The following is a 55,000-nucleotide window of genomic DNA, read 5'->3' on the forward strand; positions in this document are numbered from 1 at the left end:
CGCCATGTAGGCAGCCATACTCCGTTTTCCGGGGGGGGGTGCATGCTGGGTATGTTCTTGTTTCCATAACCCACCGAACGCTGACATGGATTACAGGATCTTTAACGTGCGTATTTGATCTTCTGCTTGCATATACACACGAAGGGGGTTCAGGCACTAGCAGGTCTGCACATATGTTGACCTGGGAGATCGTAAAAATCTCCACCCTTTACCCACCAGGCGCCGTCACCGTGATTCGAACCAGGGACCCTCAGATTGACAGTCCAATGCTTTAACCACTCGGCTATTGCGCCCGTCTGCAACTCTGGTCAATACAGAATTCTTCATTACCTCCAATGAGAAATCACTGTGTGGTGTAAAGCACATAGACAATACACGAAAACCACAGCTATTCAATGTTTTATATAAAAGACATAAAAGCTTGAATATCAACTTAAAGTAAACCCCACATGCAATGATCACAGTCACATACATGCGCTGCAATAATCACAGTAGTCATACAAAATACTAAATGTTAACTTAAGTAACAATCACAGCCATACACATGAAATAGTTATAGTGAAAGGCATAAAATATAGTGTAATTCTACACATTTGCCACAATCTAAAAAAAAAAAAGAAAAAAAAAAAAGAAGAAACGTGCTGTTCAATAGTATGTTTAACCCTTTCACCGCCAGTCAATTTAGAGCAAAAAATTCCCTTGTGGTATAAACACAGAAAAGACAGTAGCTAAGAAAAGCTGGGGATTCCCCCTGCGATGTATAGAAAATATGGCCTATCCTACCACCGAACATTAAGAGCAGTAGGTTCATGGATAACAGACCAATGAATGGTCACCTTTCAGTGACATGGGTCCTCTACCACGCCTGTGTATAAATGCGAGCTTGGCGGTGAAAGGGTTAAAGTAAAATGCCATATCACGCACGCATAATCATATACTTCTTCTTGTTCTTCCTTCGTGGGCTGCAACTCGCACGTTCACTCATATGTACACGGGTGGGCTTGTACATACTGCGCTTTCGGGGGTGTGCATGCTGGGTATATTCTTGTTTTCCATAACCCACCGAACGCTGACATGGATTCCATTCCATTCCATTCATTCTCCTGCCCGGGATGGGCGTAGAGGAGACATGAGGGACGATTCCGTAGTCAGACGACGCCATCCGGTTCTATCTTCTGCCTGTCGTATCAGCGTAGCGCTATCCATATTGGTCCATTCCTTGATGTTGTCCATCCAGCATTTGGCTTGCCTCCCTCTTCGCCTACCACCCTCTAGCGTTCCCTGTAGAACTGTCTTTTGCAGGTGAATTGTGGCGTGACATGGATTACAGGATCTTTAACGTGCGTATTTGATCTTCTGCGTGCGTATACAGAAGAAGAAGAACAGCAACAACAACAGCAACAATAACAAAGAGAAATAAGAAGAAGAAGTAGGACAACAACAACAAAAACAACAACAACAACAACTGGAAATGAGAAGCAGAAGAAGAACAACAACAACAACAACAAGATCAAGAAGCACAAGCAAAAATATATTAAGGAGGACAGGGAGTGCATATTCAGGAGCACCATATAACAGGAGCTCTTACTGGAGAAAGTCTGATAGCTCACCCATATATATATATATATATATATATATTTTTTTTTTTTTTTTTTTTTTTTTTTTTAAGACCTTGATGGTGCGAAGGTTTACATACATCTACAGGAATAAACTAACAATGATGTCAGGCTATAAATCTACCAGACATAAACTGATGGTGTCAGAGTTTAAATAATGCGAAGGTTTACATACATCTACAGGAGTAAACTAACAGTGATGTCAGGCTATAAATCTACCAGACAATAAACTGATGGTGTCAGAGTTTAAATCTTCCGTGGAGAAAAAAACAACAACAAAACAACCCTAATCCAAAGGGATTTAAGCTTTTCTTCCCAGCAAACTTCATCCATTGAGGTTAATCCCTGAAACACGGAGGATAGAATTCAGGGACGCGCTGTTATGGGGATTTGATGAGGGATTTGCCGACAAGGAACACTATCTGCTGCTTCACACGTGGTCCCTGGAAGCTGTGAAATTCCGAGCGGGTGGGACCATTGTTACTTCTGCTGCTTCTTCTGCTTCTTCTTCTTTTTTTTTTCTCCCCACCATCCGGTTTTGTCGCTTCTTTCCTACCCCCATGCCCCCTTACCTCCTTAGCCCCCCAAACCTCACACCGCCCCTACCCTGTCTCTGCATTCTCTGCTCTATCCATATTTTTTTCCCAGTTTGAGGAAACGTTAAGATAACACACACACGCACGCACGCACACACACACACACACACACACACACACACACACACACACACACACACACACACACACACACGCATGCACGCACACACACACACACACACACACACACACACACACACACACACACACACACACATGATAACTTAATTGGCAATAATCTGATCAAATCAGACACGGGATCGAAATGCGTGTGTTTGTGTGGGTTTTCTATGAAATTGGTTGGTTGGTTGGTTGGCTGGTTGGCTGGTTGCCTTGTTGGTTGGTTGGTTCGTTGCTTGCCTTGTTGGTTGGTTGGTTGGCTGTTGCTGTTGCTCTTGTTCTTTTCTTGGGGGTCGAGAGTTCTCCTTTTCTTCTACGTGAAGGCTGAGCGATGATGAAGGGAGATTCTGATGGACCGGGGTGTCTGCGTGTGTAAGGGAGGTGGGATGGAGAGAAAGAGAGAGCAGAAAAAAAATACACCTAAGAGATGGCGGTAGGGTAGGGATTGCCGCGTCATGGTTTAAATAATCTTTAATTATTCAACAATACACATGATTACAATGCAATGAATGACAAAAGAGCATCAACAAGCTTAAAGCTTATACTGTGCTCACAACGTTGCACTTCAATTTTATCATGATGGCTGATGAACCATATTATGACTTGATTCAAATAACATTCATAAACAGTCAGTAATGAAATAATGAAATAAAACAAATAAACAAACAGTACATACTAGAGTAAAATAATGCTAATATCAGTATTAACATGAGATTAAATTTATTATCACCAGAGTAATTGGCCTAATAGAAGAAAAACACGAAGAAGAAGAAGAAGAAAATTTGCCGCGTCATGACCACCACGGTGTTAGCGCTTGTTTGAACTACCGCTATTTTGCAGTGATTGTTTAGTAGAATGAAACATTCCTTTCAGTAGAAACCTAAATCTCACCAATGTTATATATATCAGCTTTGGCTGAGAATAAGAAGTGAAAGGTGCGGGGAACGGGGGGTGGGGAGGGGGGAAGGTGGGGGGGGGGGCGAGTGTTGGGGGTCTTGATACATATCTACGTGTGTACGTTTCCCAGAAATCTTGATAAGGATGAATAATGAATACACTGAACGAAAGAACGAAAGAGGGGGGAGACAGATAGACAGATAGAAAGAGAAAAGTCAGGCTGACAGACACATTGACACAGTAACAAACAGTAAGCACACACACAACAAAAACAACAACAACAGCAATAACAACATCAACAACAACAAAAACTCCGCCACCACCACCTTGTAGAGCCTTGTAGAAAGACAGAGAGAGACAGAGACAGTGAGAGAAAGAAAGACAGACACACAGAGAGCCCACACACAGAGAGAAATAAGACTAAACTAAACTAAATAAATAAATGAATAAATAAATAAAGACCCCAGCACTGAGGAAAGAGCAGCACCTCCGAACACGCATAAAGCTCCCCCCCCCCCCCCCCTCCACCCCCACACCATCCCTCCCTCCTTCCCTCCCAACCCGGCCCTTGCCGATAGATGAATGTGGCAACGTGTCTCCTTGCGTCTGGCCGCCATGACGCGAGGTCAGGGGTGGAACAAATTGCTTTACAAATCCCCGTAACCCGACCGGACTTCGTCGCCGCTATAAACCGCTCCCTCTCTCCAACCCCCCACCCCATCCTCCACACCCTTTCCTTCCCACATTATCCCCCTTCCATCCCCCTCTCCCCCCAACCCGACCCCCACACTCCCACCCCGGTATGAAGCAGCAAGCACCCGGGTCCCCGATTTGTGGCTTGCGGATTGTTCCCTCGTATCCCCCACCTTGCTCGAGCTGTAATTGTCCTGACAAGTTGACGCTACTCCTCAAGGACCCCCACCCCACACTTATCTCCTTCCCCCCCACAACCCCCTCTCTCCCTACGACCCCCCCCCCCCTTCCCCCCCAACCTTCTTCCAGAACAGAACAGCGCGAAGAGCCTCTGTCAGACCTGTTCCTGCACGATTAACTCATGAAAATGGTGGTTGTGTAGGGTGGGGAAGGGTGCGGAGTGGCGGGGTCCGGCGGTGGGGGGGGGGTATTCGGGGTGGGTGGGTGGATGGGTCATGGTGCAGGCTTCTATGCGTGAAGAGGAGCTGAAGGAAGGAGGAGAAGGAGGAGGACTGCATGAATTACCTGCCAACCGATTAACCACCCGCTCGGCGTGTGAAGTGCAGGATCAGAATCAGAATCAGAGTCAGAATCAGAATCAGAATCGAATCAGAATCAGAATCAGAACTACTTTATTACCTCAGTGGAGAAATTAGTGTGGCGAAGTTCGTGATGTATTCAGATTACAAGCGAAACGGTAAACCTTGTCATGCAACATATATGACAAGAAAACTCACACAACAGAGTCATAACAAAGCAAGTCCGATAACACTTCCACCTTTCCACTTTTCCAAACTCACACAAACTCGCGTGCGCGCGAGCACACCCGACAGCGCGCACGCACGCGCCCATGCACCCTTTTTTGTTGTACGCACTTATTGCACAACGTATCAAGCATAATCATGGTGGTGAAGTGAACATAAAACATAAAATAACGCCAAGCTGTAAAAAAAACAGAACCAGATTTCAAGTAAAAAGGGCACAGGAGCATCGAGAAAGAGAAAGAAATGTCTGCTCAGAACGGCACTTCCTTCTCCAAAGCCTCAACCAATACAATACAATACAATACAATACAATACAATGTAATACAATACAATGCAATGCAATACAATACAATACAATGCAATACAATACAATATAATACAATGTAATACAATAAATACAATATACTATAATGCAGAGCAGTACAATGCGTGCAATACAATACAATACAACACAGTGCAATACAATACAATACAATGCATTGTAATGCAATGTAATACAATACAACGTAATACCATGCAATGTAATACAGTGCAATGCACTGTAATGCAATACAATACAGTACAACCTAATACCATGTAATACAATACAATGCAATATAGTGCAATGCAATATAATACAATGCAATGCAGTTCAGTGCAATGCAATGCATTGTAATGCAATGCAGTACCATGCGTTATAATACAATACAATACCATGCATGGTAATACAGTACAATACAGTACAATGCAGAAACTATACAATATAATAGTATACAGTACAATACAGCGGAGTCCGACGCACACACACACACACACACACACACACACACACACACACACTATATATATATATATATATATATATATAATTAAAATAATAAAAATAAAATTCTATAATGAGAAACACAATTTCACAATGAGAACTACTTCTGTGAAATCAGTATGAACTGATAAATGGCACGTTTAGTACTTATATATATATATATATATATAGAGAGAGAGAGAGAGAGAGAGAGAGAGAGAGAGAGAGAGATATAACTAAACATTAACCCACTGGATTGATCAGATCTTTAGAGCCTTGGGTCACTAGGTTTTTGTATGAAGACATTGACATAATAATAAGTGCAGCCGTGCACCCGAGTGGTATATAAGGGTACGGTACAAAAGAACTAACTAAATGATGTACTGGATAAAAGGATAGACAAGAATCCCCGTGCACAGGCCAGGAACATATAGAGGCCAGTCACAAAAGGGGTTTTTCGGTTGTTTTATTTGCAATAGTTATCAAACCGGGAATAGCGTCACACATTCTGCGCGGGTCATTGAAGACCGGTTGTTAGTTGCGAAAACGGAGTCTGCTATACAGCTTGTGCGTGAAGCAGTTTCTGAAGCCTAAGAGCGCTATCTGAAACAGTAGCTGAAGCTAAGCGCTTGGCTACATAAGATAAAGTAGGTAAACAAAATAACGGTCATTACACCTTTGGCAGGTATATTTCAAACTGTTCTTTATTAAAGTTAGCTAGTTATGTGTTAAATAGTCCAGTTGGTTGTTTGTTGTAGGTTCCCACATGAACTCTTTTCAAATAATAATATACAGAAGTAGTGCATACAATATTTGATTATTGATCTTGTTTTTCTTTCTTTTTTTTCTTTCTTTTTTTGTCCTAATCCCGCTTCCCCCGTCCCGCCTCTCACACACACCCTTCCAGTATTATGTTGTTTTTTTCTTTCTCCAATCACTGACACTCACCCTCTCCATTTTATATTTTGTACTTTATCTTTTCCACATTCTGTTCTCTCTCTCTCTCTTCCTTTCTTAGTCACCTCCCCCTCCCCCCTCCTCCCCTCCAACCTCAACCGCCCCCCTTTTCATTCGAATATACAGAAATGTCGATTTCTAATTAATAATAACAATCATCATTATGATAGAAATGATAATAATCCAAATAATAATAATAATATCATTTATTTTCAGTCCAATATCATCATCTTAGATGAACAGACTATAAATAAATAAACGAACAACCTTTGGCAGGTGACGGAAACACGAATGAACTCAGTCTGCAGGATGTCACGTTAACTCACTCAGTACGGCCAGTCCTCTCTTCTCCTCTACACAGACCCCTCGGATGTCCAGTGGGTGTCTGAATGACCCAATCTTTAGCTTCCGTCGTCAGAATTGTGGTATTCTTTGTCAACATTCACGTCTTCAGTATAAGAGCCTTCCGCTTGAAATATTTTGATGATGATAATTGGGATGAAACGCTGTTAATGTCGTCTCTTTCGCCGTTCGTATGGAAAGAGTTAATGGTCAGACTGATGAGCGATGGTCACAGATGGAAGGGCATGGGTTATTGTTGTTGTTGTTTCTTTCCTGTCACCCAATTATTTGGTGTTTGCTTCAGCCCCTCTCACGCAGCGCTGTGACAGTGGGGTGAACACTTGTTCACTGACGTGGTCATGGTCCTGCAGTGGTCAGCAAGTTGTTTTCCGCTGACTGCTTCACAGACACGTTGTGCAATGAGGAGTATGAGCCTTGTAGGTTTCCGTTTTTCATTCATACAGGTATTCATTTATTCATTCGTTCGTTCATTCATTCATTTATTCATTTACATTGTATTTGCGTTGTGTAGACTCCACGCAGTCATACACGAAAAAGTTCATTCGTAGATACGAGTGCACGACAGAGTTGTAGACCACGAATGCAGAAAAAAAAGAAAAAGAAATACATATTCTCGCCAGCATCGACTGAGGATTTCAAGAACCTTCTCTAGACACAAGCCTAACACTGACCAAGAAACGCACGCGCGTGTGTGTGCGCGCGCACGCTCAAACACACACACACACACACACACACACACACACACACACACACACACACAGAGTCCTTTTCACCCACTGACGTTTCGTGCCAGAAACAGATGCCTGTCATCGTGTTACATCAAAATCAAAATGAAGAACTGCAAGAACTTTGTGACAATGAAGACGTGATGTTCTGTCAGACGTTCGGTTCACCTGCTTTTCCTGCTTCGGGAACGATTATTTTGTCTGCTGTGGTGTGATTCCAAAGGAATGAGGTAAGAAATGATAGCGTGATGTATGAATGATATGACAGTGACGTTTTTTCATGGTAAAACAATACAGGCTGCATCAGTTTGGTTGTGGGTTGCAAGGGAACATGACAATAGTGTTAACGTGTTAATTCGGGATCTTCAAGCAGCATTTCCAAATCTACCAAAGCTTTTTATTCAAGAGATTTTGAAGTGACTGGTGTGTCTCCACATCATCACATCAGTAACAAATTAAATCTATAGATCATAGTGTAGGATCACTAGGGAATTGATAAAAGATAAACAGTGTTTCGTATTCTTCGAAATTCTAAGAACGGTATGGCATGAACATGATTTTCGTGTTGCTTTTTTCTTCCATTGATTTGATTTTTTTTTTCATTTCCATTCATCCTGACTTCGTGTAAATAGTTAATATCAAAGCAATCTAACAAAAGATGTTTCATATGCCTCAGTTCTCTTTGTGCAACGTCCTCGCTCTTTTTTTTTTCTTTTTTTTTGTTGGTTTTTTTTTCGTTTTTTTGTTTGTTTGTTTGTTGTTGTTTTTTGTCTTCCCATTACTTTAGTTGGGGGTAAAATGAATTTTCGTTTTAGGAAAATTTAGTTTAATTTCTTTTAACCCATCAGGATCAGCATGGACAGTTTTCCTTCTTTTTTGACTTGGGGAGAGGAGATACAGAATAGTTTATCAATATCAGCTGACTGTATCATCACCCCCTTACACCTTTTTCGTAATAGTGTTCCCGAAAAAGAAACGCACTTTATACACAAAGCGATACTACATAATCCACATTCTATCTCACCTGTTGTTGCTTTGTTTTATCTGTAAACAAAAACAATTCTAAGAAATTCCATGACATTCGAAACAAAGCTCTTAAAGACTGCTTCCACAGTCATAACACACACCAGTTATGTCAGCTCTGAGCCGTTGTGATCTCTATGCCCTGACGAAGCCTGTAGGTTTGGGGCTCATGGTCAGCCTAACTGTCACGTACGCCGTAACAGAGCCTCTGTCAAGACAACAGAGCACCTGTCGGTTCGATGACATCTGACCCTCTGACCTCCATACTGAACGTGAAGAGCTGTGGATTAGTGATCCTGGCTGTTATCTGTCAGACTCGGTGTATATGTCTGTTGGGCAGTTTTTACGGGCCTAATGTTCAGTTTGAAGCCCCTGTCTTGACTGTTACCTTTTATTTATATCTTGGACATTTTTTCGGTCCTCGGTATCTGTTTTACCCCCCTCACCTGACTGTTACCCTTTACATATCTTTTCGGGGGGAAAAGACAGTACTGGCCTAGATTTCCCTTTAACCACCTCTCATGACTGTTATCCTCTATATGCTTTTTCGGGGAAGTTTTAGACACAAATGAATTCAATGCTATGCATTTCTTCTTCTTTTTTTTCAGTTTGAGAAAATACAAATGTTCTCGTCTACACATCTTATTGCTAATCTTTTGCCATCATTGTGTAATAGTAGGTGGTAGATGTTTTTTTTGTGTTTTTTTCTAAGATCATTTATTTATCACATTTCTTGGTAAATACCCACGCGTTCATCACCATCGCATTCTATCTTTTTGCTCCCAAATATTCCTAAGCTGAGTGCTCTCTGTGCACTATGATGAGCCATAGAATGAATTCCATCCCACCGTTTATTTCCCTTTTTTTTTCTTTCCTTTTTTTTTTCCAGAAGAACCCCATAATGAGAATATGTGAGTATTCAAAACAAAGCTCTTAAAGACTGCTTCCACAGTCATAACACACACCAGTTATGTCAGCTCTGAGCCGTTGTGATCTCTATGCCCTGACGAAGCCTGTAGGTGTGGGGCTTATGGTCAGCCTAACTGTCACGTACGCCGTAACAGAGCCTCTGTCAAGACAACAGAGCAACTGCCGGTTCGATGACATCTGACCCTCTGACCTCCATACTGAACGTGAAGAGCTGTGGATTAGTGATCCTGGCTGTTATCTGTCAGACTCGGTGTATATGTCTGTTGGGCAGTTTTTACGGGCCTAGAGTTCAGTTTGAAACCCGTCACTTTTGCTGTAGCCCTTAACATAAATTTTTGGACATTTTTCAGGTCTTGATCTCCCTTCCATCCCTCTCTCCTGTTACCACACACACACACACTTCTCGTCTTTACCCTTCTTTTGTCATTATTGTCTGATAGGTGTAAAACAGTTGTTTTTTTTCAGAAAATCATTTATTGATTACCATTTGATCCCCTTATCTCGACTATTGCACTTCATGAATTTTTGAAAAGTTTTACAGGCCTATATTTTCCCTTTAGCACCCTACTACAATTCTTATCTTTTCGAAAAAAAAGAAGAAAATGGAGCCAAAAGAATTCCTTGCCCTTTCTTTAATATGCATCTTTACGGTTTTTGGTAATCTTTTGTCATTATTGTCAAATCTGTTTATTTTACATTTGTTAGGGAGGTCTGAATATGTTTTGCTTGCATAAACCTCTTCCTTGGCTCACTTCACAAAGCCATTTCTTCCACTCGGGTGTCACTTCCCGAAAACAAATATTACACACGTGTTTATATAAAGTGGCAGTGTTCTAGTTGTTCTCTGTATAAGTATCCCATTTGATATGTGATTGATGTTCTAAATTTTCAAATGACTGGAATCAGTCAGAACCTGGACTATTAGTCCTCTTAAGGTGAAACATGACATGTTTGAGGTCATGTTTAGATACTACAGGCATTTGTGCTCTTTTACTTGTGGCTAATTTGCACAGTTTCTCCCTGTAAGGATGTTTTGCAAACACAGAACCCCGAAACATACTGATGCATATTGTATTGTTTTGGCGTGTGCGTGTGTGGAAGGGTGGTGGTGGGGGGGTGGGGGGTGGGGGGCTGAGGGGGGTGTGAGTGGTTATTTGGTTGGTTACCCACGTGTATGCATACTTGTTTGTGTATGTTGGCTGGTCGGTCATGTGTGTGCATACATGTACGCGCTAAACTTCCCTTAAGCTGTCTTTTTCATCGCTCACTCACGTGCATACAATACAAGCATTTAGTTCCCTCTGTCGCTCTAACTTGCATACCTACTCACATAGACACACAGCCCGATGCACAAAGTAGCTCAGCCTCAAATCCTGTCATGCTTGCTTTCACATTGTTTTCCGTCTTCTGGGAAATATCTGCATGCATGTAAATACCGAACATACTACACAATCAAAGTAACTGACTTACACACACACACACACACACACACACACACACACACACACACACACACACACACACACACACAAAAAAAAAAAAAAATAATAATAATAATATATAAAAAAAAAAAACGAAATAAAATTAAATACAATAAAGAATGAAGATCATAATCATTAAGCAGTCAGTATTGTTTTCAACTTCTTTCACAACCGTCGCAGCATGACGTCATATTTAAGCCACAGGTTAGGTAACGCCGAAAGGTCATTCAACTCCCAAGACCCCCATGAGATCCCACAAGATCCCATGGGATCCGGAGGTCCTAGGTCCGATGGTCGATTCCAACACCGGGAGGTGACGCAGGTGGGGAAGACACCGTGAGAATCTGTCTCCTGTCAGATCTGCTGGACACGAGCAAGAAGAGGAAGGAGAAGGAGGAGAAGAAGAAGAAGGAGAAGGAGAAGAAGAAGAAGAGATCTGCTGGACTGATCCAGTGACCTACCCTTCACACACCCCCCACCCCTTCCCCCATCCCCTGCCCCCGCCACTCCCCTCCCTTACGGCACCCGCTACGGTATCATGGAACTGTGGGAATGGTTCCAGCGAGTTCCAGGCCAGTGAGGTACGGGCCATTTTACTTCGTTTTGCTTTGTTCTCTTTTTTTTTCTTTGTTTTTTTGTGTGTGTGTGTGTGTGTGTGTGTGTGTGTGTGTGTGTGTGTGTGTGTGTGTGTGTGTTTATAAAAAGAATCAATTGCGTTTGATTTTTTTTTGGGGGGGTGGGGGGGGATTGGGGGGGGATTATGCTTTATTTACTTTGCTTGATTTCTCTGCGTTATGGTTTGTTTCTTTTTTCTTCTTTCTTTTTTTATATACCCCCTCACTCTTCTGTTTGCACTGTACGCGAGGTCTTGAGTGCTGCGGGTCTGGGAGCTGCTCTTTCAGCCGAGACGACGGACTGTAGCCATGAAGTGCAGACAGCGCCACGACAAAGGGGGGGGGGTCATCCCTGGTCCCCCCCCCCCACCCCCCCCCCCCCCCCTCCCCTTTTTTTTTTTTCACCAGAAGAACATAAATCACAGGGGGAGCAAATCTGCCTTGCAAGCAGAAACAAAGGATGGTGACGCCGCTCAATGGCGATGTGCTGTCCATGATCAGAGAGCAGTGCAAGGTGGTTTTGTTTTCTTTTTTCACGTGCAGAAATCTGTTGTGGCAGCAAAGATGTTAACACAGTGCAGCAGAAGACAACACAGTCCGAGACTGCTGTCGTCTAAGACTAAGCCATTACGGTCGCCGGAAGTCTCTGTGTGTGTGTGTGTGTGTGTGTGTGAGAGAGAGAGACGGGTGAGAGACGGGTGGGGAGGGTCTCCTATAGTGAGTGGTCTCCTGTCGGCGATCTAACTTCGACAGTTCCCTGTGGACTGCCGGTATTGGGACTGCTGCAGACAAAAGCCGAGTGTGGCTGTGTTCGGGGGAGAATGGTGTCACTGAAGCTGTGCTGATTGTTGAGCAGCGACAAAGAAAGAAAGAAAGATAGAAAGAAAGAAAGAAAACAACACGGCACGATATGGTGCGGTGCGATGCGTTGCGTTGCGATGCGGTGCGGTGCGGTGCGATGCGGTGCGATGCGGTGCGGTGCGATGCGGTGCGATGCGGTGCGGTGCGGTGCGATGCGGCGCGGTGCGGTGCGATGCGGTACGATGCGGTGCGGTGCGGTGCGGTGCGGTGCGATGCGGTGCGGTGCGGTGTAGTGCGGTGCGGTGCGGTGTGGTGCGATGCGGTGTGGTGCGGTGCGGTGCGATGCGATGCGATGCAGTGTGGTGCAGTGCGGTGCGATGCAGTGTGGTGCAATGTAGTGCAGTGCGGTGCGGTGCGGTGCGGTGCGATGCGATGCGATGCGATGCAGTGTGGTGCAGTGCGGTGCGATGCGATGCAATGTGGTGCGGTGCGGTGCGATGCGATGCAATGTGGTGCAGTGTGGGGCGATGCGATGCAGTGTGGTGTGATGCGATGCGATGCGATGCGGTGCGGTGCGGTGCGATACGATACGATACAAGGCAGTACAACGCAGCACAGAAAATTGAAATGCTAAATCGAAATTTTCTTTCTGTACGCTTGACAAAACAAAGGTTCATTGCAGGGGGACTCGGTCAGACTGCAGCTCATTCATAAATTATGATTTTTGGCCTTGTCAGAAGGTAAAGATTACAAACATAAAATACTTACTTTGTACAGACGTGTTACAGATCAGTTATTATGTTTTAACTCTGTTCACATTGTCGAATAAAAAGTTATTACAGACGAGACTTTGTCCCTCCATCACCCCCAACACCCCCTACCTGTTTTCAATCTATTCTCGCCAGATCAGAACGCCAATAGACCACCATTCTGTAGGTTCTGCGGCAACACACGAAGAATGTCTCCATTATGGTCATTGTTCAGAAATGGAAAACAAAACACCATTTTTCTTTTCAGAAATTACTTTTCTGGGCTCTCTCTCTCTCTCTCTCTCTCTCTCTCTCTCTCTCTCTCTCTCTCTCTCTCACACACACACACACACACACACACACACACACACACACACACACACACACACACACACAGATTGACCTATTCTGTCTCTTAAGTGGTTTTCCATCGTAGATACGAAAGGAGCGAGGTACCGAATAAACTCGAAGCAATTTCTTTTTCTTTCTTTCTGGATTTTATTCTTCTCGCTGTTGTTCTGCTTCTTCTTCTTCTTCTTCTTCTTCCCCCTCCTCCTCCTCCTCCTCCTCCTCCTCACGCTGTTACCCCAACCAACCAGACCCCGCCTCGGCGGACATTAGAGCCGCGCGGTTTTGTCCATGTCACTGTCGTATTACTCGAATTGCGCCGTAAACTGGCGAAGCGGCAGGGTTAGTTTAGCACCTCCGGGTCCGCGGCCAGACAGAGTGGCGTCCCTTCTGTCACCTCTCGCATGCCGGCATGCTCTCCTCCACCTGCCTCGTTTTCACACCCCCGCTGTCTTTACCACTGTGCCACACCGCTTTGGGTGGGGGACGGGGACGGGGACGGGGATGCCTTGTTTGTGAGTTTATGTTATTTTGTTTTATCTTTCTTTCTTTCTTTCTTCTTTCTTTGTCTCTCCCCCCCCCCTCCCACCCCTCTCTTTTTTTTTTCCTGACCATGTCATGGACGTCGAGGTCGAGTGGTTACGAACGGATTTGAAATTGTGACCAACTGGTCTTTGATCATGTCACGTTCGAGTTAGCCTTGTGTGTTAAGGGTGGAGAGGATTTATTTTCGTTATTAGTATTCTTCATCATCATCATCATCATCATCATCATCTTCTTCTTCATTATTATTATTGTTCTTCTTCTTCATTATTATTATTATTATTATTATTATTATTATTATTATTATTATTATTATTATTATTGTTGTTGTTGTTGTTGTTGTTGTTGTTGTATTCACCAAGGTCAGCGTACGTAATAACCACATCCGTCCAAACATGCTGATGTTTTAACCCCTTAATTCACGTAAAGCTTTGTAATGCAGGCTGTGCGAACGGTTCAAACACATGCCGTTAGTAGACAGCGTCCTGAATGTGTGGGATGAGAAAAGACACCACCGGACACAACCACAGTGATTCCACAACGGTGCAGGACCGACTTTGGCGTGTTCCCCAATGGTGACTTGATATTGAGAACCCCCTGTGAGCTGTTGATTGTGGAAGAAGGAGCATGGGGGTTGCAGGTATCTGGGTTGAAGGGCGCGAGGGGGACAGTGCCACTGGCACAGCACGAGGATAATGGCACTAAGACAGCACGGGGATAATGGCACTGGGACAGAATGAGGATAATGGCACCGGTACAGCATGAGGATAATGGCACTAAGACAGCGCGGGGATAATGGCACTAGGACATAATGAGGATAATGGCACCGGTACAGCATGAGGATAATGGCACTGGTACAGCATGAAGATGATGGCATTGGCACAGCACGGGGATAATAGCACTGGGACAGCATGAGGATAATGGCACTGGTACAGCATGAAGATATTGGCATTGGCACAGCATGAGGATAATGGCACTAAGACAGCACGGAGATAATAGCACTGGGACAGCATGAGGATAATGGCACTTGGACAGCACGATGATAATGATACTGAGACAGCATGAGGATAATGGCACCGAGACAGCACGAGGATAATGGCACCGAGACAGCCTGAGGAAAATGGCGCTGGAAATAAAGAACTCAGCAGAACAGGGAGCGGATACTGCACACTGCCCGCCTCTGGATACATCTGGCTCTTTAACGCCTTGACCGCGCGCTGCCGATGTGTCGGTGAAGAACTGTCACCTCATCGATATAAGACAAAGCCTACACGTCATGATGCCACTGAGCCAGCACCAGCAATTTCTTCGTGGAGTTAATTAAACCTACCCTGCCAGGCTGCGTTGTTTTCGTTCTCGCAAAATCACTCACACTATTGGTAAGCACAGAAAGAAAAAAGAAGAAGTAACTGTATTTATTTTATTCTGGCAAAATCAGTCGCACCATTGATAAGTACAGAACAGAAAAGAAGCAGTAACTGTATTGCTTTTGTTCTTGCAAAATCAGTCACACCGTTGATAATTACAGAAAAAAAAGAAGCGGTGACTGTATTGCTTTCTTTCTAGCAAAATCAATCACATCATTGAAAAGTACACAAAAAAAGAAGCGGTAACTGCATTCCTTTCTTTCTAGCAAAATCAATCACATCATTGAAACGTACATAAAAAAAAGAAGCATGCATTAACTGCATTGCCATTGTTCTAGCAAAATCAATCACATCATTGAAAAGTACAGAAAAAAGAGACGCAGTAACTGTATTGCTTTTGTTCAAGCAAAATCAATCACGCCATTGATAAGCACACTAAAGAAAAAAGAAGCGGTAATTGTATTCTTTTGTTCTTGCAAAATCAGTCACACCATTGATAATTACAGAAAAAAAAGAAGCGGTGACTGTATTGCTTTCTTTCTAGCAAAATCAATCACATCATTGAAAAGTACATAAAAAAAGAAGCATGCAGTAACTGCATTGCCATTGTTCTAGCAAAATCAATCACATTATTGAAACGTACATAAAAAAGAAGCATGCAGTAACTGCATTGCCATTGTTCTAGCAAAATCAATCACATCATTGAAAAGTGCAGAAAAAAGAAGCATGCAGTAACTGTATTGCTTTTGTTCAAGCAAAATCAATCACGCCATTGATAAGCACACTAAAGAAAAAAAAAAAAGAAGCGGTAATTGTATTCTTTTGTTCTTGCAAAATCAGTCACACCATTGATAATTACAGAAAAAAAGAAGCGGTAACTGTATTGCTTTCTTTCTAGCAAAATCAATCACACCATTGAAAAGTACATAAAAAAGAAGCATGCAGTAACTGTATTGCTTTTGTTCTAGCAAAATCAATCACGCCATTGATAAGCACACTAAAGAAAAAAAAAAAAAAAGAAGCGGTAATTGTATTGCTTTATTTCTAGCAAAATCAATCACATCATTGAAAAGTACATAAAAAAGAAGCATGCAGTATCTGCATTGCCATTGTTCTAGAAAAATCAATCACATCATTGATAATTACAGAAAAAAGAAGCAGTAAATATTGCTTTTATTCTGTCAAAATCAGTCACACCATTGATAATTAATATATATAAAAAAAAAAAAAAAAAAATGAAGAAGCAGTAAATGCATTGCTTTCTTTCTAGCAAAATCAATCACACCATTGATAAGTACAGAACAAAAAAAGAAGCAGTAACTGTATTGCTTTTGTTCTGGCAAAATCAGTCGCACCATTGTTTAAGTACACAAAAAAGAAGCATGCAGTAACTGTATTGCCTTTGTTCTGGCAAAATCGATCACATCATTGAAAAGTACAGAAAAAAGAGACGCAGTAACTGTATTGCTTTTGTTCTAGCAAAATCAATCACGCCAATGATAAGCACACAAAAGAAAAAAAAGAAAGAAGAAGCGGTAATTGTATTGCTTTCTTTCTAGCAAAATTAGTCAAATCATTGAAAAGTACAGAAAAAAGAAGCATGCAGTAACTGTATTGCCTGTCTTTTGTTCTGGCAAAATCAATCACATCACTGAAAAGTACACACACAAAAAAAGCATGCAGTAACTATTGCCAAAATTGTCACACCATTGACAGTTACAGAAAAAAGAAGCACTAACTACATTGCTTTCTTTCCAGCAAAATCAATCACACAACTGATAAGCACAGAAAGAAGAAAAAAGAAACAGTAACCGTATTGCTTTTGTTCTAGCAAAATCAATCACACCATTGTTAAGTACAGAAAAAAAAGAAGCAGTAACTGCATTGCTTTCTTTCTAGCAAAATCAATCACATCATTGAAAAGTGCAACAACAACAACAACAAAAACAAGCAATAACTGCAGTGCAGACTCGTGGCGGTGGCGTGCCCGGCGTAGAGGAAGCTGCAACATGTTAAACAAAATAAAAACAAAACAAAACAAACAAACAACCCCCCCCCCCCCCCAAAAAAAAAAAAAAAAAAAACCCTCACCAATACTAATACTAACGACAATTATACTACAACTGCTACTACTGAGAATGATGATGATAATAATAATAATAATAATAATAATAATGATAATAATAATGTGTGAAGGGAAGAAAATTCAGCTGAGACTTACAAATGATATGAAGAATATGAAAAAGTAAACTGACTATATAACTAACTGACTGGCTGACTAACCAACTTACTGAATGATGTGAATAATTGAATGAATAGATAAAGTCGTCATCAAATGTTTTCACTGCGAGTGATTCCCATAAAATGTAAAACCAGTATCATTTGCAACCCCCTCCCCCCCTTCCCCCTCCCCCCACACACACTCAAGATATTGGATTTTATCACTTTGATGGGTGGGGGGGGGGGGGCAATGTTTCTCGTAAGAGTCGAGTTGATAAAAATGAAACAGCCTAGGTATTTTTTCACGGACTAAACATTGAAGCCCCACATTATCTAGGTCTGTAAAAGAAATTGATTTTATGGAATACATGATTTATTTATTCAGTCATGATCGGCGTCCTTCTGTCTACTTGGTTTTTATGGTTGATTGATTGATTGATAAAATTATGGATAATTATACAGCGCCTATCCTCGGCCGAAGACCAAGCTCTAAGCGCTTTACAAACACGGTGTCATTGCACAACACGGGCTGTCATGATAAAACCATGTAAATTCTATTTCAGTGAGTGAATGTTATTTTGCAAATCTCATGTGTTTGTGGCGATGATAATTTTGTGTGTGTGTGTGTGTGTGTGTGTGTGTGTGTGTGTGTGTGTGTGTGTGTGTGTGTGTGTGTGTGTGTGTGTGACTACTAATGTCATTGTACGATTGTAATATACGGGATTTTCAAAACAAAATCGCCTTCATCGATGAAAAGTTCCTGCATTCGTGAACGAAGAGAGGCAATCATTGTTCTTGGACGTAGCAGGTTCCAATAGTGATTAGCTCCCTTAAGACGTTTCACTCCCTCCCTCCCTCCTTCTCTCTCTCCTTCTTCTTCTTCTCTCACCCCCCTCTCCATCTCTCTCTCTCCGTCTCTCTCTCCGTCTCTCTCTCTCTCTCTCTCTCTCTCTCTCTCTCTCTCTCTCTCTCTCTCTCTCTCTCTCTCTCTTCTTCTTCTTCTTCTTCTTCTTCTTCTTCTTTTCTCACCCCCCCCACCTCTCTCTCTCTCTCGTGTTCGTTAAAAAAATAAAAATAGAAAAGAAGACGAAGAAGAAGAAGAGGAAGAAGAAGAAAGAAAGAAAGAAAGATACAGAACAACGAAACAAAACAGAAACACCGCATCAATGAAAAGTTCAAGCATTTGTGAACGAAGAGAGGCAACTGTTCGTGGACGTAGCCGGTTCCAATACTGATTAGTTCCCTTAAGACGTTTTCTCTCTCCTCTCTCTCTCTCTCTCTCTCTCAATCTGTGTGTGTGTGTGTGTGTGTGTGTGTGTGTGTGTGTGTGTCTGTCTGTCTGTCTGTCTGTCTGTCTCTCTGTCTGTCTCTCTCTCTCTCTCTCTCTCTCTCTCTCTCTCTCTCAATCTCTGTGTATGTGTGTGTGTGTGTGTGTGTGTGTGTGTGTGTGTCTCTCTCTCTCTCTCTCTCTCTCTCTCTCTCTCTCTCTCTCTCAATCTCTGTGTATGTGTGTGTGTGTGTGTGTGTGTGTGTGTGTGTGTGTGTGTGTGTGTGTGTGTGTCTCTCTCTTTTCTAAGCGTGTAAATGTTAAATGTTCAAAATTAAGGGGGTATGACTGATCAGTTGTCAGTAACGCCGATCGAGGAGACCCAGACCGTAGTCACGTTGTGGAAACTGCTGATGTGAAAGAGACTGAGAGAGAAAAAACTGAGACATAAATGTGGCCTGTGAAGACACTGAGACAAGCTGAAAAAGCGCCGAGACGAACTGACACAGACGTCAAGGAGAGAACGGGGAGACCTTGACTCCATCTCTTTCTCCATCTGCCCTTAGTCCACTGATGCCTGCCATCTCGCTTTGTCCGTGAGTTTCCTTCTGTCTCTAACAGGCCTTTTATCCGTCTCCCCGCCCTTTTCCGTGGACCTTGTCAGTCAGGGCAGAACTATACCCGTATACTATATATCATGTATATATATATATATATATATATATATATATATATATATATATATATATATATATATATATATATATATCATGTCATGGCCTGGCTTCGCTGACGAAGATCTAGGAAGGGCGTTGTCCACGTCTGATGCAGGCACGCTCATGGCTGACAAGGCCAATGCGGGAAAAGCAGAGTCGGCCGCAGCGGTTGCAAGGGAAAGTCTGGTCTGGGTTGGTTCTTCCTCCTTCTGCATTTGTCCTCAAGGCTGGCCCTGCGGTTGTTTTCGAAGGAGGAGACAGCTTGGTGGATGGTGCGTCGCCAGGTCTCTCGATCAGCGGCTACTGCGGACCACTGGCGATGGTCAATGTGACAGGCACCGAGAGCTTTCTTCAAGGAATATATATATACCCGTATATATATATATATATATATATATATACGGGTACACAAAGCGAGACTGATGGCAGGCATGGACTAAGGGCAGAGTGGAGAAAGAGATGGAGAGCATTACATAGAAAGGGAGACGGAGAAAGACTCCGCGCCGGAAACAGGGTACACTGGCACCGGCTGTGACGAACTAAAACAGGAACACCGACCAAAGATAGAAATTCAGTGACTGAGGCAGCCTCATGTGGAACAAAGACAGAGTAGACAGAAAATGGTGTGTCCATCGAGATCGATGATGACCATCGTTGTCATCCAGATGGGGGATGGGGGGAGGGTGGTGGTGGGGTGGGGGGAAGGATGCTCATGAATCTATCTGTGAGTGCGCAGATGGCTGAATAGTCCAATCTGCGCACGAAATGTTCGCTGACAGTTGGGGCAGACAAAGACAGGCATATCATTGTCAGGGAGCTTGTTTGCCCGTGACTTTCTGGCCTGCCTCTTCTCAACAGCTGCAGCAGTCCTGTTGGCCTCGCACAACCTGGCGCCTTTGTGCACAGCAGCACGCCATTTGTCACGGTCCACTGCAGATTCCTCCCAGGAGTCAGGGTTGATATCAAACAGAAAATAATGAATGCACGAATAACGTGTAACAACAAATAGCAGGTGACCTTATTTATGTTGTCACAGTCAGGCAGACTGTTCGCCGTTTTGTCCGTCCGTTGATAGGTAACTTTACCGGAATATGTGTATTCCTTCTTTCCATTGTAAGATATAGCAATTAACACGACAGAGGCATGCACTTCAGCTGATTTTTTCCCTATAACATACTGAGAGAGAACATACATTGTACACGGCACACACACTACACTGACACACACTCAGTGGCACACACACACACACACACACACACACACACACACACACACACACACACACACACACACACACTCGGATACCGAACTCAGTGACAAGATTAATAACCTCTACTTTATTCCGTATAAAACGTGATGCTCTGAAGACAAAGAATAGTAAAAATGTTACATGCGTCTGTCAGTGGTAAGCACTTCAACTTGCATCATTGTTTGTTTCACTGCCCAGCAGTTACGGTCCCTTCTTGCTCAAGTATTTCAAAGAGAATAACTATTCTGCAGATGGTAATTTCGGGAAAGTTATTTCTGACTGACGACTCAAGTTCTTATGGCCAAACTTTCACAAGCATTAGTTCATACGGCCCTATTTCTACATTCCTCTAATGTACTTCAGAATTGTGTTAATGGCTTCTGATTGTTATTATCATTCTTGAATTGTTACTGTTAAATGTAATTGCATGTTAGTTATGCTTTTTTTCCTTTTTTCTTTTTTTTTTTTTTTTTAGTTTTCTACCTTTTCTGTTTTCCTCTTCCCTTCACCCCCCCCCCCCCCCCCCCCTTTTTTTTTTTTTTTTTTTTTCTTTTTTAAAATTTTTTTATCGTCTAATGTCACTGATAGTGAAAAGACGCCAAACTAAAGAACGAACACACCGATATTTTTTTTTTTTTTTTTTTTTTCCAGTGCAACTTTTCTATATTACCAAAGAGAGTTGCCGCCCCTCGCAACCTTTGATCACAACAAACTGGAGATCGTCACTTTCATTTTCGCGTCAGCTGAGGGAAGGTGTTGGGCTTGTCGACCGCACTCCAGTTTGCGCTGCTGTTGTCTGCTGTCAAAACGATGGAGAGCTTGCAGGCGTTTTGGCGAAACGAACATGTCGCAGGATTCCGTCGCCTGTTCTACCTTGTCTCACCAAATGAAACCAGTTTTGAAACAGTGGATGAAGTCCCCGAGTATGTGAATCAGGTAAGGAAATGCTTATAATTGTCCACACTTCTTCCCATCCAGTCTTCTGTGTGACTGGCGGAGTGAACGTCGACGCCTTGTTGTGGAGTCTACACATTCCGTCTAAATGGGAAACATTGTAGATATTGCCAGGAAACGTAAAACTAAACTTGATAGTGGAGGAGCCCCATGAAGCATTGAGAAACATTGATGGTGTTGTCTAATTGTGGTGAAGACATTATAGAGAACGTTTCTTTAATACTGAGTATACAAGGAATATTTAAGTGTATGTATGTATGTGTATGTATTTGTAAAGTACATGCATTTTGAAATTATACACAGACATGATGAACAGGTACAGGGGGTATTTAGGAAGATCTATATAGTATATTAGTGTAAGTGCATGTGCACAAGAATTGATTCTCTCTCTCTCTCTCTCTCTCTCTCTCTCTCTCTCTCATACACACACACACACACACACACACACACACACACACACTATGGGGAAGATATAATACAAACAGCAGAAGAATAAAAATATTCAGGAGTTATATTCCACAAAAGTGGAAGTCTGATAAGAGCACAGGAACACCTAACTAAAGAAGCAAACAAAGCATTGCATACTTTATGAAGAACATTAAAAAATATCAGCATCAATCCAGGTACCATATCTAAGCTATATAATACCTTGATAACGCCAATATCGATTTATGGGGCGGAGGTATGGTTACCTTACCAAGTCAAACCGGATTATTCTTTCAATTTAGCACATTTTTTTGACAACTGCTTATCGAATACGTTTCCACATGAAAAATTACACTTTGTGTGTGTGTGTGGTACTGTCTTCAACACACAACATGAGTTTTAATGACAGTAACTGAATAAGGTCTCATATATTTGGTTGGGTTGATTCTCTTTTAATCACTACAGTGTTGGTTCAAGAGACAGGGTAGTTTGGGAATAAGCTGTCTGAGAACTGACCAGTGTTAGTTCTAATACTTCAGTTCCAACAGTAACAGCTGGGAAGCATTTAAAAATTATGAAAGCAAGATATGACTCATCCTGAATCTGCTATCAGAATGTTTCCTTGTTAAGCAGTGACAGTGAAGGTTAACGCACTTTGAATAACACCTCTGTAATTCTGAAAGTCAACCAGGATTTCTGTTTTGACTCCAAAGGTTGTTTTGTTGTTGTTTTTTTGTTTGTTTTTTTCAGGCCTGGAGGAAAGTATTGATGTTGCTTTCTGAACTGTATTATTATTTCGTAATAATGATGATAATAGTGATGATAATGATAATAATAAACATAATAATGATGATCATGATAATATTTGATGAAGATAATAATATTAATAATAATGATGATAATATTATTATCATTGTCATCATCACCATGATGATGATGATGATTGCTATTATTATTGTTGTTGTTGTTGTTATCTGTTTATCATCATTATTATTTACATTTGTACTACTACTACTACTACTACTACTATTACTACTACTACTACTATTAATAGTGTGTGTGTGTGTGTGTGTGTGTGTGTCTGTCCCCTCAAGGAACAAGAGATATTTTTTCACAAAATTCCCAGGACTTTGACCTTTTGAATGAGTCATGAACATTTGCATGAGATTGATTTCATGGCAGTTGAAACTGTACTTTGTCACTTGGTTTAGAATATGTTGCATTTCGGTTAGAGTACATCAAGGATTGGTACAGCTGTGTGTTGAACTTGAAATAAACTCTGATTTTCCAACAGATCTTATCAATCACGTAATTTTTTATCTGTCTGGACCACCATCAGACTTTTATATTAGTCATTAGTATTAGTATGAGTCAAAACAAACACTCCTATCTTCCCCTTGCAGAAATCGGTCAGGGTATCTCATCTGCACTTGAACCATTGTGTTATCTGTGACATGGCACGTCATCAGACAATTACGTGACAGATTAAAACTGGTCGACCAGATTGGTTTCACACTTGTACACTCAGTACACCTGTACTGACTGGCTTATCCATAGTGCACCTGTATGTACCAGATTACTTTTCAAAGTACATCTGTATAAACTAGACTGCCCTTCAGAGTACACACATGCACATAAATTTATTAACAGAGATTGTATTATGTATACATGTATACATAATATAAGTACACCTGTATACATGTAAAAACTAATATATTATCTTTCAAAGCAAACCTGTCTCAGTTAGATTACCCTTCAGAGTACACATGCATGAATGGAGATTGTATTGTTTATACACGATAAGTACACCTGTATACAATGTACTGGATTATCTTTCAAAGTACATCTGTTTTTAAAACCAAATTACCCTTCAGAGTACACATATCCACGTATGAATGGAGATCATATTCATATTGTGTGTACATGATATACATAGTATTATTCTATTGTGTGGACTGTAAATAATTTGTTATGAACTAACTTTTTTTCATGTAATGTATGCATTTTTTTTTTTAAATGATGACAGTTTCAGTTTTTAGTCTCTCAAGGAGAGGTGGATGTATGATCAGAGGTAGATGGATGTATGTGTGTGTGTTTATATCCTTATAATAGTTATATTGTCTTAATAATCCACATTGTCATTGTCTGTAATAAAACAAAATGTATTTTTTCATGTCAATGTTTCTGTATTAAATTTTGTTTTTAAAGAGAAAATATATTTCCATTGACTTTGAATGAACATTGTAAATAAAACTCATAAAATAAAAAACCAACAAACATTACAAGACACCGTTTGTTCATTTATTGTCAAAAAAAAAAAAAAAAAAAGCTGTGGTTTGATCATGTTAACAGGCGGCACCGTACTTCTTGATCTGTATCATGCTGGAAAACCTCATTTTGCTGGCTAAAGGGAAGTCACTGATGAGACCCAGCGATGGCTTCAACAGCATAGCACATGGACTTATCTCCACTTTCCATGGGTGAGAGGAAACAATAGTTATGTATAATTTATTGATTTATTTTTGTGTGTGCTTGTTTATGTATTTGTTTTGTTGTAATCAATTTACCGGTAATGTGTGTTTGGTTATTTGTTTGAATATTCGATTGTTTTGAGGGGGTCGGGTAGGGGGTTGCATGATTCAGGCATCTGTTTTGTCCACTCATGTAGTTTAATTAGGGTGTGTGTGTGTGTTCTGGAATATATCTCATTATCTGCATGCGCCACACATTTCACCACTCATAGTTTCTTTCATGGATATGATAAAGTGAGTGAGTCTTGCTAAGGTGGCTGATCATTCATGTTAATTAGCCACCAGGGTGAAGTGATAAGTATTTCAGTTCCTCAAGGAGGCAACACTGCGTTTGGACAAATCCATAGATACATATATATATATATATATATATATATATATATATATATATATTCTACACCACATCTGCTTGGCAGGTGCCTGACAGCAGCATAACCCAGCACACTAATGAGGCATTCATTGCATGCATATATATGTGTGTACCTTTCAGAGTGGGTTTTTTGTTTTGTTTTGTTGTTTTTTTACAGGATTTTGTTCAGAGGACAACACTGTTGTTTAACAATTTAGTGTCTCATCTGAAAGATGTTGAGTTTGATTTTCCAAACCTGTGGAGAAAGGGTGAGAGCAGGAATCAAACTCAGACCCTCAAGACCACGGTATCGACAGATAAACATCTTGACCATTCTGCCACCTTCCTCCTTCCTTTTTATTTTTTTTTAATTTTTTTTTGTTTTTTTTTTTTGAGAAATCAGTGGATAGTAAAATTTCTGCAAATGAGCAGGATAGTCTCAGCATCCTGGGAAGGTTCTTTCCCACTTTCTCTCTCTCTCTCTCTCTCTCTCTCTCTCTCTCTCTCTCTCTCTCTCTCTCTCTCTCTCTCTCTCTCTTTTTGTTGTTGTTGTTGTTTGTTTCTTTTTGTTACTTCCATCATCATTTTTCTCCTTTCTGTTGTCTTTTCTTTCTCTTTCTTTTTTTTTTTTCTTCTCTCATCTCTTTATTCTGCCTTTATTTTCTTTTTTTTGCTTATTTTCTTTTTTTTTCTTTTCTTTCTTTTCTTTTTTTTTTCTTTTTTTTTTTTTTTTTTTTTTTTTTTTTCTCAAGGCCTGACTAAGCGCGTTGGGTTACGCTGCTGGTCGGGCATCTGCTTGGCAGATGTGGTGTAGCGTATATGGATTTGTCCGAACGCAGTGACACCTCCTTGAGCTACTGATACTGATACTATTCTGCCTTTTTTTCTCTCTCTCTCGCTCTCTTTCTTCCCCCTGTAATCTGTCTTCTTACCATTGTCATGCTCAAACATTGTCAAGGTCATGCAACATATAAAAATCACATACAGGGTAGTTTCATGCACAATGTCTGAAAGGACCTTCCTCCTTCCTTCCTCAAAATGTAAATGAAGCTTTAATAGGTGAATTGTACCTGCTCCAATGTTGCCAGTGACTGTTCTTCTTCTTTTCTTCATTTGTGGGCTGCGACTCCCACTTTCACTCATATGCATGAACGTGTATGACGGTTTTTGCCCTAACCATGTAGGCAGTCATATTCTGTTTTCGGAGGGGTGGGATGGATGGAGGAAGCATGCTGGGTATGTTCTCGTTTTCATAACCCACAGAATATTGACATGGATTACGGGATCTTTAACGTGCATATTTGATCTTCTGCATGCATATATACGCAAAGGGGGTTCAGGCACCAGCAGGTCTGCACATCTATTGATCTGGGAGGTTGGAAAAATCTCCACCCTTTACCCACCAGGCACCGTGACCAGGATTCAAACCTGGGACCTTCAGAATGAAAGTCCAACACTTTAACTATTCGGCTGTTGTGCTCGTCACCAAGAACTGTGACATGTGGCTCATCCTCAGATGGCCTTCTATCCTATCACTGATGTCAGAAGAATGATGTAATCCCACCACAAAAGTTGTCATCATACCCCAATTCTTCCCCCGCCCCCTACCCCCAGCCCCCACACTATGACATCATTATAGCACAGGTTGTCACTGCACTGAGTTAAGATCATCAGCGTTCTCTCTTGTCAGTAGTTTCTTCTGCTTCTTATTCTTTTTCTGAAATATAATAAACTCACTTCATTCATACAAAAGTGTACGCCATGCAGTTGTGGTGAATATACTGCCGATGTATCCATGCCTTCCCACAGATGACAATAACAGAAAAATAGCTCACAGTAATAGACAAGCAACAAAAACTAAGATTTTTCTTCCACCTCCATCCCCAGTCACCAACCGCCTTCTGCCCCCATACACTCCCCCTCCCCCCCCCCCCCCCCCCCCCCCCACTCCCACGAAAAAAGAAAAACAAACAAACAAAAAAAAAGAAACAACCAATAATGTAGAACAAAATTGCAAATGCAATATGAGTAGGAATAACCTCATCTCTGTTCTTGTAAACTATAAAACTAACTCTGCAACTAAACTGAATAAATGTTGTTGTCTTCAGTTTAACGTCTTTCCACTTGAAGTGATATTAGACGGAAAAACAAACAAACAAAAAAACAAACAAAAAAACGTGGGGGTAGGGGCTGTGAGAGGGGGAGGGATAAAAGTGTGTGTATGTGTGGAGGGTGAATAGGGAGAGACAACGCTAGGAAAAATGGAAACGTTATAAACGCCAACATCAAACAAATATAACATCTATAACAAATGTCCTATAGGACTATGCAGCAAACCTTCTGCAATAACAAATAACATATTGGAATTGTTAATAACACATTCAAAAGAACTTTTGGTGAAGTCTGGCAAAAAAACTGAATAAATGCTCCGCGACATCTGCGACAAAGTGACTGTTCTGTGTGGAAACAATAGTGCTCTTTCAGGCATTCATGATGCATTGAAAGCAACAGAGAACAGCCTTGCTTTGATGTTCACTTTATTAAACGACAGATGGGGCTTTGTGTTAGGAGTGGCGCGGTGTCATGTCATATTGTAAGTAGGTGTGGATGGTGGGGGCGGTGAGGGGTGTGGTGGGTGGGGGTGGGGTAAAAACTTGCCATGTCATGTCATATTGTAAGTGGGTGTGGATGGGTGGATGGGGGTGGTGGTAGAAACTTGATTGTTGTTTTTCTCCAAAAGTGTGCAGGGGGTGGGGGTTAGTGTGTGTGTGTGTATATATATATATATATATATGTGTGTGTGTGTGTGTGTGTGTGTGCTTTTTTTCAAATTTGTACATGTCATCATGCCTTTTTATCAGTAAATTATGGCAGCAGTTTCTCATCCTTGGAGTGAGTTTGAGATGATATAAAAGTATTCCAGTATCATGTGTTTCACTGAGGAGCACTAAAATACATCTCTTTTCCCCCCCACCCCCCACCGCCCCCGCCCTTCAAATTACCAGCCTGCTGATGCGCAGTACAGAGGTGGCGGCGTTCATCTGGGTGCACCAGCACTGGTGTGTGTACTCTCTGCCCTGGGACAGTGCCTGGACCTGGGTGCTCTGCCTTCTGGGTATGGACCTTGGCTACTACTGGGTCCACCGTTTCGGCCACGGTCAGCGAAATTTGTGTTTATTCATAGAATGTATTTAGTTTATTTATTTATTTATCAATTTATCTATTTATTTATTGGTATTTATTTTTTATTGGTTTGGTAGGGTGGGGTTGATGTTGATGCTGTGGTTTTAGGTTGATGCCGATGTAATGTGGTAGTTTGATGTGATGGGATGATTTGATGTTGATGATGTAATGATTTGATGTTGATGTGAGGTAGTGGTTTTAAGTTGATGTTAATGTCATGAGGTGGTTTGGGGTTAATGTCGATATGATGTGGTGGTTTGAGGTTGTTGTGATGTGGTTGTGGTTTGAAGTTGATTTGGTGCAATGATTCGATGTCGATGTGATGTGCTGGTTTGGTGTTGATTTAAGCAGTGGTTTTATGTTGATGTGATGTGGGTTGATGTTGATGTGGTGATTTGGCGTTGATGTGTTGTGTTGATGTTGATGTGATGTAGGTTGATGTTGATGTGATTTGGGGTTGATGTTGATGCAGTGTGTTGATGTTGATGTTGATGTGAATGTGGTGGTTTGACACACAGAGGTGAACTTGCTGTGGGCGGGCCACCAGACTCACCACAGCTCAGAGGACTACAACCTGTCCACGGCTCTCCGGCAGTCGTTCGGACAGCGCTACTTTTCCTGGGTCAGAATGGAGTGGCTTGATTTGACTGTCCCTTCTTGTTCTTGTTCTTGTTCTTGTTGTTCTTGTTCTTCTCCTTGTTTTTTTTTTTGTTTTTGTTTTTTCCTCCTTCTTCTTGCATCTTCTTCTTCTTTCTTCTTTTCTTCTTCTTCTTCTTCTTCTTCTTCTTCTTCTTCTTCTTCTTCTTCTTCTTCTTCTTCTCCTAGTTCTCCTTCATGTTGTTTTTCTTCCTCTTCCTCTTCTTCTTCTTCTTGCATTTTCATCCTCTTCTCCTCCTTCTCCTCCTTCTTCTTCTTCTTTGTCTTCTTCATCTTCATGCATCTTCTTCTTGCATCTTCTTGTATTTTCTCCTTTGTCTTCTTTCATGTTGTACAACTTCTTCTTCGCCTCCTCTTCCTCCTCTTCATTCTCCTCCTTCTCCTACTCTTACTCTTCGTCTTCTTCTGTATGTATGATTTTTAAGAAAGTATTATTGTTTAGATAAAATTATTATTGTTTAAATAGAATATTTACTTAATTTTATTTTATGTCAATTTTTTTTCTTTCTTTTTTTCTTTTTTTTTTTTTTTTTTTTTTTTGGTCATATTTTGTCTTATTCTATTATTGCATGATTATTTTATACAGTGATAAAAGCAAGCAGAATGAAGGAGGAACAGTTTTTGTGGATTATATATATATATATATATATATATATATATATATATATTCAAATATTCCACTTTCACTACAAGAATGTTATACGATTGTAGAAAAAGTGCAATGGTCAAAATTTCAGCTTGAGAAAATAAGACTGGTAACTCAAAGTTACATAAAGATAATTATACAGAAAATGTATGGTTTCTTCAGAAAAGATTACCAGAATGATTTCCATAAGAAAGAGGAACAGTTTGCTTGATGTTTTTTTGGGGGGTCTTTTTTCAGTTTTTCTACCTCCCCATGGCGTTCTTCATCCCTCCATCCTTGTTCCTGGTTCACAGCCAGCTTAACCTGCTCTTCCAGTTCTGGATTCACACGGAGGTCAGTATTGATAGAACTCCTCTGTCATCTCATCTCTTAATCTCATCTCTTATTATTGTCTCCCATCTCTATTATCTCATCTCTTATTTATTTATTTATTTATTTATTTATTTATTTATTTATTTATTTGTTTATTTATTTATTTATGTATTATTATTATTATTATTACTACTACTACTACTACTACTACTACTACCTTTTTTTCTATATTATAATTATTATTTATTTATTTATGTAAGCTTATCCATTATTTATTCACCTTTTTTTCTTTTCTTTTTTTCTCAAGGCCTCTTTCTTTTTTTTTTTCTTCTCTCATCTCTTTATTCTGCCATTATTTTCTTTTTTTTTGCTTATTTTCTTTTTTTACTTTTCTTTCTTTTCTTTTTTTTTTCTTTTCTTTTTTTCTCAAGGCCTGACTAAGCGCGTTGGGTTACGCTGCTGGTCAGGCATCTGCTTGGCAGATGTGGTGTAGCGTATATGGTTTTGTCCGAACGCAGTGACACCTCCTTGAGCTACTGAAACTGAAACTGAAACTGTCATCTCACCATCGCTTATGTCTGTCTCTGTCTCTGTGTCTGTCTCTTTTCGCATGAAGGTCAGTATGGATACATCTGCTCTGTCGTCTCACCATTGGTTATGTTTGTCTCTGTCTCTGTCTTTTTCACACGGAGGTCAGTATGGATACATCTGCTCTGTCGTCTCACCATTGGTTATGTTTGTCTCTGTCTCTGTCTCCTTTCACACGGATGTCAGTGTGGATAGAACTACTCTGTCATCTCACCATTGCTTTATAATGTCTGTCTCTGTCTCTGTCTCTGTCTCCTTTCACACAGAGGTCATTATGAATGCAACTCTTCTGTCATCTCAACGTGGATTATGTCTGTCTCTGTCTCTTTGTCCGTCTGTCTCTTTGTCTGTCTGTGTGGATCTGTCCTGTCTTTCTGTGTGTGTGTCGATCTTTCTCTTTCGTCGGTCTGTCTTTGGTGGTCAGTCAGTCTCTCTCGCTTGCTGTCTCTCTCTCTTTCTCTAGTATCATTTATTTATTTATTATTTATTTTTATTTCATTCATTTATTCATTCATTCTCTGTCTCTGTCTTTTTCACACGGAGGTCAGTATGGATACATCTCCTCTGTCGTCTCACCATTGCTTATGTCTGTCTCTGTCTCTGTCTCTGTCTCCTTTCACACGGAGGTCAGTATTGATAGAACTCCTCTGTCATCTCAACATTGCTTATGTTTGTCTCTGTCTCTGTCTCTGTCTCTGTCTTTTTCACACGGAGGTCAGTATGGATACATCTCCTCTGTCGTCTCACCATTGCTTATGTCTGTCTCTGTCTCTGTCTCCTTTCACACGGAGGTCAGTATGGATACATCTCCTCTGTCGTCTCACCATTGCTTATGTCTGTCTCTGTCTCTGTCTCCTTTCACACGGAGGTCAGTATGGATACATCTTCTCTGTCGTCTCACCATTGCTTATGTCTGTCTCTGTCTCTGTCTTTTTCACACGGAGGTCAGTATGGATACATCTTCTCTGTCATCTCACCATCGCTTATGTTTGTCTCTGTCTCTGTCTCCTTTCACACAGAGATCAGTATGGATACATCTCCTCTGTCATCTCACCATTGCTTATGTCTGTCTCTGTCTCCTTTCACACGGAGGTCAGTATTGATACATCTCCTCTGTCATCTCACCATTGCTTATGTCTGTCTCTGTCTCTTTGTCCGTCTGTCTCTTTGTCTGTCTGTGTGGATCTGTCCTGTCTTTCTGTGTGTTTTTTTGTTTTTTTTGGTTTTTTTCCTCAAGGCCTGACTAAGCGCGTTGGGTTACGCTGCTGGTCAGGCATCTGCTTGGCAGATATGGTGTAGCGTATATGGATTTGTCCGAACGCAGTGACGCCTCCTTGAGCTACTGAAACTGAAACTGTGTGTGTGTCGATCTTTCTCTTTCGTCGGTCTGTCTTTGGTGGTCAGTCAGTCTCTCTCGCTTGCTCTCTCTCTCTCTCTCTCTCTCTCTCTCTCTCTCTCTCTCTCTCTCTCTCTCTCTCTCTCTTTCTCTAGGTATCATTTATTTATTTATTATTTATTTTTATTTCATTCATTTATTCATTCATTTTTTTAATTGTTTTACTCTATTTCATTTTCCCTCAAGGCCTGACTATGTACGTTGAGTTACGCTGCTGGTCAGGTATCTGCTTGGCAGATGTGGTGTAGCAGATATGGATTTGTCCGAAAGCAGTGATGCCTCCTTGAGCAACTGAGCAGAACCTCTCTCACTCTTGTTTTTGCTCTCTCTCTCTCTTTCTCTGTCTCTCTCTCTCTGTCTCTCTCTCTTCTCTCTCTCTCTCTCTCTCTCTCTCTCTGAACCAGGGATTTGATAATGAAATAGCATTTATAGCAGAATCAAAGGACAGACTTATATCTTCTCACAAACAAAACTGGCACTCCAAAATGGAAGAAAATGAACACACATAGTTCTTTTCCTTTAAAAGCATTTTTCAAGCAGAGAAGTATTTACTAGTAGTCACAAACATATAGCACAGAGACACTCTTGCCAACTTGAGTGAGGGAGGCAGACATTGACACGCACAGACACACACACACACACACACACACACACACACACATATGGACAGCCCAGGCCATGCCTTAACCCAGACCAAGAAAGTGAAAAGAAGAAGAAGAAGAAAAGCCCAAGATCTGAACTCAGGACTGTGTTTTGGTGTTGACTCAGATGGTGGACCGCCTGGGCCCCTTGGAGTACGTGCTGAACACACCAAGCCACCACCGTGTTCACCACGGACGTAACCCCTACTGCATTGACAAGAACTATGCGGGCGTACTTATCATCTGGGACCGCATCTTCGGTCAGTTCATGTGGTGTCTGTGGGGGAGATTGTATTGTTACTGCGTTGATGCTGTGTTTGTTATTATTGTATTGGTATGTATATCATTATATGCATGGTTTGCTTTGGTTAGTGTTGTGTGTGTAGGATGATTGTATTGGTACTGTGTTGATGTTGTATTGTTATTGTATTGGTATGTATGTAGTTTACTGTGGTTAGTGTTGTGTCTGTGGGAAAATTGTATTGGTACTCTTTTCGTATTGTATTGTTATTGTATTGGTATCAGTTTGCTTTGGTTAGTGTTTTGTGTGTGTGTGTTTGGGGGGGGGGTGAGGGGGGAGAGATTGTATTGGTATTGATGTTGTATTGTTATTGTATTGGTATGTATGTCATTGTATGGTTTGCTTTGGTTACTGTTGTGTTTCTGTGGAGATATTGTATTTATACTGTATTGGTGACATGTATTGTTATTATATTGGTATTGTTTTCGTGTATGTATGTATATTGTTTGCTTTGGTTTGTATTGTGTCTCTTTGTGGGGAGATTGTATTGGTACTGTTTTGGTATTGTATTGGTATGTTTTTAGTTTTCTCTGGTTAGTGTTTTGTCTGTTGGGAGATAGTATTGGTGCAGTATTGATGTTGTATTGTTATTGTATCAGTTTGCTTTGGTCAGTGTTGTGTGTGTAGGGAGATTGTATTATTATTGTATTGGTATGAAAATTGTTTGCTTTGGGTAGTGTGTGTGTAGGGAGATTGTATTATTATTGTATTGGTATGAAAATTGTTTGCTTTGGTTAGTGTTGTGTGTGTAGGGAGATTGTATTATTATTGTAATGGTATGAAAATTGTTTGCTTTGGTTAGTGTTGTGTGTGTAGGGAGATTGTATTATTATTGTATTGGTATGAAAATTGTTTGCTTTGGTTAGTGTTGTGTGTGTAGGGAGATTGTATTATTATTGTATTGGTATGAAAATTGTTTGCTTTGGTTTGTGTCGTGTGTGTAGGGAGATTGTATTATTATTGTATTGGTATGAAAATTGTTTGCTTTGGTTATTGTATTATTATTGTATTGGTATGAAAATTGTTTGCTTTGGTTAGTGTTGTGTGTGTAGGGAGATTGTATTATTATTGTATTGGTATGAGAATTGTTTGCTTTGGTTAGTGTTGTGTGTGTAGGGAGATTGTATTATTATTGTATTTGTATGAAAATTGTTTGCTTTGGTTAGTGTTGTGTGTGTAGGGAGATTGTATTATTATTGTATTGGTATGAAAATTGTTTGCTTTGGTTAGTGTTGTGTGTGTAGGGAGATTGTATTATTATTGTATTGGTATGAAAATTGTTTGCTTTGGTTAGTGTTGTGTGTGTAGGGAGATTGTATTGGTATGAGAATTGTTTGCTTTGGTTAGTGTTGTGTGTGTAGGGAGATTGTATTGGTATGAAAATTGTTTGCTTTGGTTAGTGTTGTGTGTGTAGGGAAATTGTATAATTATTGTATTGGTATGAAAATTGTTTGCTTTGGTTAATGTTGTGTGTGTAGGGAGATTGTATTATTATTGTATTGAAATGAAAATTGTTTGCTTTGGTTAGTGTTGTGTGTGTGTAGGGAGATTGTATTATTATTGTATTGGTATGAAAATTGTTTGCTTTGGGTAGTGTTGTGTGTGTAGGGAGATTGTATTATTATTGTATTGGTATGAGAATTGTTTGCTTTGGTTAGTGTTGTGTGTGTAGGGAGATTGTATTATTATTATATTGGTATGAAAATTGTTTGCTTTGGTTAGTGTTGTGTGTGTAGGGAGATTGTATTATTATTGTATTGGTATGAAAATTGTTTTGGTTAGTGTTGTGTGTGTAGGGAGATTGTATTATTATTGTATTGGTATGAAAATTGTTTGCTTTGGTTAGTGTTGTGTGTGTAGGGAGATTGTATTATTATTGTATTGGTATGAAAATTGTTTGCTTTGGTTGGTATTGTGTCTGTTGGGGGATTGTATTGGCACTGTAATGGTTCTGTATTGCTGTTGTATTGTTTTTGTATTGGTATGTATTTAGTTTATTTTAACCTTGACTGCATCAGTGAGAACTGTGCCAGTGTGCTCATCATCTGAAACTGCATCTTTGGTCAATTTGGTCTGAGAAGAGATTGTTTTGTCTTGTCTTATGTTGTATTACATCAGTATTGTTTTGCATTGGTATTGTATTGACATGGTATTAGAATTGTAATTACCCAATATTGTTATTGTATTGGTAAGTTTTAACCCCTTGTGCATTGACAAAAACTAGGCTGGCGCGCTCATTTTCTGGTAACGCATCTTCAGTCAGTGTGGGTCTGTGGGGAGATTGTAGCGCTGTTAGTTTGGCATAGTATCATATCTGTATGGTAATCTTCTTGTATTTGCATTGTATTCGTATCTGCACTTGTATTGGGATTTTGTTGGTATTGTGTTGTAGTAAACCTGCTTCAAGGGAAATTACTGTTCAGTAAAGGTTTGCCCATACATAGCAATGTTCCCTCCCTTCCACATGAAATGCTGGTTGGTTAATGGGGGGTGAGGGGGGGGGGGGGGGGATACAGCCTCCTCTTTTTCCCCACTTTCTTTTATTTTATTCTTTTATGTTTTCCTTATCCTTCCTCAATAAACTTTCAAACACAGTCTTCACTCACACCAACTCTTTACTAATAGCTTTTGGCCATATTTTACATTTTTTCCTATTGTCTGGTGCAGCAATATCCCCAGTGTATCTTGCAACATGCGATCTAGGAATATTCAGTGACTATATATACATTTGTCTGGGTTTATTGTGTTGCTGCTTGCATTCTAACAAGCGAGTGTAACAAGTGATTATTATTATATATTAGTGATATATTGATGTCTGGGTTTATCATTGCTCAAGTATGAGTTGCACTGTTAAACGTTTTTTTTCCCTGTTCTTTTTCCTGTCTTTTACCTCCATGATTTGATTATTTAAAAACAACACAGCAAGTGGTATTTGATGGAGTTTTAAAAAAATATTATTATAAAGGATTTAAAAAAGAAAAAAAAAAAAAAAAGAATTTATCTTCCACCAAGGCAGACATAAACACGACGTTGTTTGAACTGTTTGCAGGGACGTTTGAGCCAGAAGGAGAGAAGGTGGTGTATGGTCTTGTCCATCCCCTGAACACCTGGGATCCCATCTATGGACAGGTTGCACTTTTCTCTTTCCCTCTGTCTTGTCTGTCCCTCTGTCTTCTCTGTCCCTCTGTCTTCTCTGTCTGTTTGTCATCTCTGTGTTCCCTTTCCAGGTCTGTCTTCTCTGTTTGTCTGTCTTCTCTGTCTTCTCTTTCCACCTGTCTTCTCTTTCTGTATGTCTTCTATGTGTTCCCTTTCCAGGTCTGTCTTCTCTGTTTGTCTGTCTTATCTGTCTTCTCTTTCCACCTGTCTTCTTCTGTCTGTCTTCTATGTGTTCCCTTTCCAGGTCTGTCTTATCTGTTTGTCTTCTCTTTCTATCCATCTTGTATGTGTTCCCTTTCCAGGTCTGTCTTCTCTCTTTGTCTGTCATGTCTGTCTTCTCTTTCCACCTGTCTTCTCTTTCTGTATGTCTTCTATGTGTTCCCTTTCCAGGTCTGTCTTCTCTGTCTGTCTTCTCTTTCTGTCTGTCTTCTATGTGTTCCCTTTCCAGGTCTGTCTTCTCTGTTTGTCTGTCTTCTCTGTCTTCTCTTTCTCTCTGTTTTCAGTGTGTTCCCTTTCCATCTGTCTTCTCTTTCCACCTGTCCCCTCCTTACACTTCCTTGGACTGCAAATTCCCATGTTTATTTGTATACATATACACATACAAGTAGGCATTTATGTATGTGCATGCACATGATCATTTTTACCCCCACCATGCTGGCAGTCATACTCTTTTTCCTGGGGGGGGGGGGGTGTATGTTGGATATGTTCTTGTTTCTGTAACCAGCCGAACTCTGACATGGATTACAGGATCTTTTAACATGCCGCATTTGGTTTTCTGCATGCACATTTTCTATAACTGAAGTAATGCACAACGTTGCGATTTGTCAGTCCCCCTTGCTGCCAGCATGTTTCACTTTCAGTTTCTCAAGGAGGCGTCACTGCATTTGGACAAATCCATATACACTATACTATATCTGCTGGGCATATACCTGCCAGCAGCATAACCCAACGTGTTTGTTAGGCCTAGAGTGCATGTATGTATGATGTTGAAAAACATACGTGTGCCTATCGGAGTGGATTTCTTATACAGAATTTTGCCAGAGGACAACACTTTTGGTGCCATGAGTTCTTTTTCAGTGCGCCAAGAACATGCTGAGCATGGGGCCTCATGTTTTTTTGGGGTTGTTTTTTTGTCTTATCTGAATGACTGCTTGCTGAGTTTGATTTCCCAGCGTTGGGTTACGCTGCTGGTCAGGCATCTGCTTGGCAGATGTGATGTAGCATATATGGATTTGACCGAACACAGTGATGCCTCCTTGAGCTATTGGGGATTTTTTGTCTTATCCGAATGACTGCTTGCTGAGTTTGATTTCCCAGCGTTGGGTTACGCTGCTGGTCAGGCATCTGCTTGGCAGATGTGATGTAGCATATATGGATTTGACCGAACGCAGTGATGCCTCCTTGAGCTACTGATACTGATGCTGATACTTGGGGGAGAAAGGGCGAGAGTTGGAATTGAATCCACACCCTTACAGACACTGTAGTGTTATGGCAGATAAGCATTTATCCATTTTTGCCACCTTCCTTTCTTCTGTGACTGAAGTAATGCACATACTGCTGATTGTTAATCCTCCATTCCCCTAGCATTATTCAGTTTCAGTTTGTCCTGTAACGGAACTAATGAACATGCTGCTGATTGTCAGTCCTCCATTCCCCCAGCATGTTTCAGTTTCAGTTTGTCCTGTAACAGAACTAATGCACATGCTGCTGATTGTTAATCCTCCATTCCCCCAGCATGTTTCAGTTTCAGTTTGTCCTGTAACGGAACTAATGCACATGGTGCTGATTGTTAATCCTCCATTCCCCCAGCATGTTTCAGTTTCAGATTGTCCTGTAACTGAACTAATGCACATGCTGCTGATTGTTAATCCTCCATTCCCCCAGCATGTTTCAGTTTAAGTTTGTCCTGTAACTGAACTAATGCACATGCTGCTGATTGTTAATCCTCCATTCCTCCAGCATGTTTCAGTTTCAGATTGTCCTGTAACTGAAGTAATGCACATGCTGCTGATTGTTAATCCTCCATTCCCCCAGCATGTTTCAGTTTCAGTTTGTCCTGTAACTGAACTAATGCACATGCTGCTGATTGTTAATCCTCCATTCCCCCAGCATGTTTCAGTTTCAGTTTGTCCTGTAACTGAACTAATGCACATGCTGCTGATTGTCAATCCTCCATTCCCCCAGCATGTTTCAGTTTCAGTTTGTCCTGTAACGGAACTAATGCACATGGTGCTGATTGTTAATCCTCCATTCCCCCAGCATGTTTCAGTTTCAGTTTCTCAAGGAGGCGTCACTGCCAATGACCAGTTGCTCAGTTTTGATTTTCCTGTCAAACTTGGGGTGGTCGGGGGTGGGGGGGGGGGGGGGGGGGGGGGGTGAGAGCAGGGATTCGAACCCAGACTCTCTTGGTCGTTGTACTGGCAGATAAGCGTAGTTAGGCATTCTGCCACCTTGCTCCTCAGGGTCAAAGGATGACATTTTCCTGGTTCCTTGGTGTGCAGGTGTGCCACCTAATCCACATCGTGAAGACGGCCTGGAGACTGGAGGGCTGGGGGAACAAGGCATCTGCCTTTCTGAAGGGACCTGGCTGGGAACCGGGCAAACCTCGCCTGGGACTCCATGAAGATCTGCCTGAGGTGGGTAGCCTGACATCAAGACTCCTGGCAGCTCCTAGAGAGGGGATAGGGTGATATGGTGAGGGGGGCGGGGGGTTGTATTGGTTGATTGATTGATGTGGATACTTCTGTATAGTGCCTGTCCTTGGGTCAGCTTGTGTAATTGTAGTGCCCATCCTTGGTCATTTTACAATCATATTATAGAGTGCCTGTCATTGACAAGCTTATAGGTATGGTGCCTATCCTTGGTCAGTTTATAGACAGTGCCTGTTCTTGGTCACCTTGTATATAGTGCCTGTCTTAGGTCAGAGGCCAAACTCAAAGCGTTTTACATTCTGGTGTGTTTTGCACAACAGGCTGTCTACCCAGGTAGAGCAGACTGACAGTTGCCGTTTGGGCGCTCATTGTTCCTGTCCTGTGTTAATCAGTTGGAGTTCAGTCACACACAGACACACACACACAGACACACACGCACGTGCGCACCCACCATTCCACACACACACACACACACACACACACACACACCACCACACCACACCACACCACACATGCACACACACACACACACACACACACACACACACACACACATGCATACTTAGATACACACATGCATACACAGACAGACAGACACAGACAACACACACAACACACACACAGACACTCACGTAAATTAAAGTGAATTTTACAGTGAAAATATTCCAGGAATAACTATCTTGTTTCTTTCTCTTTTACATGCATTAAGTGCATGGTAAAGAGAGCAGAGGGGTTGAAGAAGAACAGGGGGAGAGGGGAGGAGGAGATAGATCAACAGTCATTAAAAAGAGATTCAGCAGGTTACCTTAATTCATGCAGCCCTACTCCTGAGCACGGCTCGGTCATCAAATTCTCCCACTTCATCAAACGGGTTGTTAATGTGTCTGCTGAAAATAAGAGTGAGGGAAGGGATATATAACTCTTGACAAACTTCTGAGCAACTTTCTGACAAAGTTTGGGGACAGTTTGAGTATTTTGTGTCACTAGGTATCATTTTGTTGTATGTTTTGTTTATGATAATCACTTCTTTGCAGGAAAGTTTAGTTTCAGAACTTACGAGTATTAAGCTGTCCAGAAGTGTATACAGTTCCTTTGATCATGACAATAATCTATTAGATTGTGAAGGACTGTGACTCTCAATCTAGGAGGCAAAATTGCACTGCCTCTTTGTGCTGCAGCCTTGGGGGCTAGTTGGCCTTTGGGAACCATCCCAACACCAAAAGTTCAAAAATCCTCTCGGCCGAGTGAGTGGGAATGTAACTTGAGCAAGACACTCTCCACTATAATGGAATTCTAGCCCAGACACCTCTGACAGCAGTTACTTCCTCTGCTGTTCTGATGGTCATAGTCAGACACAGCTGTCATATGTGATGATTGATTAGTGGTCAGTTACAAGGATTGACGTAACAAAACATTACATCCATATGCACATAGAAATGTTCGTGTGTGTTTATATTTCAATCAATTATTGATTAGTGATATGTTATCAAGTCTGACAGGGCAGGACATTACATCTGTACACACAGGTGAAGTACCCAGCTGAGAAATACGACAGCCGACTGCCATGGTGGGGAAGTGTGTACGTGTGGACCCATTTCTCGTTGTTGCTGGCCGCCAACTCTCTTCTCGCTCTCCATAGACAGGTCAGTATGTCATTGTCTCTCTCTCACTGTCTCTCTCTCTTCCTCTCTCTCTCTCTCTCTCTCTCTCTCTCTCTCTCTCTCTCTCACTGTCTCTCTCTCTTCCTCTCTCTCTCTCTCGATTGCTTTGACACTTTAAAATCGGTGGCCATGAGGTCTACATGAGGTCCTAATGGCCACTGACAATAAATGGTCAAGGTGTCAAAAAAAAAGCGTCTCACTGTCTTTGTTTTTCTGTCTCTCTCCCTCTTTTACATCTCTGTACGTCTCTGCCTCTGTCTTTTCTCTACCTCAGTCATTGTTTTTGTCTGTGTCTCACATTATCCATGGACAGGTCAGTGTGTCATTGTCTCTGTCAGTATGTCTTTATCTCTGTCTCTCTCTCTCTCTCTTTTTCTCCCCTCTCTCTGTGTCTCTGACTCTTGTCTTTCTGAATGTCAGTCTCCATTTCTGTCTCTGTCTCTCATGTCTTTCTGAATGTCAGTCTCCATTTCTGTCTCTGTCTCTCATGTCTTTCTGAATGCCAGTCTCCATTTCTGTCTCTGTCTCTCACTCTCCATAGGTCAGTGTGTCAATCTCTCTCTCTCTCTCTCTCTCTCTTATTGCATTTTTAATTGTAAACGCCCAGGGCTTTTGTATATTTTGTATTTTTTGTCTATTTCAGAACCCTCAGATTGAAAGTCTGATGTTTTAACCACTGGGCTGTTCAATCCTTCAGTGGGGGATGGTTTTTGTTGGTTTTTTTTTTGGACGTGTTCAATCCTAGTTATGACCTTTGCAGTCATGTGGTCTCATAATGAACAATGGAAGGAACGAAGGAAAAAAGGATAAATCGATAATGATGATAGTGATGGTACTAATAATGATAATAATAGTAATAATAATGCTAATAATAATATAATAATGATAATAATATTGAATAATATTTATATAATGCTAAATCTTGTGCAGAGACAAATCAGAGTGCTTTGAATCAGTCACACACATGCATAACTCTATAAAAACAACAACAACAACAAGAACAACAACAACAGCAACTGAAAACAAGGAAGAGATAGGGGAGCGAGGCTATCTTGGGAAGAGCTGGGTTTTAATTGACAAATGAGTGATTAAATTGATGAGTAATGAGATATGTGTGTGTGTGTGCGTGCATGTATGTATGTGTGTTTGTGTCTGTGTGTGTTTATGTGTGTGTGTGTTTATGTGTGTTTATGTGTGTGTGTGTCTCTGTGTGTTTATGTGTGTGTGTGTGTGTGTGTGTGTGTTGCAGGAAGTGGGGGCGGTGAGGATCTTGGTGTACATCCTCTTTGCCCTGTTCACTCTGACTTCCTTTGGAGCCTTGTTTGACAACAAGTATGACATCGTCTTTTTTTTTTTCCATTTTCTTTCTTTTCTTTTCTTTCTTTCTTTTTAATGTGTTTTCTTTGTGCTCTGATGATAATGAAATGATGACGATGATGATGATGATGATGATTGGGGTAATGAAGGAGATGCTGCTATGGAGTTCCATTTAGGTTGGGGGACTACTTGGCGCAAATCTGTACTCTCGTGATGCGTCCTGGCGTTCAACATATGGAGAGTTAGAATACTGACATCCTGCAGTGTTGGTCAGAAAATTTTTAGCAACACTGCCCAAAGTCGCATCTGTAAAGTGGATGACGCTCAATTGTGTGGTCGCGGTCTTTCCGTTTTAAGCCCCTAGCATGCTTTGCTCTACGTAGGAGATAGCCACAGGCTGAAAAACACTCCACAGGGTTATCAGTCTTCTTCTTCTTCTTCTGCCTTCACTCGTATGTACACGAGTGCGCTTTTACGTGTTTGACCGTTTTTACCCTGCCATGTAGGCAGCCATACTCCGTTTTCAGGGATGTGCATGCTGGGTATGTTCTTGTTTCCATCACCCACCGAACGCTGACATGGATTACAGGATCTTTAACGTGCGTATTCGATCTTCTGCTTGGATATACACACGAAGGGGGTTCAGGCACTAGCAGGTCTGCACATATGTTGACCTGGGAGATCGTAAAAATCTCCACCCTTTACCCACCAGGCGCCATCACCGTGATTCGAACCCGGGACCCTCAGATTGACAGTCCAACGCTTTAACCACTCGGCTATTGTGCCCGTCGGTTATCAGTGTTGATTTGGTGCTCTTTTAGCAACAAGACGTTTTTGGTGATTTTTTGTATTATTGATTTCAATGATATGACAATGTGCTGTAATGTACAAAACTGGACAGACATATATACAAAACTCTGTGTGCATGTATAATTATATACACAAACACATTTATGTATACATGTCTGTCTTGTTTTATGCAATACACATTCTCATATCATTATAATTTTTTTTTAAACAGATATATATATATATATATGTGTGTGTGTGTGTATTCATTGCTTAGTTTTATTGTATGCTTGCCTATTTATTGTATGCTTGCCAGTTAATGGTGTATTCATGTATTGTTTATTTCCTTGTTTTTGGTTTATTACTTCTTTGTCGACATAATGTTAATATCTTCAAAAATGTACAGAGTACATGCTGATTGATTTTGTATGCAGATGTACCAATGCAATCTGTGTGTGTGTGTGTGTGTGCAAGTCTACTTGTATGGGGGAAAGGCTTCACACAGGGATGCATTGCGTGTGTGTGTCTGAGTTGTTGTGCATTAATCAGTGTGTGTATCTTTTGTGGTCTCTTTCATCAGCACATGATTTGTATTGTATTGTATTTTATTACCTTTTTGTCACTGCAGACAATACCCCTTGTGAAGGGTTTTGAAGTTGGAAATGAACTGGGAGTGTCTTAATCTGTATGGCAAGGGGTTTGAAGCTGGAAATGAACTAGGAGTGTCTTAATCTGTATGGCAAGGGGTTTGAAGCTGGAAATGAACTGGGAGTGTCTTAATCTGTATGGCAAGGGGTTTGAAGCTGGAAATGAGCTGGGAGTATCTTAATCTGTATGGCAAGGGGTTTGAAGCTGGAAATGAACTGGGAGTATCTTAATCTGTATGGCAAGGGGTTTGAAGCTGGAAATGAACTGGGAGTATCTTAATCTGTATGGCAAGGGGTTTGAAGCTGGAAATGAAATGGGAGTGTCTTAATCTGTATGGCAAGGGGTTTGGAGCTGGAAATGAGCTGGGAGTATCTTAATCTGTATGGCAAGGGGTTTGGAGCTGGAAATGAGCTAGGAGTGTCTTAATCTGTATGGCAAGGGGTTTGAAGTTGGAAATGAACTGGGAGTATCTTAATCTGTATGGCAAGGGGTTTGAAGCTGGAAATGAACTGGGAGTATCTTAATCTGTATGGCAAGGGGTTTGAAGTTGGAAATGAACTGGGAGTGTCTTAAACTGTATGGCAAGGGGTTTGAAGTTGGAAATGAGCTAGGAGTGTCTTAATCTGTATGGCAAGGGGTTTGAAGTTCGAAATGAACTGGGAGTATCTTAATCTGTATGGCAAGGGGTTTGAAGCTGGAAATGAACTGGGAGTGTCTTAATCTGTATGGCAAGGGGTTTGAAGCTGGAATTGAGCTAGGAGTGTCTTAATCTGTATGGCAAGGGGTTTGAAGCTGGAATTGAGCTAGGAGTGTCTTAAACTGTATGGCAAGGGGTTTGAAGCTGGAAATGAGCTAGGAGTGTCTTAAACTGTATGGCAAGGGGTTTGAAGTTGGAAATGAGCTAGGAGTGTCTTAATCTGTATGGCAAGGTGTTTGAAGTTGGAAATGAACTGGGAGTGTCTTAATCTGTATGGCAAGGGGTTTGAAGTTGGAAATGAACTGGGAGTATCTTAATCTGTATGGCAAGGGGTTTGAAGCTGGAAATGAACTGGGAGTATCTTAATCTGTATGGCAAGGTGTTTGAAGCTGGAAATGAGCTAGGAGTGTCTTAATCTGTATGGCAAGGGGTTTGAAGCTGGAAATGAGCTAGGAGTGTCTTAATCTGTATGGCAAGGGGTTTGAAGTTGGAATTGAGCTAGGAGTGTCTTAATCTGTATGGCAAGGGGTTTGAAGTTGGAAATGAACTGGGAGTATCTTAATCTGTATGGCAAGGGGTTTGAAGCTGGAATTGAGCTAGGAGTGTCTTAATCTGTATGGCAAGGTGTTTGAAGCTGGAAATGAACTGGGAGTGTCTTAATCTGTATGGCAAGGGGTTAGTTGGAAATGAAATGGGAGTGCCTTAATCTGTATGGCAAGGGGTTTGGAGCTGGAAATTAGCTTGGAGTGTCTTAATCTGTATGGCAAGGTGTTTGAAGCTGGAAATGAGCTAGGAGTGTCTTAATCTGTATGGCAAGGGGTTTGGAGCTGGAAATGAGCTGGGAGTGTCTTAATCTGTATGGCAAGGGGTTTGAAGTTGGAAATGAACTGGGAGTATCTTAATCTGTATGGCAAGGGGTTTGAAGTTGGAAATGAACTGGGAGTGTCTTAAACTGTATGGCAAGGGGTTTGAAGCTGGAAATGAAATGGGAGTGTCTTAATCTGTATGGCAAGGGGTCTGAAGCTGGAAATGAGCTAGGAGTGTCTTAAACTGTATGGCAAGGGGTTTGAAGTTGGAAATGAGCTAGGAGTGTCTTAAACTGTATGGCAAGGGGTTTGAAGCTGGAAATGAAATGGGAGTGTCTTAATCTGTATGGCAAGGGGTCTGAAGCTGGAAATGCAGATTTTCTGAATATACATGTAAGAGTGCATGCAGTGAATGAGGAAGAACTTTGACTGAAAGACTTTGACATTTATATGGCAAAGGTTATGAAGCTGGAATGAAGTGTCTTAATCTATATGGCAAAAGTTATGAAGCTGGAATGAAGTGTCTTAATCTGTATGGTAAGGGTTATGAAGCTGGAATGAACTGGGGGTGTCTTAATCTGTATGGCAAGGGTTATGAAGCTGGAATGAACTGGGGGCGTCTTAATCTGTATGGCAAGGGCTATGAAGCTGGAATGAACTAGGATTGTCTTAATCTAGATATTGCAAAGGTTATGAAGTTGGAATAAACAGGGAGTGTCTTAATCTGTATGGCAAGGGGTTTGAAGCTGGAAATGAACTAAGAGTATCTGAATATGCATGTTAGAGTGCATGCAGTGAATGAGGAAGAACTTTGACTGAAGGACTTTTGACATAATTTACAGAAAAAAAAAAGAAAAAAAAAGATGCAAGAAACTCATCCCTTCCCTCTCCCCCTTGCTGACTGTGTTGCAGACAGTACGCCCCCGCCATGGAGTTCCTGCGTTGCGTCATCTGTCTGGCTGCAGCTCAGTTCTACCAGCCAATCAGCATGCAGATTACATGGCTGACACCCATCTACGCCCTCTACTTCCTGTCTGCTCTGTTCTGGGGCGTCATCACCCTCAGCAAATTCCAGCTGAGAGTCTACAAGAAAAAAGCGGCATGATGTCTCAAGACACACATGAAACTTTTCAGATTATATTTTAGGTGCAGGAGCATGTGTGGTATTTTACTTTTGGCATTGAAGTGGATTTTTGAGAGTTCATGTGTCTGTTTTATTAATTAGTTAACTGTGTTAATTTTTAAAAAGGAATTTTCACTTGTTAGTTAATGTTGTTGGGTTTTTTGTTGTTGTTTTTTGGGGTTTCTTTTTTTAAAGACCTGATAGCTTGTGGAGCCATGTACATAAAGCAGACATTGAGGTACTTTCTGCAAAATGCTTTCTGCAGTCTTATGTAATACATTTGTTATTGTTTTTATGATTGGTGTTTCCACATGTTGGTGGGGGGGGGGGGGTTGTTGTTGTTTTTTAATCATTAATTTGTGGTCTTGATTTACTTTGCACATGAACTTTCCAGTGTTGTATAGAAATTGTTTTTTGACAGAAATATCGATCCTATTTCTGTGTTTTAATTTTTTGCTTGAACTATTTCTCCAGAAATTCATTTCTGAATTTATGATATTCGTAGAATTTTCATGCACGCCTGTGATATTATATGTACCATTTATCTTTGATATCATATATTCCTTACAACTTTGATATGATTAAAAACAAAAGGAAAAAAAAACAGATGCAAAAAATGTAAAAATTGATTTGATCAGCTTCATTTCAGGATATGATAGTGATGATGGTCATCCTCTTCTTTCTCATCTTGAGGATGATGATGATGATGATGATGATGTGTGGTGGTGATGTTGATAACATATTTTTGTTGTTGTTTTTCCATAGACCATGACAATCCATTAGCCTTGATGAAACAAAACTGGTCATTTAAATTACTTTGTTGCAGCCTAAGTCATCTACACTCCAGAAGTTACTGTTTTTAAAGGAAAAAAAAAAAACCTGCATAAATAATTATGATTATTGTTTTCATCATTTTTTTTTTTTTTCTGTTTAATTTTTTTTTACCATCAGTTATTTTTGATTCATGACAACAAAAATGATTTGACAAAAATCTAAATCATGCTCAGCTTGAAAGGTGAAGTTTCTTCCAGGCAAAGTGTAATAAAAGTGTGTTGCTCAATATTCACAGAAAAATGAACATCATTATGGTTCTGCTGGAAGGGAAAATCAGAAACAGTGTGGGTGTGTGTGGGGAGGGAGGAGGGGGGATTGAACACTTTTCCTTGGCTGAACAAAGTTATAGTTCTTGTCTTGTCCTTGTGATCATTTTGAAGAAGAATGTGTTCAGATGATAGATTTTGGATATTTGTGGTGAAAGAAGTGATATAATTTAGTATACAGGTCCCATTTGACATAATTTTGTGATGGGATTCATGTACTTGTATGTGGCACAAAAACATTGTGTGTGTGTGTGTGTGTTGCTTTGGACAGTTTTTTTTTCTTTTACATTGTAGCTCTGACCAGCTCAAGACTGATTTGATGTTTTGACAAATCTGATGATGGGTTTGATTTCAAGCTTTACTATTTTTATTTGGCTATTATTCACACTATTGCAAATAATTTATTTCTAGTTTAATCAGACTGTTTTGACAAATTTGTGGGGGTTTTAAATTGCATATTATTAATGTAATGATTATTGCTGGGGGGGGGTTTCTATCGTGTGTGTGTGTGTGTGTGTGTTAGAAATACAATTATCTTGCTTTGCTTTGATATTTTCTTGAAAATCTCACTGGTTATGTATGTGTGTGTCACAGTGTGTGTGTGTGTGTGTGTGTATTCAGTTGTGTGTTCTTGTGTGTGTGTGTGTGTGTGTGTGTATTCAGTTGTGTGTTCTTGTGTGTGTGTGTGTGTGTGTGTGTGTGTGTGTTCATTTATGTGTTCTTGTGTGTATGTATTCAAATTTGTGTGTTGGCACATGTGACACATCATGTGCATCTGATTTTATGTGGCGAGAGAGAATGCATAATACAAAGAGGAGTACAGTCACACTCATCCACACAAGGGTATACAGCTCTAGTCCATTCATACAACACTCATCCACAGAAGGGTATACAGCCCTGGTCCATTCATGTAACTGTCATCCACAGAAGGGTATACAGTTCTGGTCCATTCATATAACACTCATCCACAGAAGGGTATACAGCTCTGGTCCATTCATGTAACTGTCATCCACAGAAGGGTATACAGCTCTGGTCCATTCATGTAACTGTCATCCACAGAAGGGTATACAGCCCTGGTCCATTCACATAACTGTTATCCACAGAAGAGTGTACAGCTCTGGTCCATTCATGTAACTCTCATCCACAGAAGGGTATACAGCTCTGGTCTATTCATATAACTGTTATCCACAGAAGAGTGTACAGCTCTGGTCCATTCATGTAACTCTCATCCACAGAAGGGTATACAGCTCTGGTCTATTCATATAACTGTTATCCACAGAAGGGTATACAGCTCTGGTCCCTTCATATAACTGTCACCCACAGAAGGGTATACAGCTCTGGTCCATTCATGTAACTTATCCACAGAAGGGTATACAGCCCTGGTCCATTCATGTAACACTCATCCACAGAAGGGTATACAGTTCTGGTCCAATCATATAACACTCATCCACAGAAGGGTATACAGCCCTGGTCCATTCATATAACACTCATCCACAGAAAGGTATACAGCTCTGGTCCATTCATATAACACTCCTCCACAGAAGGGTATACAGCCCTGGTCCATTCATCTTGCTGGCTTCCCTCCATCATGCCAGTGGCAGAATGGATAAGACGCTCTTCCGCCAATGCCGTGTCTCTGAAGGTGTGGGTTCGATTCCCACTTTCGCCCTTTCTCCCAACAAGCTGGTTTGGAAAATCAAACTGAGCATGTGGTCATTTGGATCAGTTGAAAAACTGAGGTTCCATGTGCAACACGCACTTTGCACCCTGAAAAAGAACCCCAGTCAAAAACAAAAAAAAAAAAAAAAAAATTGTTGTCACCTGGCAAAATTCTTTGGATGAAATCCACTCTGACAGGTACACAAATATACATGCATGCAGTTTCAGTTTCAGTAGCTCAAGGAGGCGTCACTGCGTTCGGACAAATCCATATACGCTACACCACATCTGCCAAGCAGATGCCTGACCAGCAGCGTAACCCAACGCGCTTGCATGCACTCAAGGCCAGAGTAGTGCGTCGAGTTATGCTGCTGGTCAGGCATCTGCCAAGCAGATGCAGTGCTGCATATATGGATTTTTCCGAACGCAGTGACGCCTCCTTTGGGAAACTGAAACTGAAACATGCCTCCCATATTTTCTTTTTGTATGAACGCATATTATGTATAAACTTGTAAGGAAATGAAACAAGCATAAACAACAGCAAATATGAATGTATGTAATGTATACAGGCTAGTCTTGTGCGGAATGACTATGTGCGGAACCTGGTCAGCAACCTTGTTGGGCCCCAAGAACCACTGCTGGCGACTGTCAAACGACGGAAGATGGCATGGTTTGGTCACGTCATACGACATAACACCCTCTCCAAAACCATCCTGCAAGGGACTGTAGAGGGAGGGCGCAGACGGGGGCGGAAGAGAAAGAGCTGGTCCGACAACGTCAAGGAATGGACCAAAATGACGATGCCAGATCTCCTCACGACAGCTGCCAACAGAACGGCGTGGCGAGCTATGGCATCTTCCTCATGTCCCCCCAACGACCCCAGCGGTCGAGGGAATGAGTGAGTGAGTGAGTGAATGTATACACGTCTAAGAAAGGAACAAGAAATGAAACAAACAAAAATAACATCAACAAACAACAACAACAACAAAAACAAAAAACAACAACAACAAAAAAAAAACATGTCTGGCGCTATCCAAGACTGGATGGGGATGACCTTCCCAAATCAACAGCCGCCAAGGAAACAGAATGGAGAAGGTCATCTGTCTCTTCAACCCTCATGAACCACGGGCCTTCCACACGGTGAACCGCCGTGGTCTGTGGAAGATCCTCCTAAAGTTTGGCTGCCCAGAGAGCCTAATCCAGCTGATTGCGTCATTCCACGATGGCATGCAGGCAAGAGTAAAGGAAAATACTGACATGTCGGATCCGTTCCCTGTGGTAAATGGAGTGAAGCAGGACTGTGTCCTGGCACCCACACTGTTCTCCATTCTCTTCTCTGCCATGGTGATTGACGCCTTCCAAGACTGTGACCGGGGCATCTACATTCAGTTTCGCACAAATGGCAAACTTTTCAACTTGCGGCGACTCCATGCCAGGTCCAGGGTGTTTGAGGCACTGTTGATAGAGTTCCTTTTCGCTGATGACTGCGCACTTGCTGCACACACCCATGAGGACATGCAGTTCATTATGGACAGGTTCTCAACCTCTTATAGGCGCTTTGGACTCACCATCAGCCTCAGCAAGACCGAGTCCACGTACCAGCCAGCTAGCTCACAGAACGCCAGTGCCTCCCCCCCCCCCCCCACCCCGACCCCCACCCCCCTCACCACCTGCAATCAAGATCGATGACACAGAGATCAAGTCAGTCGACAAGTTTTCTGCCTGGGCAGCACCCTATGCAGCAACGGAGCCCTTGATGCAGAAGTGACGCTGCGCATCGCCAAGGCCAGCTCCGCCTTTGGCAGACTCAACAACAGGCTGTGGAACAACTAAAGGCATCAGGCTCAGCACCAAAATCAAAACCTACAGAGCTGTTGTGCTGACCACCTTGTACTGCTGTGAAACATGGACGATGTATCACCGTCACATTCAACAACTTGAGCAGTTTCACCAGAGATGCCTACGAAAGATCCTCGGCATAAAGTGGCAAGACATGGTCTCCAACCTCTAGGTCCTAGAGAGGAGCGGCCTGCCCAGCATCGAAAGCCTGCTGATCCAGTGCCAGCTACGCTGGACAGGACACGTTGTCTGCATGACAGACAGCAGGATCCCGAAGATGCTTTTGTATGGCCAGCTGAAGGAAGGCCACCGCAAACTTGGAAGACTCTGCAAGCGCTTCAAGGACACCTTGAAGAGAAACCTCAAATCCTGTGACATAGACATCGCTTCCTGGGAAACTGATGCCCTTGACCGCTCTCGCTGGAGGAATCTGAGCTCTAGTGGCATAAAGACGTTTAAAAACAAGATAACGCTGGCCATTAAGGTGAAGCGTGAGCGAAGGAAGCAGGGCTCAACTTCTGGAGACGTTTTCCTTTTCAACACCTGTGGGAAGTGCTGTGCATCTAGAATCGGCCTTTTCTCCCATATGAGGACACACACCGACAGATAAGCCTGCCTGCCTGCCTGCCTACTCATCCGTCGGTTCGACGGGAGACTCCATCATCAGTAGTGGCAATATTGTAGTAGTAGTAGCAGCAGCAGCCGGAGTAGTAGTAGTAGTAGTAGTAGCTGCATCATTATTATTGTAATTGTTTTTTTTGTTTTTTTGTTTTTGTTGTTGTTGTTTTATTTTAATTAGTTGTTTAAACGGATTTTATTTTGTTTTATTCTATTTTCCCACAAAGCTTGACTAAGCGTTTTATGTTACCCTGCTGGTCAGGCATCTGCTTAGCATAATATGTGCTGTAGCGAATATGGATTTGTCCGAACGCAGTGATGCTTCCTTGAGCGACTGAACTGAAATCAACTGAAGATTTACAAGACAGTTCGAACAAAGCGTTTTGAATGAATTTTAAAGTGCATGAGCTCATTTTCCCTGCCGAACTGATGAATCAGACATGAATGAAACTTCTGGTCAGTCTATTCAAAGTGTGAATGTCCTAAAAGCTGTATCATTGCCCATAAACAATCTGTTTATGACATGTGGCGGCAAGTATTGATTCTGTCACTGTTGGACTTGTCCCAGCTTTTGACACGATCGATCACAGAATGGTTGGACTTAGACTGTTCTGAGGTGGGTGTCCTTCCTATCTGCAATTTTCCGTTTTGCATACAATCCGTCGCGATACAAGTGATTAATTTAAATCTGCGCCTTCACAACTCAGAAACAATGTCCTTCAGGGTTCTTTATTTGAACCCGAGCTTTTTGTTACAATGTGCATAACGCTAAAGCCTCTCAAGTTCTCTTATTGCTGTGTCTGAATCGCGATTAATGTCATTTCTTTGCTGGTTACTCTCAGCTCGCTCTGTCGTTCTATTTTGCCCGAAAAGTTATCAATGATCTTGACCCTTGTTTTCACACATAAGAGAGGGTCCAGCAAAGGAGATAAGAAAAGGCTAGAGGTACAATACCCTTTCAGTGTGATGCAGTTAATCATGTTATATCAAATACGTGGGAGGGCGGTGGGGGGAGGGATAGGGGGGGGGGGGAGGGTTGCTGGAGGGGGAGGGGGGGCAGGGGGGAGTATGACAAATTATCTTTAGAATAAAGTAGAAATCACAAACATTGTCAGGGAATCTGAAAGATTTTTTTTTACTTTTTGTTTGCAAAAATCAAAGCTTGAGGTCCAGCTGTCGTGGAAGACAAGGCGAAAAAGACACAAGTGATTCGCTGGAATAGTTCATGTTATTCCTTGCCGATGATTATTATCTTCTTTCCAAAAACGGTTCATTGCTGAACTGCACGAGAAATATAACGACCCGGAAAGATCAATATGTGAACTGCAGTGTGGTTGATGCTGAGTAATCAAAATTTCATATTCTTCATTTAATTGAAAAGCGGGTATTCAGCAGCAGGGACATACGATCTATACGCTGGTATTACAAGGCATTGACAACCTGAAACAGTATTCTTGTTGTTGTTGTTGTTGTTGTTGTTGTTTGTTGTTGTTTCTTCGTGTGTGTCTTCATTTTCTTTTTCTCTTTTTTTAAAACTGATTGGTTTCGTTTTTGTTTTTTGTTTGTTTTGTTGTTTTTCGGGGGGGGGGGGGGGGGGGGGGTTTGGGTTGGTTGTTTGGGTTTTTTTGTTTTTGTTTTTTGTTGTTGTTGTTGTTTTTTTGTTACCTTTCTTCTTCGACTGTTCCTTATTAACTGCTTGATTATTTAAGTTGTGACGAAGGTAAATGTAAATTGCTTTTTTATCAACTGATTTATAATCTAAAATCATCTAAAAGTAAGAACAGACACTTCATAAATCAAACAGCTAACGCACGATCACAGTTTCACTTTTTTAGTGCATAAGCGCGCGTGCGTGCATGTGCGCGCGCGCGCGAGTGTGTATGTGTGTGTGTTTGTGTGTGAGTGAGAGAGAGAGAGAGAGTGTGTGTGTGTGTGTGTGTCTGTGTGTCTGTGTGTCTGTGTGTGTGAGTCATTTTGCGCTATTTGATTATCAACATTGTTTTCTTTCAGTATCTCTCTGTCTCTTTCTGTCTCTGTCTCTGTCTCTGTTTCTCTGTATCTGCATCTGTCTGTCTGTCTCTGTCTGTCTGTCTCTCCCCCTGTGTGTGTGTGTGTGTGTGTGTGTGTGTGTGTGTGTGTGTGTGTGTGTGTGTGTGTGTGTGTGTGTGTTTCCAATCCCGCTCTCTTTTCCATTTCAATGATTGTAGGGTTGGGGGGGGGGTTTAAGTTCACTTTTACATTTACACCTGGCCGCTTTCATTGCCTTGGTTGTAAAACGCGGAGACCTTAGCTTTAGCACCGATGTTTTAATTCCACACAACAAAGTTTATTATTGTTAGTAGCAGCAGCAGCAACAGTATAGGAGCACATGTAGCAGCAGCAGCAGCGGCAGCAGCAGTACTAGCAGCAGCAGCAGCAGTAGTAGTAGTAGCAGTAATCCTTTTCTTGCTATTATTGCCATTTTCAAGAGAGGCGCAATGCGCTGTGCACTGCCTATTTCAAGCGAGCAGATAAACACCGAGCATGTTTTCAACGCATGCACATTATATTGTCGTTCACATTATATAATTATTATTTCCTTGATCTGAGACTTTGTTCCTCAAGTTATGTGACCTAGATCACTACTCACATGCGAGGAACACTGTTTCGGATTGCATTGCATTTTGTGTTACATAATTATGTGTGTCGTCTGTGTGTTATATGTGTGTGTCGTCTGTGTGTTATATCTGTGTGTTGTCTGTGTGTTATATTTTGTGTGTCGTCTGTGTGTTATATGTGTGTGTCGTGTGTTACATTTCATGTGTGTCGTGTGTTACATTATGTGTTTCGTGTGTTGCATATGTGTGTCGAGTATCATATTTGTGTGTCGTCTGTGTGTTATATCTGTGTGTCGTCTGTGTGTTATATCTGTGTGTCGTCTGTGTGTTATGTCTGTGTGTCGTCTGTGTGTTATGTCTGTGTGTCGTCTGTGTGTTATATCTGTGTGTCGTTTGTTACATATGTGTGTCGTGTGTTGCATGTATGTGTGTGTATCATATTTGTGTGTCGTCTGTGTGTTATATCTGTGTGTCGCCTGTTACATGTCATGTGTGTCGTGTGTTACATCTGTGTGTCGTGTGTTGCATAAGTGTGTCACTTTTGTGTGTCGAATGTCATATCTGTGTGTCGTGTGTTACAACTGTCTGTTATAATACCGACAATGGCATGGCCTTGATGGCGATGTCATCTTTCTCGGACTGTCGGCCGGGGTTTGAACGACCGACCTTACAAATCCAGGAACAAAAACTTAACGCTCTGTCTATTCAGTAATCACGCATGACTGATGAAATTTCGATAGTCTTTTGCAGATTTACAAGGCGATGTGTTGTGATAAAGCCTGGCAGATGTTTGTGAATGCGCTAGACTAAAATGTCATGAAATTCAACAGACGTTTGCAGACATACAAGGCCGACGAGTTCTGATGAAATTCGAGAGATGTTCGTGAATATACGAGGCTAAAATGTCATGAAAATTTTGCAATGCAAGGCGAAGCAAGAAGTTGAGTTAAGGTAACCCCCCGGGGTGGGTGGGTGGGGGTCAGGGGTGGGGGTCGGGGGGGGGGGGGCATTGAAACGTTACATATATGCATCTTTTTTCATAAACCATACAAACAAAAAGAGTGATGTCGAACACTGAAAAAACAAGCCCATTCGACCAAACACACAAATACACATTAACAAGTTGGGTTGTTGTTGTTGGTTTTCTTTAATAGACAGAAACGTTTTTTTCTCCTTTATCAACAGACAAAATTTCATTGAAAAGAGCTGCGGAAAGAAGAAACTTTCAAGGATGGAAGATCTTGTGAAAATTCGACAGACGATTGCAAACATATAAGGCCTCGCCTTCAGAGCTTTTCAACTGACCTGGTTCACACACACACACACACACACACACACACACACACACACACACACACACACACACACACAAGAAAAAAAAAGAGAGAAGTTTTATATCGGTTGCGGATTTAATTGAGGGATTAAGAGCATGGCTTCCATAATGAAACACCCAGGCTTATACAGGATAGTGAAGGGACAGAGATGACGGAGGGGTGGAAGAAAGGGAGGGGGAGGGGAGTGGACCGGTGTCATGA

General features: G+C 41.4%; 1 protein-coding gene across 1 annotated transcript; it reads left to right on the forward strand.

The window, feature by feature from the left end:
- Positions 1-21,510: 21,510 nt before the first annotated feature.
- Positions 21,511-46,256, forward strand: LOC143290229 (alkylglycerol monooxygenase-like). Its single transcript, XM_076599561.1, has 11 exons — positions 21,511-21,756; positions 24,553-24,680; positions 28,086-28,237; positions 28,782-28,885; positions 29,804-29,899; positions 32,631-32,763; positions 35,854-35,933; positions 38,462-38,596; positions 40,138-40,254; positions 41,522-41,604; positions 45,442-46,256. The coding sequence occupies exons 1-11, from the start codon at positions 21,631-21,633 to the stop codon at positions 45,632-45,634; spliced, it is 1,347 nt and encodes a 448-aa protein (XP_076455676.1). The 5' UTR covers positions 21,511-21,630; the 3' UTR covers positions 45,635-46,256.
- Positions 46,257-55,000: the final 8,744 nt, after the last annotated feature.

Source organism: Babylonia areolata, chromosome 15 (assembly GCF_041734735.1).
Source record: "Babylonia areolata isolate BAREFJ2019XMU chromosome 15, ASM4173473v1, whole genome shotgun sequence".
In the NCBI taxonomy this organism is placed as follows: Eukaryota; Metazoa; Mollusca; class Gastropoda; order Neogastropoda; family Buccinidae; genus Babylonia; species Babylonia areolata.

What these genes read in the sequence shown, in the direction of transcription:
- LOC143290229 (XM_076599561.1), top strand. Translation starts at nt 21,631, where the DNA reads ATGGAGAGCTTGCAGGCGTTTTGGCGAAACGAACATGTCGCAGGATTC. An exon ending in CTTATCTCCACTTTCCATGG is followed by an intron (nt 24,681 to 28,085) that starts GTGAGAGGAAAC and finishes TCAAATTACCAG; the next exon opens with CCTGCTGATGCGCAGTACAG. An exon ending in GACAGCGCTACTTTTCCTGG is followed by an intron (nt 28,886 to 29,803) that starts GTCAGAATGGAG and finishes GTCTTTTTTCAG; the next exon opens with TTTTTCTACCTCCCCATGGC.